The sequence below is a fragment of the Leiobunum rupestre genome, chromosome 10, assembly GCF_980474605.1.
Source record: "Leiobunum rupestre chromosome 10, qqLeiRupe1.1.hap1, whole genome shotgun sequence".
NCBI classification, from domain to species: Eukaryota; Metazoa; Arthropoda; class Arachnida; order Opiliones; family Sclerosomatidae; genus Leiobunum; species Leiobunum rupestre.
In genome coordinates, this window is record NC_143393.1 from 37,043,405 (window position 1) to 37,113,204 (window position 69,800).

At 37.7% G+C, this 69,800-nt stretch overlaps 7 protein-coding genes across 10 annotated transcripts; 4 read left to right on the top strand and 3 right to left on the bottom strand.

Annotated features, from left to right (window-relative positions):
- Positions 1-13,240: 13,240 nt before the first annotated feature.
- LOC149925558 (phosphatidylinositol 4,5-bisphosphate 3-kinase catalytic subunit alpha isoform-like) lies at positions 13,241-18,029 on the bottom strand. Of its 2 annotated transcripts, none has more exons than XM_090160313.1 (16): positions 17,980-18,029; positions 17,806-17,858; positions 17,631-17,735; positions 17,144-17,566; positions 16,839-17,077; positions 16,525-16,755; positions 16,270-16,458; positions 15,935-16,204; positions 15,401-15,852; positions 15,056-15,331; positions 14,858-14,979; positions 14,707-14,785; positions 14,452-14,622; positions 14,272-14,389; positions 14,039-14,190; positions 13,241-13,601 (listed from the first exon to the last, which is right to left on the bottom strand). In XM_090160313.1, the coding sequence occupies exons 2-16, from the start codon at positions 17,831-17,833 to the stop codon at positions 13,340-13,342; spliced, it is 3,117 nt and encodes a 1,038-aa protein (XP_090016439.1). In that variant the 5' UTR covers positions 17,834-17,858; positions 17,980-18,029; the 3' UTR covers positions 13,241-13,339. The 2 variants fall into 2 exon arrangements, with proteins under 2 accessions (XP_090016439.1, XP_090016438.1); XM_090160312.1 differs by having other exon boundaries at positions 17,806-17,867; positions 17,980-17,997.
- A 139-nt stretch (positions 18,030-18,168) lies between these two features.
- Pgls (6-phosphogluconolactonase) lies at positions 18,169-19,271 on the top strand. The gene is made up of 5 exons (XM_090160579.1): positions 18,169-18,379; positions 18,453-18,653; positions 18,710-18,855; positions 18,917-19,057; positions 19,119-19,271. Exons 1-5 carry the CDS (start codon positions 18,262-18,264, stop codon positions 19,227-19,229), a joined length of 717 nt encoding a protein of 238 aa, XP_090016705.1. The 5' UTR covers positions 18,169-18,261; the 3' UTR covers positions 19,230-19,271.
- A 470-nt stretch (positions 19,272-19,741) lies between these two features.
- Positions 19,742-21,431, top strand: RpL13A (ribosomal protein L13A). The gene is made up of 6 exons (XM_090159920.1): positions 19,742-19,877; positions 20,213-20,285; positions 20,463-20,528; positions 20,601-20,848; positions 21,004-21,126; positions 21,303-21,431. Exons 1-6 carry the CDS (start codon positions 19,857-19,859, stop codon positions 21,393-21,395), a joined length of 624 nt encoding a protein of 207 aa, XP_090016046.1. The 5' UTR covers positions 19,742-19,856; the 3' UTR covers positions 21,396-21,431.
- Positions 21,432-22,931: 1,500 nt separating this feature from the next.
- Positions 22,932-24,494, bottom strand: LOC149925561 (ubiquitin-conjugating enzyme E2 J1-like). Its single transcript, XM_090160034.1, has 5 exons — positions 24,265-24,494; positions 23,993-24,198; positions 23,738-23,928; positions 23,547-23,673; positions 22,932-23,491 (listed from the first exon to the last, which is right to left on the bottom strand). Exons 1-5 carry the CDS (start codon positions 24,293-24,295, stop codon positions 23,213-23,215), a joined length of 834 nt encoding a protein of 277 aa, XP_090016160.1. The 5' UTR covers positions 24,296-24,494; the 3' UTR covers positions 22,932-23,212.
- Positions 24,495-30,529: 6,035 nt separating this feature from the next.
- LOC149925562 (Fanconi anemia group J protein-like) lies at positions 30,530-34,073 on the top strand. Of its 2 annotated transcripts, XM_090159746.1 has the most exons (6): positions 30,530-30,568; positions 30,672-30,776; positions 30,844-32,858; positions 32,927-33,111; positions 33,191-33,619; positions 33,688-34,073. In XM_090159746.1, the coding sequence occupies exons 2-6, from the start codon at positions 30,682-30,684 to the stop codon at positions 33,880-33,882; spliced, it is 2,919 nt and encodes a 972-aa protein (XP_090015872.1). In that variant the 5' UTR covers positions 30,530-30,568; positions 30,672-30,681; the 3' UTR covers positions 33,883-34,073. The 2 variants fall into 2 exon arrangements, with proteins under 2 accessions (XP_090015872.1, XP_090015873.1); XM_090159747.1 differs by lacking the exon at positions 30,530-30,568 and having other exon boundaries at positions 30,642-30,776.
- Positions 33,931-40,376, bottom strand: d4 (double PHD fingers d4). 2 transcript variants are annotated; one of them, XM_090159748.1, is made up of 11 exons: positions 40,123-40,376; positions 39,772-39,833; positions 39,482-39,706; positions 39,172-39,413; positions 39,033-39,099; positions 38,351-38,962; positions 38,184-38,246; positions 36,818-36,952; positions 36,601-36,713; positions 34,294-34,375; positions 33,931-34,194 (listed from the first exon to the last, which is right to left on the bottom strand). In XM_090159748.1, exons 1-11 carry the CDS (start codon positions 40,206-40,208, stop codon positions 34,148-34,150), a joined length of 1,734 nt encoding a protein of 577 aa, XP_090015874.1. In that variant the 5' UTR covers positions 40,209-40,376; the 3' UTR covers positions 33,931-34,147. The 2 variants fall into 2 exon arrangements, with proteins under 2 accessions (XP_090015874.1, XP_090015875.1); XM_090159749.1 differs by lacking the exon at positions 38,184-38,246.
- Positions 40,377-53,845: 13,469 nt separating this feature from the next.
- On the top strand, positions 53,846-56,189 carry LOC149925564 (uncharacterized). The gene is made up of 3 exons (XM_090161105.1): positions 53,846-54,124; positions 55,116-55,496; positions 55,973-56,189. The coding sequence occupies exons 1-3, from the start codon at positions 54,107-54,109 to the stop codon at positions 56,177-56,179; spliced, it is 606 nt and encodes a 201-aa protein (XP_090017231.1). The 5' UTR covers positions 53,846-54,106; the 3' UTR covers positions 56,180-56,189.
- Positions 56,190-69,800: the final 13,611 nt, after the last annotated feature.

Sequence of the window (69,800 nt, forward strand, 5' to 3'; positions counted from 1 at the left end):
AAAAAATATTAGAAATCACTGTTCTGTGTTCGCAACTTAAAAACAGCAGGCTTTTAATTCGGATTTTGATATGTCTAGTTTCGCAAATCATTTTAGGGGGCTGTTCGGGGCCCCTTCATCTAGATTTGGGGCCCCTACAAGCGAAATAAAAGTAGGCTGTAGCCTACCTCTGGCGCCGCCACTGGATATTCGATGTAGTTTTGTCTAAGTACCGTCGCGTACCCTACATCATTTTTGTTGAACAAAGGAGTGAGGCTAATACGAGGATCTTTCGAATTTGATGAATTGGTTCGAATATATATATATATATATATATATATATATATATAAAGGGGCGCAAAATCTTACGCATCGTGGGGGCGCTACTAACCCAAGCTCCGCCACTGGTGGTGGATATAGCCAATGTATTGTCAATATTCTCAAAGATTTTAAGAGGGAAACTGAAAATTTACAAAACTATATTAAAACCAGTTTTCGCAAATAGACCAAAGCTAAATCCTAATTCTACTAAACGAAATTTCGTAATAAGTGATAACCCAAAACGTAATTCTACAAGATCTTGAAAATCGACTCGTCTGAAATAAATAAACTGAAAAACGAATAAATATTAATAACGAACAAATAAATAGTCTACAACCATATTTATTTACCTATTTAGATTCAATTTCTTTCCCCGAGTTCCATAGTTGAAATGTAGCCCGGATGAACGGACGTTGTGACTAGCGTTTCCAACTAGACAAGAGTAGAGCTGTTTAAAAATTTGAGCTTCTTCTTCGGGATAATACTAGCTCGGTCTCGAAAAGCTAGTCACTTTCCCGGACCTTGCTGTGGGGACTACCGTCCACTCTGATTAAAATTTCGAAAGGAATCTTATCTGGAGATATCTTAATTCCATATCGGTGAAGCATCTGCACATCAACTGATCTGATAATATCTGAACGAAATGGCATATAATGTTATACCTTATTTATTTATTTATTTGAATCATATAACTTATTTCTTATCGGGGAATCGATTGTAAGAACTATGTGAGATAAATGAATGACGTTTCGGCTATTTGGAACAATAGCCCCGCCACATGTTTTCCACTTTTTAGTTGCACCTTACTAACGTACTTATTAAGGGGAACCTAATTTTGCAAAAATTATTAGCCGCAAATAATTAATTTTAAAGTTATACTAATTTTAAAGATGTACGAACCGAACGGTTCGGGGCGTAGAATTCACTTAGCGGCCCGGTCACAAGTCACTAGTTGACTTAGGGCTGTGTGATTATTATTATATTGTCTTTAGCGTAAACCCAAAAAATATATTTTAAATATTAAATTTAAATTTCAACACATTTTTATTCAAATTGTATATTAACTTAATAAGTGTACTATAGTAACCTAAAAGGAATTTTCCAACCACCCTGTTATTAAGAACCATATCTCAATCACCCAGTTTTTCACATAATTATCACACTTAGCATTAACAATCAAAGAGTAATTTTACCTCAAAGGAAAATCCATGACCACGCTTTATTAACCACCCTGATCATTAATTACGAACTGTACATTAAAACCAGCATACTTTAACAACCTAAGTAAAAATCTCACCAAAATGAGCGCTGTGTCACCCACCCTGTACAGTAACTCAATCATCTGGTCTTTTAACATAATCAGTGCACTAATCCTTAACAATCGATGAGTAACTTTAGCAAAAAAAATAATTAACACGCTTTATCAATCACCCTGTCCATTAGAACAATATTTAAATCCCCTGTACATTCACTTTATTAGCACAATATAACAACCCAATGGGATTTTTTACCAAAAGTAGTAAAACCTAGTGCATTAACAAAGATCCCAATCACCTTGTTATTCAACCAGTGAAAAATCAATTATATCAGTGAAAAGCCCAAACAGACCTCATTAAAACTACTTATGAGTGTTATTTTCACCTAATAGAAAAATGAATAACAATGCCTTCTCAATAAACACGTCCTTTTAAGCACGTTCAAAAGGACTTTACCCTCCAATGCGTCTTTGAACTTTTAGGTGGGGACACTTCCTATCGATAATTGATGCATCATCTACCCTTCTAACTCTATCGTTTTGCCATGGCAACCAAAAATGTTTTTAACAACTCAAATTTAAACTTTCTCTAAAATAGCATGGGAAAATCCCTGATGGTATATGATTGATTTTACCCAATTTTATCGATTTTATCCAATTTAATCAATTTTACCTTAAGATTTTACCCAATTGTTTTGCCAATTTTTTTTTATTTTTTGAGTAAAACCGCAAATGGTACATTCCATAAACATATTATCGCGCTTTTTTGTTTTTAGTCCTATAGTAATTTCAATTTTCGCCATTTTTCCAAAAAATCTAAAAGAAGCACGGAAACATTTGCTCTGTTCTCGATCTCGATCCGTTGAACCTTGGGTTGAACGGTCGAAATCAGCAGATCGGTTTTGGGCGATCTCGTAGCACCAAAGAGTAGAAAATGGAACATGCGAAACTTGATCGGAGCAGAACCAAGCACGCAAATGGAACATAAACGCTGATCAGAGCGATCTAGAGCGCTCAAGAGCAGTCAAATGGAAAACGCTATGAGTCTGAGATTCAACAGACTAAAAGTTTAATCATGGAATTTTACCAGTCACCAGTAACTTCAATAAGTTTTTGCTTATAATTAATTTTATTATACAGTTCAAGGAATTGGGAAGTTGAAGTAGCTACTAGCTAAGTTAAAAAAATAAGACCTAGACTCAGACTGTACATAAGATACCATATGTAACATAATCACCATAAGTATGCCATAAAAGCATTTTCGTTAATGGAACCTTGTTCACGCGATATGACGTAAATTACGTCACTTACAACGCCGTGACGAAATACGAGTCATCAACTTTACTGATGGGAAACGGAAGTTAGTGAGAATTCCTCGCGCGTTTCTGGCTTTGCCCATGTCAAGTTTAGCTCGTGCCTCGCGATCACATGATTTCATTTCCATGATAACCTTTTCAAAGCGCAAGGGTTATAAGCATTTTTGCATTTTTGGGTCCGCTCAATGTATGTTCCGCGTGAAACGAGGTCTCCTTGAATTTTTTTCAATGGAAATATTATACAGAGGCATACTTATGAGTAATTATGTTACATATGAAGATACTCATTGAATCTACCGGAAATACGATGTCTGACGGGGGAAATTTATTCAGTTATTGTAATTATTTGTAAATGTAAAAATTATGAATAAAGAAGTATAGATGGTACTTTTCTATTCATTTCTTACTCTGTAAAAACGTACGCTAAAGCAAGTGGCGGCTATATCAAAAAAGCAAAAAAAAAAATGTTTTGAAATAAAATATTTATAAGCATTTTCAGGAATCCAGACCTCTACTTGGAATGCTTATCGCGTCAGATTTTGTTCTCGATGTGGCTGACGGTTTGTTTTAACGTCACTATGTTAACTTAACAAACAACAACGTGAGAGGGGAGCGCGCGCAGAGGGGATTTTATCTCTCGTAGGCGGGGCCAAACCCGTCAGAGTGATTTTACCATAAGCGACACGGCATTCCAAGTAGATGTACGGATTAGTGGCATTTTAGAATTGATCGTATTAATATACCATTTCATTTTCCGACTTCAGATTTGCTCATTCTAAAAAACCATTGTGCTGCAAATGGCTTATTGCCTTTAATCGGGTAGACTTTAAACTGGGAAATAACCAAGAAGCGTGGTAAACACTTCAATGCAGGGGCGCCTCTTTGTGTAGTGCCTAGAAGGGCCGCCACCACGGCCCCTAAAATAACGCCAAACCGTATTTCTCATGAAATTACATACTTTGCTTTAACAAGAGTTGCATTTGTACTGATAAATTGTGCCAAAAGTTAGTTTCTACTTATCTAATAATCATATTGTTAAATCGCTTAGCAATTTAAAACACAAATTGGTAAACCAGGGCCGGATTTTGGTGTTCGTAGTCCCTAGGCACCTTTTTTCCTGGATGTTTTGTGAATATGTGTTGATATTTTCTTTTATTTCAATACTGGGTTGACTGCTTATGACGTTAATATGCACATAATAAAAGTTTGATAAATTTTGCTGAATAGCATTCTGTCAATCCGGCCCTGGTAAGGGGGGCACCAAAAGTCCAACTCACCCGGGTGAAAATTTTACCTTAAGCCGCCCCTGCTTTAGACCCCGACGCCGCCGAGTTACGCGCCGGCGCGCCGCCGACGCCGATTTTTTTTCAACGCCGCCACTGATTGGAAATTTTAGTCGGCGCGCCGCCGCCGCCGCCGCCGCCGCCGCCGCGGATTATTTTCCAGCGCGACGCCGATTAATTCTGCTTAAAATGCTGCCACGCGGTTTTTGGGGTTTTCGGCAGTAGCGAAGCTTGGAATTACTTTGGACAATTGCAACGTTATGAAGACGGAATTATTATATGCTGTTAACATATGTAACATAATTACTCATAAGTATGACACTAGCTCTATTTCATCACTAACGGTTTGTTTCACAGATATTGCGTCATCCGTATCCAACGTAATATTTGACGTCATCGAATCTCAAATGCCGATTATGTCGTCGCACAATTAGCTCTACGTTTGATAAACCGACTACCCTTATTTTATATGCCATATCCTTATCTGCTTTAATTTTTTTTCACTCATTTTGAACACTTATGAAATATCAAAGTTTTTGATGATATATTATATGATATTTGTGATAATATGTGATATGATATATGCCAAATAGACCACGCTTCCTCAGGTTTGGTGAGCCGCCCTGTTGCAATTGGGTTGTAATTTTACAGGTCAATAAAGAAATCTTGAATCTTGACAAACAGGTTTGAAAAGCCATGTCTTAAGAGCTAAAATGAATTACAATATACTGTCAATTAATATGCAAATTAATGAAGTTTTCGGAAACTCAGGTTCTAAAATAAATTTGCATTGTCAAATCTTGGATTAATAATCCAAGGTCAAATAAAAGAAGCAGGTTTACTGGAAAAAATAGTTAAAATTCAGGTTGAGCTTTTCTGTGGCATCTACAAGGTTGGGGTCTTTGCAGATTCTTTTGAGCCTAGACCTAACTTTTCTAGGCTTTGTATGGGTTTTAATAACGCTGGTTGAATATCCATCCCACTTCGACATCGACTTGTTCCATTTTCGGAAAGCTCTGAACCGTATTGGTCATTTTCCGCAACCTTTTCTTTTTCTAAACTACTCATATAAATTTCAATAAAGCTACATTGGGCTGACTAAAATTCGGATACAAAAAATTCCTTCTCAATTTAGAGGTTTTCCATTGGCTTAAATACATATGTCAGTAGCCAATAGTGTGACTCCCAAAATTACTAGGATGAATAAAAAGGTTAAAATCTAACGTAGTCCACCTTTTTACTGGTCCGTGGTGAAACAAACCGTTAGTGAAGATTTTTGAAAGGAATAAAGGTACAGTGGCATACTTATGATGAATTATGTTACATATGCTGTTAATTATTATTCTAAACTAGCGTAAATAAAAAAAGCCTATACTCGGAATAAATTAAACCAGGAGCAGGACCACAGGTAGGTTGATTTCTACTTTATAGTATAAAAATATTTTTTTATAAAGAAACGCCGCCGCCGACTAAAATTGACCGGCTCGCCGCCGCCGGCAAAAATTTCGCGGCGTCGGGGTCTACCCTGCTTCAATGATAGTGATTATCGTGTTTGGATAAGTTGGAAAATACTTTAACAACGCAGTTCCTCCTGTGTTCTCGGAAAGAGACAATTCTGATTTTTCAGATATAACAATTTTGGATTTTAACTTCAGATTTAATGAAACCAGGACAAAAGTATACACTTATAGGTATTTAATAGTACAATATAATATCAGTAGATAGAAAATAGCGGACCTTTAGATGAGATTAACACTTCAGTCCCTGAAGAAATGGCAACTGATGAGGTAATCAAATAATATTTTAAGTAAGAGTGCTAAATTAAAATGTATAAATTAGAAATCATGTGAAACATCTTTCCATTTGGTTAAGCTTCAAAAGGCCTTGGACACTGATAAAAAGGAAATTCATTCTCTACAAAAACAACAATTTCGTGTTTCAGGAATTCCAACTTGGAACAAATCAAATGTGATAAAATGACGACCAAAGATCTTTCATTCAATTTGACAGATGTAGAAGGGACCATAATTCTTTATAGCTGTGGTATCGTAGTCTTCCGTGCTAGCCTGCTGGTGGCGTCTACTGAATCGGTGGCTTTCTGCTGTTACATTGGGTTCCGGGTTGAAGTGCGCCGTTAATTTGGCAACCAGATCCTTGTATGACAGCGTTTTCGGCGCCGCTGGAGAACAGTGTGTCAGAATTTATAGCCCGGTGTACCTAGTAACAAAGACCATACCACCGGAGGCCTATCATCATAGTGCCCTACGCCAGCGTCCCCAAGCCCGGACAGGTGACAAATCCAGCATGGGTAGCAGAACCCCACTACTGATGGTCTCACCTTTGACGCAAGCCACTCAACCCAGCAGAAGGTGCATCAATGGGTGGACCAATTCCCACTTCGCACACAGCAGTGGGATTTAGAATGGATGCTATAGCAACTCCAGCCGACACCCTACCTATGAAGGTAAGGAGCCAAACCCTTTGGAAAGAGCTCCTAAAGGGGAACGAAGAGCACACAGCAGCCCAAGTAACCCGGCACAGCTGGCACCGGAGATCCCGGTGGGCCCCAAAAGGCCAGGAAACAGGACCGCCGTGCCCGCATATGGAGGCTCGCCGCCCCACAGCAGGCTACCCAATCCGCCGAGGTGGCCAGTTTGCCTGGACCTTCTCCGTTAGCCTGAACCGAAGTTCAGTATCCAGCTCAAACCTGACCGAAGTCGGAGGTGGAGATAGGACCATCTCCCAGTGCGCCACCGCCCTTATGGGTTACAAGAGCCGGACCCCGACTCCCCGGTAAAGCCACCAGTTATTGCACACTCTAACCCGTTTAGGGCCCGCCGCTGGAGAACATAAATCTTGGATGAGAGAATATATTTTCTTACCCACAGATGTTAACAGAACTCCAGCGCGCAATGTGTCGTCAATCTGGTTAACGGCCATGAAAATTTCCTACCTCTCTACATACGTAGCCCAATCTTCTTCAGCAGGAACGAATTCCCCGACGCTGCCCAGAAAAGATGCCATGGAAACGGAAGAGCTGCGCCTTGAATTTACTTGAGAATCCCGCAGACCAAATTATCCCCGTCGACACTTGTGGTATCGTAGTCTTCCGTGCTAGCCAAGGCAGCTTCTGGAATAGCGTATCATTGCCGAGATAAAGGATGAACACAACTCAGTGATTGCGGGTAAACGAGTGCTTAGTTTATTTAATAAAAACAGGTTATATAGGTATGGATAAAAACAACCTTTGTATAAAAACCATATTAGATAACAGATTACATCAATAGCCCAAGAATAATAATAAAAAATAATAATAATAATCAGCTAGGCTAATTGCCCGATTTCAAAATTACGTTTTGGCGCGTGACAGTACCTTTACATTATGAGGTATAGCAGGCTTATTTACCTGCTTTTATACCCTAACATGGCGGCGTATTTTCACGCGCAAAATGAATTTTAAGATCCCCCAATACCCAAGGCACCATCTTAGGCCTAAATCATCAAGTGACTTTTAAAGCGATTAATTCAGGTGACCGGGTTAAGTTATTTAAGTTATTAAGAAAGTTACTATGTTTATTTAATTATTTTATAACATAAAAATTGTCTCAAGCTCATTTGAAATTATACTTTAACACCATTCGTAAGGGAGGAAGCTCGAACTATAATATTACCTCTAGACAGTTCACTGCTACCCACAAAACACTTTAAACATCGAAAAGCGGAAATGTCGTCGCTTTGGTCATGCGAGAAACTATTGGTGACCAAACGTCCACATCTAACATCTTCTGAGAAAACCTAATTCATTACATGGATGGTTTTGTTTAATGAAGCTGAAAAAAGATTTGAAAAACGTACGACTAGAGAATAAAAATATCCTAAATCTATAAAGTCCCAAATAAAAACATAGATGCTGATAGAAAATATCGATAACACACGTTCGTTGGCCCAACGATAATCGTAGCTGGGACCCTATTCTGTAAGCACTTCTCGATCTCGAATCGCTCTCACGAGATGTCGAAAAACGCTATTCTATCAAATATTTGTCGAAAAATGCTACTCGAATTCGATGGACTTCTCGAAGTCGATCTCGTCGTGTCCGACAGAGGTTTCAACCAATCATCGAGCTGGTAGTTCTTTTTAACTACCTCCCCCCCCCCTTCTCCCGTGTTGCCAAAAAGCTACCACTACCCAAACCGTCTTTCTTAGGGAAAAAAGCAATGGCGCTTGCTATAGCTCGGCTTGTATTGTTAAATATAGCCTTAGAAATCGATAATAGGCGTAATTTTCAAAGATAAAGAGTTATAAGAGACCAAACAATAAATCCTTTGGACTTAGAGCTCGGCGTTTGGATAAGAAATAATAACTTAATTCATTTTTATCCACAAACGAAAATTATCCGAAAAAAACCCGATAATTTTACATGTTAAATTGCTATATAGCTGTGGATAATATCCATGGATAAACAGTTAATCGTAATTTTTATGGTTAATCAAAACTTTAGTGGTTAATTTAGCTGTTTCGCCGAGCTCTATTTGGACTTTAAATATATACTGCAGTATTACAATGAAAATAAATATCCTTTCTCTAAACTATAAAACATGGACGTGTGTAATCAGCTGTTTTTGTGATGGTGTATTCTTATTGGTCGGAAAATAGATAGCCTATGCGCGATTACAACCGGAAATATGTAGAACCCACGTGGTCTACTCGCTTGTCGAGATGTATCACTTCGATTTCGATGAAGTATAGAATAGCGTTTATCGAGAAATGACTTCTCGATCGAAGTGATCGCCTTCGAGATCGACTTCGAGTCGACATCGAGAGTGAGATCGAGATAAATTAGAGAATAGCCTCCCTGGTTCAACTGTCGGGCCGACCATAAAGAAGTAAAATTTGCAAACTTACAAAAACGAATTTATCAAAGTTCGTGGTATTTATGTAAGAACAGGCGCGCTTGCCTTTTTAGATAAAATACAAGACTGGTTCGAGATCTGAGCCACAAAAACCTAATTTATAAAAAAACAAGTTGGCAAGCCAAAATATACCTCTCCTCGGAAGAATTGTCCCTAGTGGTATTAATTTCTCGAGATAACCCTTAAAGATATATCTCCGCAATTTAGAGTTATTTGTTAAAAATATTAACCCATTTCTATCCCGCCCGGTATAAAATTTTAATTATAATTAAAATAATTGAGACGAAACGACCAATTTTAATTTATTCAGAATATCATAAGTTAAGTAGTTACAACAGTAAGTTAGACGTACTATAACAATGCACAATTGAATTAAACCCTTTTACAGAACAAGTTTATCAGTTAAATATAATACGAAGCAAATTTTAATGAAAGAAATATCTACAGAGGCTTTTTGGAATTACTCGCTTACGAAATACTTGCCGCATCTTTAACGCTCATTTTATTTCAACACTCGCCCTTGATGAAGATACCGTAGATATCTGGTAGTGGACGACTCGTTCACTTCCTGTTGACGTTGTGACGCATACCACATGAAAAAGACCAATGCCGTCCAATTTCCAATATCATATAATGACTCGCACACCCAAGAAATCATTGACTGCGTTAGAAATCGTAGATATCCAAATATCCACACCAAATGTATTTACAAGAAGCAAAAACCTTACCATCAACAAAGCACAGAGAGCCACTTGACTAACCGCCAGCTCTTAAAGCAATTAACGTTAAATTATCTCCTTTGAATTAACAGAACTATATATAGGTCGTTAAGAAAGTGGACCACCCACAGGGTCTACCCTTTAACCCTCTAATCTCGGCTGACTGCGCTAAAACAAGATTTAACCTTTAAAAAATACCAGATTAGGCCTTCATAAATTCATTAATAAAAAAAAGACTTTATTACCTATTATGCTTACGATGCCTGTCTTAATTTCAGTGAATCTAAGCAGCTATCGGTGGTTCTGTGGTAGAGCGCTCGACTGCCAAGCCGAATGGTCTGGGTTCGAAACCTGGGTGGCGCGTTTGTTTCTAATCAATAGAGAAACGCTAAATTAGAATTTCTTCGATGCAATAATTTCAATTTCAATTCTATTTCAATTAAACCAAAATTTCGTACTCTATTAAATACGCTTCCGATAAAGCTGAAGGTCTAATTTTCAATAAGGCGTAACAAGTGTCGGTGGTTCTGTGGTAGAACGTCCGCCTGTCAATCAGGAGGTCTCGGGTTCAAATCCCGCCCGATGCGATCGCAAATTGATACTAAGACGAATACCGTGTACAACTGGTGGAAACCCTGCCATTGGACGTTGAGAGGTAGCATTACACTCAGCACTCGGTCCGTCCCAAAGTCATTAAGAAGAAGTTGGAGAGAAAACGCCCATACAAACCCAACAGACTTAACATGCACAACCATCAGAACACAAACCCAACAAACTCAACACTCACAACCTACGCATAAACATTACAAAAACGTAGTACACCAAACCGTCACGACGGTGAGCGAAAAAAACACCATCCAAACCAAACCGCAAATGCATCCGTTAACGCTCACCGTCACACGGTGGTTTTGCCAACCCTTTGAGAAACTGCGTACGCAGTGATTACACTTTGCACCGAAAATGCGAACGCGTTCGCAGTCCTGACAGACCCACAGACAGACACGGTCGTTGTATAACCCCTCCTAGGGGACTTTGTCCCCTCGGAGAGGTAAAAACTGAGTTTGAGGCAAGTTTTGATGCCGTAATTGGCGATATAAACGCCACGCCGCCGCCGCCGTTAAATTTTGGTTACAACGTCACCACCGAAATTTCTCAAAATTGAAGCCGATAACCGATTTCCAAGTTTCCATAAACAGGTAACTGAACTATAATTTGAAATTTAACTGTTATCAAAAGTAAATGAACCGTAGTTATCAGAAGGCTATTGATTGCTTGCTCGTAGCGTCGTATGCGTTCGTCCTAGCTAAGCCACGCCCAAAAACGGCCGCCATGACAATTATTTTAGGTCACAGATCACGAGACAAAAAGCCTGCGAAAAATAATCACGCCATGGGCGTCGTAATGTCATGGCCAACCTAAACGCGTTACCGTGGCAACGAGCCCAAGGCACACCCACGAGCAAGCTACGAATACTCCCCATGTTAGAGGCGTTTTCCTTGTGACGTTACATGTTGATCTCGAATTTAAAATTTTGCGCGCTCCTAGGCCGAAAAAAAAGCGTTTTTGATTTTATGAAACCATTTTTTATACATAGAAATAGCTATACAATTCTCAAGTGCAATTGATCGCGTCAAAAGACGGGGATGAAAATTAGCTTTAATTTGACTCGATTTTCTTATCTTTTTCATAAGGAAAACGCTCTCTGATTCTGAGCGCTATTTCGATAACTTCAGTTCATTTACTTCAGCTGTTATTCGATATCCGAACCGGTACCAAAATCAGGGTGACCAGGGAAAAGCTTTGAAAATTTTATAGGAAAAATAGGAATTTTAGGGGCGAATTATAGGAAAATACAGGAAACTAAATAGGCGAATTATAGGAAAATATAGGAAACTAAATAGGCGAATTATAAAAAAATATAGGAAACGAAATAGGCTAAATATAAAATAGCCTATTTAGTTTTCTATAATTCGCCTAAGAAAAATATGGGAAAAATAATAAGGTAATTATTGCATATCGGTATACTTCGACTCGAATCACCTAGAATATTGATAATGTTTTGTACACTGCTTTCTTGCATTATTGGATCACTTAGCGGATTTACAAAGCTCTTATATTTCAAGATTTTGTTCGAAAATGGCAGTATTTACAGTAGACGATGACGCGTACAAAAACGTTCTTTCATTTTCAAAAGACCGTGAAATTATAGGAAAATATAGGAAAATAGGTAAGAATAAAGGAAATTATAGGAAGGCATTAAAAATATAGGAAAATATAGGAAGTCTGGTCACCCTGCAAAATACATTATCCGCACATCCCTACTGATCATGCTTACCCCAGATTAAATTTTGAAAACCTCAAATTATTATCAAAAATACAAAATTTTCCCAGCAGTTAAAAAGATAAGCCAACTTCAAAATACCAAAACCGCTTTGCCAGTTAGGAGAAAAGCATTAAAGCCAGTGTCGGCTCCACGTGAAGTAGCTCTTTTTTTCAACAGATGTCGCTAGCGTCCAAATAAAAACAAGATGCTTAAGCTAGATTTTGACCCAAAATTCGGGACATAAAAATAAATGATTAATGAACGTCTACCAATCCCCCGAGTTTGAACAAAATCGGTGGGTTACACTTCGGGATGTCTCCTTGTAAGTAGAGTATTATTTGTCTAATTATACGCTACAAAGGTTCTCTGAGGACGTTATTGTTTCGCTATTTTGAATTTTAGCTTCTTTGGCCATTAATAGATGGCACCACGCTCTCCAATAAAGTCATTACTTTGAAGAATCAGACAGATAAATTTCCATCTCAAATAACAATATGATAAGGCCCTTATCATAATAATACAGGTGGCAATGATAGATCGGACACTTGCTTTAAATTTCTAAACACAAGTAGAAGAGTATAGCGTTATTTCAACTAAGTTTTAAAAACTAAATTTAAATTAATATTGAAAATATAGAAAATGGGTATAGTACTATAATTAAAGGGATCCATCACTCACAACAGGGGAAGGTAACAGGGGTAACATAAAATCCAGACTTGCAGCAGTGTGCTTCAAAACCAGTTTTTTGTGACCCCTATGCCTTCCCCTGTTGTGAGTGAGGGATCCCTGTAGGCTAAGCATTTTTAATAACCTTGGGATCCCTTTATGTAAATTTCAATATCCATACATCAAATATTTTATTATAAAAATCACACTTACCTCCATTGACCATATATCTCCTTAAGTATTCATTTCAGCAAAAAAATATTGTGATTTTTCCGAACCACCTCCCCCCCCCCCCCCCCTGACAGGAGGCGCTACGGGATATTTACTATCCTTGTATTTTTTTATAGTGCAAACGTAGGACACTGGAAACGTCCATTTATTAATGTACCATTTCTTTACTTTTTTTGCCTCTATAAATGTGCATGTAAACTTAGATACTAATTGGGGATGAATTATAAACCAAAATCCAATTAAGTTAAGAATTTATTTACATAGGAAAGGACTTATAAAATAAGTTAATTATTGACACCGGGTACTCGTATATCTCTTGCTTCACAAAATATTTTACGAATGTTTTACACTATGAAAAAACCAGTCTAGTTTGGTTGTCCAAGCGCCTCCGTAAGCTTCGAAAAATTGATTCTGAAAATACTCCAAAGCCTCTTCCTCACATTTCTCGACTTGCAATGTTTTCCTAAGGTATCCAATGTCGTCAATTGATTGCAATTCCGGAATATCAGTAGACAGCATCATAGTGAATAAAGTAATAAGTAAATGAGAGTGCCTTCTCAACATGACAAACGCTTTTCCGCACAGTTCTTGGAAGCTTTAATGAAAAAAATAAAAAGGTTATTTTAATTACAATTAGGCCATTTGCGATTAATAGTAATAAAAGAGACTCTGGTAATACATCAGAAACTAACAAAACAGCAAAACACGATAGCTACTTGCAGACATGTTATTGCCTTTGCTTGTTTTTTTACTCTTTGAGGCCAAGGCTTAGGGATGTTTAAAACACTTCAAAAAAAGAAACTAACACTTACTTAAGAAAATAGTGATTTAATGAATAGGAACATAAGAATTATAAAATTACTAAAAAGACTTCTAAATTTTTGGATTATAGATTTTCTAATAATTCAACTAAATAGTAAATTCTCAATAACCAAGAAAGGCGGTAGTAAAAAATATAAATTGGCAAGCCTAGAAATGTCATACTTAAATGTTATTATGTTACGTTACTTATGTTAAAACTAAAAGCATTACTTTTGAAATTCTTTGCTCTTTTTAGGATTTTCTGCTCCTTTTGCAATCACGCAAAGAAAATCCTCAGTCAACACAAAAGGCACCCTTTCCCGATTAATTCCAAACTTCTTCTTGAAATGTCCCAAGAAATGACCGAAGTCTATGTGAAAAATCTAAAATTTTTTGATAATGATAAAATTTCTTAAAAATTACATTCTATCAGAAGCGCATAAACTGCTATTTGTTTCAATTACCTGCCCTGATTCATTAACCATTATATTATCCGGATTTCGATCTCCAATTCCCAAGATAAAAGTTGCCACACAATACCCAGCACAAGAGTACGTGAATGTTTCAATGGCTTGTTGATATCTGAAACAAGAATCTAATTTTAGACATCTATTTTCAAAAGTATAATTTAAAAAATTACACACCTATGACCTTTGTTGTGTTCTTTGATCCATTTGTGTAACTGAGTTGAATCTACTTGCAAAGCTGCCATTCTGCCCCCTTTCCTCTGAATATTCATCACAGTTTTAGCATTACGCACAACTTCAATCATCCCCACATTTTTCCCAGTGGCCAAACAAGCGTAAGGAAGCATCCTGTAAAATTTAACATACAAAACTTGCTATAGTTCCTCGCAGACATTCATTCCATTTTAAAGACAATGACAAATGTTAATTTACCTGAGATCGAGGCCCTCATTTTGCCAGATTGAATCCATTATCTTGATTACTTGAAGAGTCAACATATCTTGTCTTAAATCTAAAATAATTTCAGATCAAGCATATTTTTACAAAGCAATATATATATATATAATATATACATGCAAATTACCATCCCCATTTTTAAAGATAATGGAGTTTTTAATGAACGAGCATTCAGCCATCTGATCTTTATTTGTCCAAACTAGCCATAAAGGCCTTTTAGCTGAATCCAATATTTTGCATTCATCAACTCTGATGGAATAGTTATAATAAAAAGATTGGTTATACAGTCGTCACGAATCTGAAAGACCAAAACTAATTAGCTCACAATATTTGTCCCAATTTATGACTGTTGTTTAGTGGAGAAAAAAAGTCTTGTAGAGCTTCTAAACAATCAGCTTGCTGGACCTGCTCATATAAAAATTTCAATCTCTCTTTTTGAGTGTCTTCCTTCCGGTCTTTTAGGATATCTGTCAACTGGGTTAACTTTTCCAAAGCCTCAACCTGCTTCACAACTTCTTTCAACCACGATCCCATACCTCTGCAGAAAGCCTCAAGCAAGAGGCCAAACTTTAAGGTTATCGAATTTTCAGCCATTCCAGATCTTTTTTGTCAGAAAATGGAAAACGTGAGTAAAAATATTAAAGATCAAGTCAGACATTTGATTTATTACTTGAGATGCCAAAAGAAGAAATGACCAATTTTTTGATTCAGTAGAGCTCTTTTGATCAGGAACTTTGAGAGATCACAGTTTAGGAAAGATTCGAACTTGAGCACTTGAACCAATTGCAGAAGATATTGAGATACCAGATCATCAGTTAGAATGTGGTCCAAAATGGAAACAGCGTAGGATCGAACCACTGGATCAGCGTACTTGCAATCCAACAACTCTAATGCCGTTTTAGCTGAAACTAGAGGCCAATTTTTTACCAAGTGGTATACTTGAGCCACCTCATCCCTATTGTTCCACTTTGCGGAATCTAGCAACTTTGGAAGAGAGTTTGGAATTTTTTTGCAATCGTGCCTGAACTGCCACAATGACTCCTTTTCTTGTTCAGATATCTCAGATAAAGGGTCACGTTCAGAAATTTCATAAATAAGTTCCAGCTCGGGTTTTGATGCTGGCTAATAAAAAATTTATTAATAAATGTTAGTTAAAATGTTAAGAAATTAGAGGCTAAAAGTTTATAATTATTTTCATAATTACCACTGGTGCTCTATCGAGCCTCATTGCTAAAATAGCATACTCTTCAATTTGTTCCACGGAAGGACACATTACTGGATGAACGAAACGCTCAAATTCAATCTCCAGACATGGCGCATCTTTGTTTGGGTTTGAACCAAATATTCCGATGGGATTTAGGAGATCATCCATTCCTTTAGGCATGGGCCAAAGATTAATACTTGTCCTCTCATTCAAAAGACAATTTTTGTAATCAAATAAATGAATGTTTCCCCACGCTAAAGCATAATGTTCCTGTAAACAAGTACAATTTAAAAAATATTTATATTGACATTTGCCATCCGCAAGAATACAATTACTTCTTTCTTCTTTCTCTTTGTGACTGAACAAATTGAAAGACAAAGTCTGGCTCCCCTCGGAATATGGAGAACGCTCAAATCAAATGCTAACCACTGGTCCCATTTTGGATTTGAGTAAACCACTTCCTTGGTATCAACTGTTTTACAGAGAGGTTCTGTTCCATGATATAAGCCTGCTCGCACATAGATCTGTTTTAATTAAAAAAAGGTTTTTTACATTTTAAGCTAAATATCCGGATTGGTAATATTTCGTACCATATCAACATCTCTGACATTGACGTAAGTGGCCCAAAGGATCCTAATTTTAAACTGGGCTCCAATATCCCATAATTTCAAGAATTGAAAATTATTTGAAATGGTAGGGGTAGTTCGTTTTAAAAATGAAGGCACATGAAAAGTGGAAGGAGGGATAGTGGCTTGAAGCGCCTTACTATCTATCAGCATTAACTGAGGAATCAGTCCATCGGCTAAGCATAGACGGATATACTGAATGAAAGAAGACTTGTTATTTGGGAATTCTTAAAAATTTTGATGTTTTTCAGGCAAAGTAAATAACGAGGAAAAAATACCTTATATTGACAAATTGGGTATCTCCCTAGCAAATACTGGTTAATTCCGCAAATCTTTAAAACGTAACTAGAAACGTACGATGCGGGATCTTTATCAAATCCATCAATTCCAGTTTTATACTGTTTGACTAAAGCCTCGTATGCCACACATTCAGGTAGAGAGTCTTTGGCAACTTTGATGGTGTATTTCTGTGGTAAATTTGATAAACCTAAACCCCACACGCTGACCATTAATTGTCCTTCAAAGAAAAGATTCAATTTATAAATTTTTAAGCAAATTTAGAAATGGGTATAGTGAAGCTAACCTTTATCAAGATTCTTGCTCAGGTTTGGTGCAATTTGCGGTGTGCTCTCAACATCAGGAGGGTAAAAGTATAAAGCCCGTTCACACTCTTCCAAACTTTCACGAAATTCAACAGCCTCTTTGCACACGTAAAGTACACTTCGCCGAAATTCAACCGCTTCCATGTCCTTCATTGAGTCAAATTCATGAATTGGCATTCCAATGGCCAAGCCAATTTCAGAGTTCAACATCTTTTCTTCTTTATCTCCTTCGGGTAATATAAGTTTAAGAATTGGCTGGAAAAGCCGTAGGTGACACAAACGACGAGTTTCATCGTAAAATTCTTCTCGCTCAGCATCTTGAGTTATTGAAACGAAGATATAATTTTGAGTTTCGTCTATTTTTTCGTGCAGGGGATATTCTTTATACACACGCCAAAGTTGAGCTGGTTTGAGGTAAAAGTTTTATTTATAGAAAGGACAAAATTATTAAATTCTGAAATGACACACCTTTTACTTCTTTTAAGGTTGCATCACGGCTACAAGTCAAGGGAATAATAACTCCCGTAGGTAATAGTATATCAAAGAGGGTTTGGGGTTCCATCATGGAAAGGCCTGAAACAAGTGTAGATATAATTGAGTGAATGACAAAAATATTATTTAAATCAAGTAAAAGATAATTTACCCCATAACTCCCCTGATGATGGAGGCATTGTTTACAAATTTATAGTACTTTGACTAAAGAATCTGAAAAAAAAAAGCTGAGTAAAAATAAATTTTAATTTTGCACACAACAGCAATTGATATATTTTGATTCTAATGTGAAAACCTAATGCATGTTTTTTAATTAAAAGCTTACATTCAAAATACCAGTAGTTGAAAAGTAAATATATCATTTAAAAATCAATAAATAGTAGTTAAATGTTACATAACTTTAGTGCTTTAACAGCACGTAAAAGACGGGTCACCAAAGTAGCAGACAATTATTTCTACTTCCTGTTTTTCTCAGGAAAGCCGCGTACATGTAGGAGGGGCGGTAAAAACTTCATTCCCTTCTAGTTTCTACTTTAATATACGAAAACAAGTTCTAGTAATTAATGGTAGCTTGATAGGATAGCAGAAGAGAATCTCAAAAGCAACCATGAATATACATAAATTAGACTATAAAGACCAAGTCATTAAAAGTTTATGTGAAGAAATAGAATTAAATGCAAGTAATGCAATAGAAAAGAGAAATAAATTTTTGGTTGGGCTATCTGGTCAGTGTAAATACTAAATAACTTATAGCCATACTTTGCATAATTTTAGAAATAACACATTTTATACCAATAGGAGGAAGCCTTATTGACCTGCTTTGTCAAGGATTACCTAACATCAAAACTGACTGGTCTAAATGGATATTTTTCTTTTGCGATGAAAGATTGGTTCCATTCGATGATGCTGAAAGCACATTTGGCTGTTATCAAAGAAAACTCATTGGAACTGTCCCCATAAATGATGACCAATTTGTCAAAATTAATCCATCTTTATCAAGTAAATTAATTTGAATAATGCCATAAAAAATACGTCTAACAGAATTATGAATTTAGGTGAACTAGCTGCAGTTGATTATGAGCAAAAGATCAAAAAGTACTTTTCTGGTGACCTATCCCTGCCTGAATTTGACCTGTTACTATTGGGGGCTGGTCCTGACGGTCATATTTGTTCCTTATTTCCTGGGCACAAACTGTTACATGTAATTCTTTTCTTTTGTGCATAGTTAACATTTTTTTACCATAATTGTATTATTTATTTAGGAAACCAGTAGATGGGTTGCGCCAATTAGCGATTCCCCAAAACCACCACCATGCAGAGTCACATTAACATTCCCAGTAATCAACAACTCTCTTTGCGCAATGTTTGCTGCTATAGGGGTAGGAAAGGCACCTATTGTAAAGGTATGCATCCAAGTTCCAGATTTAAGATCATATTTAAAACTATATAGACTTTTATTTTTAGCAAATCTTGCAAGGCACTCAGCTTCCACCACTTCCCGCATCTCAAGTGAAACTTAATAAAGGTTATGTTCACTGGTTTTTGGACAAAGAAGCAGCTAGTTTACTTGATTAAATAACTATTCAAGATTAAATAAAGCATTTTACATTAAACTTATATGAGACTTCCTTACCATTCATTGGTTTTTGGACATAGAAGCGGCTAGTTTATTTGATTAAATAACTATCCAAGATTAAATAAAGCATTTTACATTAAACTTATATGGGACTTCCTTACTGTTTTGCTGTAAAAGTCTTATTTTGGACATCTTATACTTTAGCTAAGGCCTATAACAAGTATATTTATGTTTTATCTAACAAAATGAGAGGCGCAAAAAGCAGATTTAAAGACTGTTTCACAAAGATTTTGTGAGAAAACTTATCATTGTTCAGTTCACTATTATGATATAATAACTTTGATTCTTTTAAAATGACTGAAACTGAAACCATGCTGAAACGGAACCCAACTAAGGCTTACCGTAAACTACCCAATTTTGAATTTTTTTAATGTGTGTAACAGGGTTGCCTAACAAACATAATTTTCGATTAAATACAACCAACGTAAGCGCATAGAATCGTTTTCAAACTAAACTCAGTTGGCCGTCTTTAGCCCGTGATGGAACATTTTACACCCCATATATCAATACTTACGAAAAAATAGTCAGCGGCGTTTCGTTCATTTCGGTTTTTCGGAACATTCATCATGACGGGCTTTTCAAATAAGGTAATATATTTTTATTTTCTTAGACCAAATTAGTGTAAAAACATTTTTAAAGAGCAGTTTTATAATATACAAGTTAATAATTGAATATCAAAAACTATATAACTGATATTAATAAAGGTTAGCCAAGTTATTTTCTTCTTCATAATTAAGCCTTGGCATACACGTGTCTTATATGATAGGCCTACTTCGCAAATTTAATGATGAATATGTATCAACATGAATATTTCCCATTGATTTCAATTACATGCACTACCATCTGATTTTGTTAGACATTAACTAGATCACGTCTTCATTATTTGAAACAATGATTTTATGATAGAACCTTTTTCTTCTAGCCCATCATTATTGATGGACGCGGACATTTGCTAGGAAGACTAGCAGCTTTAACGGCTAAGGCGTTGTTAACAGGTAAAAAGAAGTTTAAGTTAGACACTATGAAAAATCGCCACTTAATGATGGATAATTATACCGAATTACTGAGAAAATTTGATTACATAAACATGCACTACCAACTGATTCCCACCTTTTATTATCGTATGTTTGCGTATTAATGATTTGAAGTTAACCATAGTTTTCTGTTCTTAGGTCAACATATTGTAGTCGTGAGATGCGAAGGCATTTGCATATCTGGAAGTTTCTTTAGAAACAAATGTGATTATATTAGCCAATTACAACCAACGTGATTGTTAAGAGTAATTCTGAAACAACTCTATTATATTATAGTGAAGTATTTATCATTCCTCCGTAAGAGGTGCAATGTGAACCCAGCTAGAGGGCCTTACCACTTCAGAGCCCCCAGCAAGATCTTTTGGAGAACTGTTAGAGGCATGCTTCCCCATAAGACAACTCGTGGTGATACTGCCTTATCTAGGCTAAAGATCTTCGAAGGAATTCCTCCTCCCTATGATAAGAAAAAGCGTATGGTTGTCCCTGCGGCTTTGAAAGTTTTGAAGCTGCTTCCTCGAAGAAAAGTAATTATACTTAACTATGAATCTCAGTTTTTAAGATTATGATGAACTCTTACCTACCATGATCTCCATGATAACTCGATCTAAGCCTGACTATGCTAAGCTATAACTAAGTTACATTCTTTATACTAAATAATAATTAAGAATTTTCCTTTTAGTTCTGTACTTTGAGCAGGTTGTCTCACGAAGTTGGATGGAAATACCAGGGTGTCATTGCTTCCTTGGAAATGAAGAGGAAAGCCAAAGCTGCCGTCTTCTACAGGCAAAAGAAATCTGATGAGGTTAATATTGTTATTATTATGCATAATATAGTTAAATGTAAATGATGAAAAAAAATCTTACCTACATTTTTTGAGAAGTAATGAAAATCACCTATGTAAATCTGAAGCCATTTTGAATTACTTTTTAAAGTTGTGAAAAGTGAAAAGAGAGCCTTAAATTATCTTTTGTGTTACAGAAAATTAAAGAACAAGCAAAACTGAAGATTTCCAAAAAGAAGAATATTGAGAAATATAAGAAAGTTATTGAAAGCTATGGCTACAAAGTTTGAAGTTATTGGAACTAATAAAATGGCTTTGAATTTGTCTTTGCGTGTATGTTTGCAGGTTTCCTGTCTGGTCACTTATTGCAATTATTATTTCCTGTTTATAATATATCTATGTAAAAACCTAAATTGGCTTAATGTAATTTACTAATATTAAAGGGCAATTTTAAGTAGAAGGTAAAAAGTTTAGGTGTATTGATAGTAATTAGTTGTAAAGATATTTGAACCTTAAATTTAAAATCCAAAGGTATATAATTGTTTGCCAAATCAATGCACCTCAGCTGTTAGGAGTCAATATCCACTATTTCTATACCTAACAGTAAATTTCTTTTAACTTTGGTGATTCTTGAGGTGTATAAATCGGAAGTTGCAAGTCTTACTACATTGTACTTATTAGACCAAATATGTAAATTATAGTTGAGGAATTTGTTAGTACTTTTCTTGGTTAGTGAGCAAAAACTAAGGTACTTCAGTTGAAAATTTACCAATAAAGATTGGTAAAATGTTGGTTAAGTAAATTTTAGGCATATTTTGGGTGAAGCAAATTTCCCATAATTATTTTTCAGGTTCCAATGGGTGAAGCTGTTTTGATAAAACTGTTTAAAATTCAGCAGTGAAAGACATTACACCAGAATTCCATAGCAACCCTATCAAGGGGAATGCAGTGGTGTACCCAGGAATTTTTTCTATGAGGCCACAAACATTTCTAGGTAGTGTTTGTAATGATTATAACAGGGTTGCCACAAAATTTTAAGATTCAAATTCCCTAACCATTTTAAGGTATTTTCCCTGACTTATTAAAGGGAATATAACCTCAGGTATTTGGTGTGGAACACCCAAGGTTCCTATAAGTACAAACGCACTATATGTGGAACACCAACGTTTGCAGCTCTGGCCGCTCTTGCCTTTGGCTTTAAAAATGTTTGGCGCCACTATACAGGATAATTTGAAAAATTTAAGGGGTCTGCCAGAAGTTAATCAATTTCGATGGACTTATATTTCAGTAAAAATGTTATTGCAATGTTGAAAAATAAGTAAAACATTCGAGGAAATAAATGATAATCGTGGAATTTTACATACATCTAGAGTTAAATTACCTTCAAAAAGTGCCCAGATAAAATTGAATTCCCGGACTTTTCCCTGAATTCTTACCAATTCTTAAAATTCCCTGACTTTTTAGGCCCATTTTTAAATTCCTCGACTTTTCCCTGACGTGTGGCAACCCTGTGATAAGCAAACATGTCGTATGAAGCCTCCGGTCATGCTTATTTTCTTCTTCTTCTTCCTGGGGTGGGTGCGCCACTGGGGAAATAATAAAACCACACCTGTCATGTACAAATTTCACCATAAACTATGAAATTTAGAGCTCCGAAGAAAATTTTACTGTTTCCACACTTCCCCAAAGGTGTTATTATAGACTTCTGGTTACACTATTAGTAAATATACTCAGGTATTTATTTCTTGGAAGGCATCAAAAATTAACTCTCTAAAAGCAAAATCATTCTTCACCAACAAAAGCATCAAAGTAAATTATACTTAAAATAAAATCTGGATTGTTTAATTCAAAACCGGTGTTTTTTTTCTATTTGTCATAAACTATTAAAACACTTCCAACTAGCGAATAAAGACATTTTAAAGGCAATTTTCCCCAAAAGCCATTTTAAGTCAAAAGTTAAAAAGGGCACAACTTAACTCAGGGTAGATAAAATATTTAAACTGTACTATTAAATAATTGGTGGGGAATATTAATTATAATTATAAAATATTTTTCATTTGTTACCACAATATATTAATCAATTGCCCTTTACTATCACAATTTAAGCTTAAACAAAGAATACCCTGCGGACAATCAACAAAAGAATAGCCAGACTCAAAAGCGCAATGATCATGTTCCAAGGAATTCCCTCCGAGGAATCTTGAGTAGAATTCTGAGGTTCTTGAACTAAAGGCCTGGAATCTGAGGAAACTAACCGCTGTCTAAGACTAGTTGATGATTCACTAGGACACTGTGAATTGCTATCCGTTTCTTGCTCACTATCCATACTTAGTAATTTATGACTACCAGTCTCATTTTTATCCGTGGAAGATTCAGTGCTTTCGCCCTATGACAAATCAGTAGTTATCATATTTTTTCTCTCTCATAAATTAGTAATATACCTTAAAAGAAATTCGAGTTGCGAGTTCTTTCGCAGCTAAGGATGTTTCTAATGACTCTGGACCTTGCGAACGGTCCTTTAAAATTGACCCTAAAGTACCACAGTCTGTGCAAACCCAAGATTTTGATCTATTTGACAGAAAATAAATTATAAACTTAATACTAACAACAGTTTTGTTAAAAAGATGATTACTGTTTCGATAAAACTTTTCTTTCTTCAGCTGAATAATCTAAGGAACCAATTGCGCCACCTCCGTGGCTTGGCATAAAGCCAATTAACGCTAACAGCGCTGTCCGTATTGACCATGAAGGCTGCCATGATTCAGGATGATGTCCAGAGATACTAAGGCATATTTTCTTGTTAACCTCAAATCTTCCATTTGGCTAATATTTGAAGAAAAATTCAGTTGTTAAGAATCAAAAGTAAACAAATGAAAGTTGAGTTTACATTTAAAAGAATAATGCTTGGTGGTTTCATTGGATATTCAGGGGGCAGAATAATTCTTCCATGATACACACCACCATCAAATTCAGAGTCTGGTGGGCCGCGGACAGTAAAATGCCATTCAAAAAGGTTATCCTCTACTGGCTGAGCAAAGTACTCTTCTGTCGGAGTACTTAATTCTTGGGCCTCACGCATGAGTCGTCTAACGGCTAATAGATATATGTGCTATTAATATTGAAATAATGGAAACGAATTTAGAGAAAATGAATAATTACCCGGACTTCTCATATTATATAAAGTTTCCATTTTCTTCTAGTGCATAGGCCTTTGACTTCGTAAAATTGGAACAGCTGCTGTATTGGTGGTAAATTTTAATTGGTTGTAGATTCAAACACAACTTTGCTGAATATTAAGAAAAATACACAATTTATTCTTCCTAGTAAATCGACTTAAGTTTACTCATACAAAATTTGTCGTAAACGTCGCTTCTTTTTCAAATGAAAAATGAAGTCTTTGGACAATGGACATTAAAAAAAGTATATTTGATCTGTAAGTGAGTAACGCCATAGATATATGAAATAGTATAAAAGCGCCGTCTAGGAAACGAACCAATTTGTGTGTCAATAAGAAATACACAAGCCAATTTGTGTGTCAATAAGAAATACACAAACCAATTTGTGTGTCAATAAGAAATACACAATCCAATTTTTGTGTCAATAAGAAATGTTACTAAGATAAATAATTAAATAGTACGTATTAAAATATTTAATTACAATACAACGACTAGCCTCTCATCAGGTCTGGAGCTGGCGTCTAATTGAAATCTTAGACGCATAATTAATACATAAATCCATTAGTTTTTTACTATGAAAATACGAATTAATAATTATTTAAAGTACCGTGTGTCAGCTAGTGTGTCAGAATTTATAGCCCGGTGCACCTTGTAACAGATACCATACCACCGGAGGCCTATCATCATAGTGCCCTACGCCAGCGTCCACCTAGCCCGGACAGGTGACAAATCCAGCATGGGTAGTAGTACCCTACTACTGATGGTCGCACCTTTGACGCAAGCCACTCAACCCAGCAGAAGGTGCAGCAATGGGTAGACCAATTCCCACTTCGCACACAGCTGTGGGATTAAGAGTGGATGCTGTAGCAACTCCAGCCGACACCCTACCTACGGAGGCAAAGAGTCAAACCCTTTGGAGAGATCTCCTAAAGGGGAACGACGAGCACACAGCAGCCCAAGTAACCCGGCACAGCCGGGAAACAGGACCACCGTGCCCTCATACGGAGGCCCGCCGCCCCACAGCAGGCTACCCAATCCGCCGAGGTCGCCAGTTTGCACGGATCCTCTCCGCTAGCCTGAGCCGAAGCTCAGTATCCAGCCATACCCTTCAGAATGAACTCCTAAAGCTGGCACCGGACACCCGGTGTTGCCCCAAAAGGCCAGGAAACAGGACCACTGCGCCTCGTACGGAGACCCGCCGTCCTATAGCGGGCTAAACAGTCCTCCGAGGCGGCCAGTTTGCCTGGACCATCTCCGATAGCCTGAGCCGAAGCCCAAAAGTGACCGAAGTCGGAGGTGGAGATAGGACCATTTGATCAGAGCTAACATCTCCCAGTGCGCTACCGCCCTTATGGTTTACAAGAGCCGGACCCCGACTCCCCGGTAAGGCCAGCAGTTATTGCATACTCTAACCCATTTAGGTAACTAGAATGCTGCCGCCTACGGCCGAGCTTGTCGCCAGTTCGTTTTGAACCTTCAGCCAATGAGAGGCCGTAGAGTGGTTTCGCTACTCTCGCGGGAGTCAATCGCAGACGATGCAATCAAGGATCCTATATGTTAGAAGGATATGAGGCGAGGGACGAAAAATGGCAGCGCCGTCGGTGGGTCATGCGCGATAGAGAATACGTCTTTAGACTCCGTCAAGGACAAAATATGGAGGAAGCGCAAAATTTGTCCTTGAGGGAATAGAAACAAGAGGTCCCACGTTTAGAGGCTCTCTTAATATCGACGGCGTTTTGAAAACACGGGCTGGCTGGAGGGCTACCTATCCTTCTAACATATAGGATCCTTGATGCAATCGACAGCCAAGCTCGGGAAATTCCCGTAGGATTTCACTGGGTTTTTTCGATTTTGAGATCGTAACAGCTTGCCGGTAATAACTTAAACATAATCGTAAAAGTATTAAATTTAATATTTGTTTTCTTAAATATATTTGTAATAAGGAATCTGTAAACCTATTTGGAAGAAGATGGCTCCGTTTTATTTGCAGGTGCGCTTCATAAACTTTAAGCCTAAACATCTAAATTTCCCACCGTTTATTAGCCGAGGCCTAATGTTTATTACTTGAAAATTTCATATTTTCGCGACCGGAATATCGACGCTTTTTACAGAACGGAATAAAACACCGCGAAGGCATTTTTGTAAATAAAATAATAAATAAAATATTAAAAATAATTAAAAAAGTTATGTCTGTAGAAAACTTGTGGTTCGCCGAGAGCGCCGTATTTGAAGAATTATGATCAAATTCGGTTTTGGTAACGTAATGAAAAGTAATGAGCTAGGTGACGTCATTCTCTCTGGTGACGTTAAACTCTTGGCAGAACCAGTCTTTGAGCTCTGATTGGCTGAGATCTGGCTATCGTCTGCCACGGCGTTTGATCAATTTTCCAGTTACACGGCAGCATTATAGTTACCTATGAGATTTCTAGGGTGTCAATAGTTTCTTCCCTAATGACACACAATGTCGTAGTAGTCAAGTGACTATTGCCACAAAAAGTGTATCAATAGCTAAGAGACTATGTCCGCGATTCGCGCGGGAAACTGACGGATTTCAAACGCCGGTGGGGCCCTTTAAGTTAAACAACATTAAAGTTTTTCTCAAAAATACCATAATGTTTGCTCTTTTTTAAATACTTAATATATATTCCATGTTCAATTATAGTCTTTATAAAACGAATGTATTTTATATTCTATTAAAATATTTTTGTGTTCTGACTTTAAAAATACTTAGTGTAACATAAATCTATTAGAAAATAAGGTTTAAATCAATATATTACACTTTGGAATATTTCAAAACCAAAATAAACAGATTTATGTGGTTTTTGAACTAAAAATTTCAGTGCCAAAAACAAATAAATATTTTTTTACTCAACTTAAGAAATAAAAAGAAAATAAATTCACCATTAAAAACACACCTATAAAATGTGTAAAATAACCTAATATATTTGAAAAATATTGAGGAGCAAGTTTGAAAACTACAAAAAGTCGTTTTTCGAAAATTGAACTTTTTTAGATATCTGGTTTTGGAACTCAGGTAACGATTATGTTCTAAAGTTATTTTTAAATGGTGGGGTGGCGGAGTGGTTAGCACTTTCACCTCGCAGCAAGAGGAGCCGGGTTCGATCCCAGCCTGTGGCACTGGGTGAAAACTCGGAACAACTCCTTCTGCGTTGAGTTTGCAAGTTCTCTCCCCATTGGTTTAAGGGGTTTTCCCCCGGGTTCTTCGGTTTCCCCTTCCATAAAAACTTGTCTAGGTTAACGGTAATAGTTAGTGTAGGAAGCTGTTGGCTCGATCTCGTCGAGGGGCTAACCACTCTCTTACAATCTGTACACCGATTACAAATGAGTACAGCCTTTGGTAGTGCTAAATCTGTACTCATTTACGTAATCATTTTAGTACAGTCAAAGGTACAGGCATGTACACCGATTACGGGGAGTGGTTAGCCCCTCGGATCTCGTGGCATGCAGGGCTTGCCACCACCCTCCTACGCATTGTAATCCGGCCACCTGAATTAAGGGCTTCAAAAGTCGCATGATGACTTAGGCCTAAGGTGGTGCCATAGAAATCGGATAACAAACTAGAACGATTTTTGAAATTTTGACGCGGGTTCCGATTAGAACTTTTAAAAAACCCTGCCTTTGGCCCATGCTTTTCGTTTGGCTGGCAACGAAAGTTACGCCATCGGTGCCAAACTGGTGAACTAACACTCTATTTCGCCTAAAATTAAATGGCCGACTTTAGCTCGACGCTAACGCGGTTTTTTTTACATCTTTAAAATAGCTTATGTTTAATTAAAGTAATCAAATCGTGTAAGAGTACATACTCAAAAGAAAACATATCTTTTCACAGGTTAGTGTTAGAAATAGTTTTCTTTTTACCATAATTTCCAATCGCTAAGAACGCACTAGAAAACGCGTTTCTTGCAAATCATAGAAAGATAGTTTTTTAAATAAAAAATGAAGAATGGTTCAAAACTCCGTAATTAAATATTTAAGTAGTAATTACTCAAACAAAAACATATCTTTTAACAGGTTACTGTTATAAATAGTTGTTTTACGAGCAATGGTTATGGGGAAAACCGGTGCACAGTAATGGTTCATCACGAATATCTACGTTAGTATTGTATGTATGGCTATAAACCCAAGTATGAACATTAGGGTCCGGCTATTTCCCACAAAAAATGTTCTATGAACATTTTACATACGAGCAATCGTTGTGTCGTAATCGCGGTTTTAACGTTGTACCTGAAACGCGTCTTACAATTTTGCGCCTTCGTTGACTTAAAACGCATCCGCCGCTCTTCGTGTAACCGCGTTTAAAATTTACCACCCAGCTAACTCTTGTTATTTTTGCAATAAATCGCTTGAAAATGAAGCTATTGTGAAGGTTGTGTGAGACAAAATGATGGGAAAGTCGGAATAAGGGGTCACTTCAATTTAAGTTCATACTGACTGCCGTAAGGAATAAATCTATGCTTTGAAAAGAAAACGCGACACCGATGAGACTGTTCGACATGTAGATCGCGAGCGAATCAACCTACCAAATGATATAAGAAATATTCAACATACAAATTTTCCCGTTTATATGAACTTAAATGTAATATAAAATCGTCTTGAAAAACCGTTTATTGCTTTATAAAATTCAAAAATAATATTAAAATTATTAAAATTAACAATATAATAAGTTTGCGTTGTCAACGCGCGTATTTTGAAACGGAAAAACCCGATTACTATTGTTAAATCTTGGATTAATAATATGATATTTTTAATACGAAACAAATAACGAAATACGTGGAATTTTTGGCGTTAAATAAGCTTAGAACGTATTTCGTTATTTGTTTCTTATTACAAGGAGCGTTCGCCATCATTTAACAAAGATTTAACGATAGTAATCGGGTTTTTCCGTTTCAAAATACGCAGTAGATTAAACCGAGGCTTAAGACTGGGCAAGATTCCGCGCCTTAAAATTTTCGTCTACTTTAAAGATACATTCTGAACGAAACAATGGATGAAAAGTTATGAAACTAGCTTTTAAACAAACCTTGAAACTTATTTCAAGTCATATTTATAATTCACCGATGACAAAATTCGTGAAAAGTATTAATATCGTTCCGAATTACAACCTACTTTCTAAAATCCCATTTTTCTTTCTAATACGCGCGTTGACAACACAAACTTTACCTAGACGAGCAGATGCTCGGTTATCTACATGGTGCGGGAAAAATATTATTTTTGAATGTTATAAAGCGATAAACGATTTTTCAAGACGATTTTATATTAAATTTAAGTTCATATAAACGGGAAAAATTGACAGTGGAATATTTCTTATATCATTTGGTAGGTTAATTAACGTTTAATTATCGCCAACTTTACATTAATTTAATGGGGTGGGGTAAAACTTTTAACCAAGTTACGCGCGAGCGTGCCTCTTTAGGCACCGCAGATGGCGTTACTGTCGTTTTAGCCAAGAATCTAATCGGTACCTTGTCAACCATTCGATTAAGCGTTCTAGTTTGTTATCCGATTTCTATGGGTGGTGCCTTGGGTATTAGCCTAGCTGATTATTATTTTTATTTTTAAATAGAGGCACTATTGTATCTGGCGAAGTTGACCGCGAGTGCCGACCCCCTTTTCGCCAATGTAGGAAGCCATAAAATGGGCAGATTACGTGGCGCCGTCGACGCGCGGTGAAATGAAATACATTATGCCTTTTTGAAAATAAACTGTCAATTTATGTAAACAAAAGAAGGATAGATGGCGTTGCAAATTCTGCCTATCTCCGCTATCATACATGCGCGGGGGGGGGGAGAATTTTCCCGGTCAAAAACAGGGGTGCTTTAACGCGGTAATCTTCCCTCTATTTCTTTTCTATCTCTATGTTAAAAACATAAAACTTTTTTTTTAAATCTTATTTCCAAGGCTGGTCAGGCTGACTATTAAAAAAAATATCCTTATGTCCAACCAAAGATAATTTAAACTCGTACCCTAGATTCGAATACTGAGAGCTTTCCAATTGACGGTTTTGTTACGAAGTGTTTACAATCTTCTGGCACGTGACCTCAGAAAAATCGGGCTCCATCGGTTTGCGGTAAGGCGCAAACCATGGAGCGAGTTTTTCTGAGTTCCGGCGGGAAGAGTGATTTCGAATCTAGGGTACGAGTTTAAATTATCTTTGGTCCAACCCTGATGCAGCTAGTGACCTTTTAAAATCTTTTTAAAAATTGTCTGCTATAATTTCTGTTTTGGAAAAGATCCCGTTGGTTTTTTTTTGGCGGGAAGTTTGCAAGGTGAATCGTGAAAGTTTAATAAATCAATCTGAAATGAATGTGATACGGATAACATTTAACGGTTAGAAATTAGAAACATTAAAGTTAGTTTAGTTTTTTCTAGTAAATGAACCATGGAGAATACCGATTACATTCCATATACTATTCAAGGTTGCAAGGTTTTGTTTCCAGTGAAAGCCTATCCAAGCCAATTATCAATGATGGAAAGGTCAGTTTTTAAAATATGATAACTGTCTTCCATTCGCGTGTTAAAAAATTTTATTTGTTTCTTCAAGGATTCTGAAGTGTTTGAATCGAAAAGAAAATTGTCTACTGGAATCACCAACTGGAAGTGGTAAAAGCCTAGCACTTTTGTGTGCTGCTATGGCCTGGCAATCAAAAGAGAAAATAAAACGACAAACAATGTCTTCAGACATTCCATATATTGATGTTGACAGTTGTTCAGACAGCGAATTGAACCTATCTTGTTCAACAGGCTATGTCTCCAGCCCTTGTATTAATCAATCATCACCATGCACCAGCAAAAAGGAAGTTTTGAAATCCCGTATCGAGCAGTTAAGCTTGAATGCCGAATCTTTTAAAACTCCGGAAGTTCCCAGTACATCACGTCAAAGGCGGGGTAATAAAAACTCTAAACCAAAAGGAGTTATATATGTTGATGATGATGAAAATAAGGACCTGGAAGACTTTAAACCATCCAAGAAAATTTGTATAGAAGAAAATGCACAGACATCAAATCCAGGAGTTTTGATACTGAAGCCATCTTTGATAACAATTAAAACCCCAAACGGTTTGCAACAAGAAGTCTTTATTAATAATCCAAGTGTCTTACAAATAGATGCCACTGGAAATATTATTAGTATGCCTGTAACAATTAACAAACCAACAATCGAGACAAAATTAGTGCTGAAAGAAGCTGTCATCAACAAAATTACAAACATAATCGCAGTACCAGACCAATTACAAAATCCTAAAGTAGAAAAATCAAAAACTAATCCAGGAAAACCAACACAAAAGGTAGAACAACAATCTAATGATAACAAGAAACCACCTCCTTTACCAAAGATCTACTTTGGCACCAGAACCCACAAGCAGGTGGCACAAATTGTGAGGGAGCTCAACAAAACCGCTTACAAAAATGTTCCTATGTGCATTTTATCAAGCCGAGATAGGACATGCATAAATGGATGTGTGAAAAACTCTCCAAACATAAACGAAGCTTGCCAAGAATTGTTGGATACCCCTGGAGGAATTTCCTGTGAATATTACCACAGGGCTAACAGAATATCTCATGAGCAATTGGCTTACGAGAAGCATTTTACAGGTTGGGACATTGAAGATTTAGTTAAAGTTGGTTCCAGACATGGGGCTTGCCCTTACTACGCAATTAGAAATTTGATGCAAGATGCCGAGTTAATTATCGCACCATACAATTATATAATGGATGCGGCTATTCGATCAAGCATGAATATAAGTCTAAAAAACACCATTGTTATATTGGACGAGGCTCACAATTTGGAGGATGTAGCCAGAGACGGTGCAAGTTTAACATTATCCCTCGAAGCCATGTCAGTTGCTGTGAAAGATTTGGATGAATTTGCCCAATATAGGCCAGAATGGAAGTCGGATACATTACTCATGGCCCAAATTTTCTCCGGTCTCTGTACATTCGTAAAAAGCAACGAAAGCAACCTAAATGATTATAGGGAATATGACAGAGGCTGCAAAGTTTGGTCCGGAGATCAATTTTTAGCGATTCTGGCCAATGTAGGAGTGAGATCTGACAACTACAAGAGTATAGAAAAGTTCAACAATGAAATTCAGGATGAAAAAAACAAAAATAAGGAGTATAACAAAGAAAGTGAAGTTGACCATCAAATAAATAAAAAATATCCAAGCTCAGCAACTATGTTCCTACTGAAACAAATGAGTCTAATATTGAATTATATATTCATGAAAAACCAAATATATGTATCGGACTATAAGGTGGTAGTTGTCAAAAGTGCAGCTAGGAATGATTCTTTTGCATCGTCCCAAAACGGGGTTTGGAGAAAAAAGAAAACCTCCATGGGCTGGGAATTTCACCTACACATATGGTGCCTTAATCCGGGTGTCGCATTTTCAGACATAAGTGAAAAAATCCACTCACTAATAGTCACATCGGGTACTTTATCACCAATGGACTCCTTCCAATCTGAACTCGGAATGCCATTTCCAATTCAACTTGAAGCAAATCACGTCATTAAGAAGTCCCAAGTTTGGGTTGGAACAATGGGGAAAGGTCCTAATGGTTGGTGCTGTTTTGCTTATGCTCTAACCTCTCGGTAATGGTATTACATTCACTTATCACTGTCTTAGGGGGATCTCTTCAAGCTGTCTACCGAAACATGGACACGTTTGAATTTCAAGACGAGCTGGGCAAACTAATTTTGGAAGTATGCAAAAATGTTCCTTATGGGGTACTTTGCTTCCTGTCATCGTATACCGTGATGGAAAAATTAGCTACAAGATGGACGTCAACTGGCCTTTTTGGAGAGATTGAGGTATAAAATCTTTATTTTTGGTACATAATAATATTATAGTTTGTAATATTTACAGCACTTTGTAAATTTCATTTTTTAGGAGCATAAAATAGTCATAGTTGAGCCTAGAGGAAGAGGCAGTAAAGATAAATTCCAGGAGGCAATGGATGAATTTTACTGCGCTATTGATAACAGGGAAGGGGCGTTGTTCCTAGCAGTATGTCGTGGTAAAGTTAGCGAGGGCTTGGACTTTGCTGATAACAAAGCCAGGGCGGTTATTACAGTTGGAATACCCTATCCAAACTTCAAAGACATTCAAGTGGACCTTAAAAAGAAATTCAATGACATCCGTAAAGTTTCCAATCAGTCATTTTTGTCTGGTAATGATTGGTATGAAATGCAAGCGTTTAGAGCCCTAAACCAAGCTCTTGGTCGTTGTATTAGGCATATTAGTGATTGGGGTGCTTTGATAATTGTTGACGAACGTTTTCAGTTCAACCAACGCTATACTAAATACCTTTCCAAATGGGTAATTAAATATTGAAGTTGTTTTGGTTCATTATAGAAAACATCAATAACCAATTTTTTCCTTTATAGGTAAGGTCTAATCTCAAACATTACTCAGATTTCCAAGAAGCGATGTCCTCCTTGAAGCTTTTTACTGAAGAAAATTTAAATGCTGAAAATGGTTTTGAAGGTTCATATTTCACTCAAACTCAGGGTACCCAAGCTATGGATATTAGTATAACTCAAAATCCAATGTTCAACAGCGATAGCCCTGATTTGTTTTAAACTTTTAATCAAAAAACTTGTTTCAATTTGCTTTTGTTTAACCAAAAATATATTTTTTTATGAATTGGGGAAATTTATTCTAATACAAATTAATGTACAATTCCTCAACAATAATTTTTAATAACATTAATGTATTTAAGTTTGTTACTAGTATAAAACGTCAAAATAAATTGGGGCTGAGTTTAATCAACTCAAATAATCAAGTGTATAGAACGCTTTTAAATACATTAAAATATATTGTATACTTAATACTGTCTAAGTTCTTCTACTTTCTTCCATATTCTTCAATGCAAAGGTGGCAGCTCCATGAGCCTATTTCCATTAAAAACATCACAGAAAATTGAGCACTCTCAATTTAAAAATTTCCAACCTTCAGCCATTTGCACAGGCCACGAGTTCCACAACACTTACCTTCTGGAGGTTCTGAAAGGGGAGGCGTCAAACAATACATGTGATATCCTCTGTCACAATCGTCGCAAAACAGGAGCTGGTCCTTAAAAAGAAAGGCAATGTTTCAGAAACAATGACCTGAACCAGCAATACCTTATCTATAGTTCAATATCAAAATTTTATAAAATTACCAATAACCCAGTTTCAATAACAACTTGCCAAGAAGTGTTTAAATTGTTAATTTTGTAAAAATTTAACTACCCAAGTTAAGTACCTAGGTTTCTGTATTTTTGTTAATTATGGGAAAATGCCTTACATTATTAAAACTGGCTTATATAAATTATTGAACATTTACGCTACTTTCAAAAGAGATAACACCCTACCAACATAATTTGAAAAAACATGTTATATAAAATTTAAAAACATGCTCTTTTAAATTAAACATTTTGTAGTTTTCAAAGTATATTTATAAGTTTATAATTACATTTTTTATTTGGGTTGCATAAATTCTTCCCAAAAAAAAATGATGAAACTCGTGCATTTAAATGTTGGATTAAATGGTGTCACGCACTTCCAACCACAAGTTAGCCAAGTATAATTTTTGAACACTCAAAATGTAAAATTTAAAAATTGTGCAACGGCAACATTGAAATCATTCGGGATTGTTATGAGCAAAGCAAAGGAAGGAAAAAAGTCAAGAAATGATAATGAAAACTAATTAATTTTTGTTCGAGGAAATGGAAAACCAAAGGAGAGACTGAGGAGAAGGCAAAATGTTTTCTTTCGAATCGAACATGACATTTTTCTAATATCTCTGGCAATTTCAACATTGGTATCAATAATACTTCAGGAATTTAATTTATTAAACCAAAAACATAAGTGCTCTGGTTTATAATAAATTTAATAATCTTCTGTTTGACAAAAAATAAACCTTAGCTACTAATTTCAATGAAAATCTATTTTTGAGCTTTTTTTACGCAGCATTTGTTTGGTATGGGATTTTGGCATATTTTAAAAGAACCGCCTGAAGTAAAACCGACACGCAATGCTTTGCCTCAAGTTGTTCTTATATTGATTACAAACAAATGCTACTCACTTGTGAAATGTGCACATTGAGTAGCTAGCAGAGAAAGAGAGATAGCAAGAAAATAGTCAATTTAGGGGCTCTCGAGAAAAAAAGGTTGAAATAAATGAAATTTTTTGGAAATATCTTTACTGTAAAGTTAATTTTAAAGTGAAAATAAAAAGTTCGAACCTAAAAGGAAACACTTTGCTTGTAATACTAACTCAAATTAAAGATACATTTAAAAAATCTTAGTAATAGTCTTTGGCAATTTATTTGTGTTTTATTTAAAAGGCTACTGGTATACATTTCACATGTGCGTTTTTGCGGAAATTTAAAAAAAATTTCTACTATCTAACTTTCTTACCAACATTTTTTACACACATTTGACAAAAACTGTTTAGTTTTTGTAAAAAACACTTAAAAGCACAAAATGATTTTGTGTATAATGAGACTAAATTAAATAATGTATCTTTGATTTAAATAGCATAAAGCTTAGTAGTTTATGAATAAGGTAAAAAATTAAGATAGGAAATGGAAGAACGTAGCGGAAAAATGAAAAAGTGAAGGTTCTAAAAATATCTACGAATAAAGTTTTAACCCTGCTGTAATTAACCAAAAATACATTATGATTTTTGAAAATAAATAATGCTTTTGCTTTGGATGAAATTATTTGATAATTAGTGATAATTCAATTATAATTGGATGTGCATTATAGAAATTAAACTTCAAATATCAAGAAATTGCTTAAATTAGGGTAAAAATTCTGTTCTTGATAAATGAAGAAACATTTTTACAAACGTTTAACACAGGTTGCAACACGAGCTTAAACGTGGCACTTAACGCAGGCTGCAACCAACAGACTAATGGAAATAGTGCGCTATAAGCTCGCATAAATGCATCCTAAAAAGCTAAACCATCCATTTACGCAAAACACAAATCACATTTGGGCATTTGTTCAAAATATATTTGATTTTAATCTATACTACTTTAGGTTGTAGCAAGTTCAATAGCAACTTGCTTAAAAAGGGAATGTAAAAAGACAATTGTAAATTATGTATCGAATTTTAAACAAATATAGTTCATATCAAAACAACTATATTTAGAGCTCAAAATTATACAAAAAAGATGTAGCAAACAACATCTCCTCTTTACAGAGCCTTTAAATTTTTTGTTCTAATTTCTAGAGACATTATTAGTTCCTTAAATGAATGTTAATTTTGGTGATATTAGTATGGAAATAAAAAAATATTTTTGCTACTTACGTCATTGTCGGATGTACCACAAAGACCGCAAGATTTACACTCAATACACTGCCACCGATACTTCTTTACCGAGAGAGTCATGTTAGGTGTGAACTGTAGGCAAGTCGGATGGGCTAAAAACGTTACAAGGATCTTTATTATACTTTTTATATTTTGATTTGAAAAAAGTTTAAAATCTAATATAAACAAATACTACGGAAGAAATGAAAATAATTACCAGAGCGTCCACAATCAGCGCATGAAACTAGCTCCTCAGCTTGCTTGGTTTTCTTATTTTCGGAATTATCTCCGAGACAAAAGTCACAGTATGTACTGGGTGTGGCTAAAGGCTTACCAGAAGCACTTTTTTGACCTGTTTTAAGTGCACACAAAAGTTTTAACACTAGGAAACTGATAGATCATACATTTAAAAAATAAAGAGTGCAAAAGAGGTTTTGAGAAATATCCAACAACCAAGGTAGAAAACTTTCCATTGAAATTAAGAAAATAACACCATATAACAGGAGATTATACTTGAAGTTTATAAGAATTATCCAGACTTTTTTAAAATTATTATAATGTTACATGAAAAAACAGATCATGCAGCAAGAAGCTAGTTTTAAGTGCATCTACAATTTCTTTGTAAAGACAAATTTGTACAACAGCACAGACATCACCTTTTTCGTTGTACGAAGTTATTTGCGCAAGATATTTAACCAAATTTTAAAGAAAAATAAAATAAATTTAAAGCGCATTAAACATTTGCTTAAATGTTGCGATACAATTGTGATTTTATACAACGAATACTTTAAAACTGAAAAAATAAATGAAGCAAAACTTTCAATGCTAATAAAAACATGCTTGGGTTAGAACGCAGGGATTTGGCCTGGGCTTCAGCTTTATTTGAAATAAAAGAAAGGATTCTGAAAGATAGGAGCCGATGCAATGGTGCAAGCAGACATCGAGAAACACAGACAAATGCACGGCTATAACAGTTTCATATTTCCTTTCTTTTTTTTTGGCTTAACAAATTAGGCTTATCCATATTTTCAGTTACGATTAATCAAAGCTAGCTAGCAATTTAAGCATGCAATTAACGGGGGAAGTTAATCGATACATTTAAAACCCATCTTACAAAGTTAATACGCTAAAAAGTAAAACAGGGCATGGACGCGCCGACGTAACAAAGTCTGTATGTTTAATAAAAATTATCAGACTCTTTAGTCATGATAAAAAACCACTAACATTATCATTTTCTCTAACTTTTACACTAATCAAAGGAAGATAAGGAATAACAATTTAAGTGTCAAACATGTTACAAAAAAGGGGTAAACTAAGCTAAATTTAAATTAAACGCGTTCGTTTCTGTATTATTTTTCCCCTCAACCATAGGGAAATAATCACAAATATGGAAGTTAAGATTTATTTTTACAAATGTTAATTGACAGTTTCATCTAGAGACGTGAACAATTATTATTATTCCTTAGCTTCCTAAGCACTTGATTTAATATAAATTCATATTAAATTATAAAATAAAAGTAAATAAAAACAAGATTTTTTTTAGGGAGGGAATTCTACGTTAGGAAATATTAGTCTGCTTTTACCATTGCTAGCAGCTCCGGGTGTCTTTAAGAACGACAGAAAAGAATCTTGAAATTTCCTTAGACCTAAGATTAATTAATTTAATTAATTAATTCAATTTAATATATCCAAATTAATTGATTAAATTAATTTTCTCTATTCTGCCAGAAATTTGAAAATTTCACCAAACCTGCCAGAGGATCATCTCCGGTATTGCCGGAAGAAGAATTTGAATTTGACGACACATTCAACATGGATGTTGACGATGACGGTGGTGTTGGATTGGACGTAGATGCTCCTGCCGTAACGGGTGCTCCCGATTGAGGCAAGCCTGGTGGAGGGCCACTCATTGATGAGATGGGCATGGCAGTGGGGCCTGAAGGCATGGAATGAGGTGGTACAACCATTTGAGGACCTGGCATCATGTGAGGCAGAGAAGGTCCTGGACCAGTAATTCCTCTCTGCGTGTCAGGTGCTATTTGAGATTGAGGATTCATGCTTGGCCCACCTGGAGTCATTGAGGGTGTCCCCACATTTACAGTGGGATTCCCCGCCGTTAATGGATTCATTGGTCCTTGAGGGGTGGGCACCAGCGAACTTGGCGGTGGGTTTGAGGCAGATCTCGAAGAAAAGTAAGAGTTTGAGGTAGAATCGTCTTCAGTCAGTGCCAAATCAGTTGACATACTGTGTGGCGGATTTGAATTACTGTTGTTTGAATTATTATTAGTGTTGTTGTTATTATTATGGCTATGACTGTAATGGTACGATAAACCAGGCCGCGTTTTATAGCGAATTCCACATACTATATAACAAAAGCAAAAAGTATTAGTTATTACCACATAATTATTATTTAAATTTTCTTTGACGCGTACTTTCACAACTGTAAGGTTTTTCCGCATCTGTATACTCTATTCTCTCTCTCTTTCTTCCTCTTGTACTCTATAGAGACAAGTTTATGTGAAATTTTTCATCTACAAAATTCAGAAAAAGAGCAACTGTCATAAGACTTACCGCAGCTTTCACTTTCTTCTTCTTCTTTTTGGTACTGTATAACTCTTCATAGTCCTCAACATCAGTTTCTGGGTCATCAGGATCCGGCATATCCATGGGGATTCCCATTTCAGAAGGATCGTCGAATTCTTTATACCAAGAATCTTTGGAATCATCCGCTAATCTCATCATGCCATCAAAGCACTCGGTACCATCATCTAATCTGGCCGAGGCATTTTCAACCACATTTATTTGGTGAATGTCTAAGATGTAAGATTATAATCAATACAATTTTCCCTTGACAGTTTCAGGACTATGTTTAACAAAATACCTAGATCATTAGCATCAGAATCTCTAACTCTCCGCGCTAAGTAACGATCATTCATCAAATACTGCCTTCTTTTCTTCCGCCATTTCTTAGCTGGGTAAGTATATAGTTGACCATCCGCTAACCCAGGCATTCTTTGCCATTTATGCATCCACAGGGAGCAATCACTTTGCGCTACTCCAGTTTGCGCATCCAAGAAGGGTAAACGCATTTTTCTTTCCAGGCAAACTTAAAAAATATTCGCAAAATTAACAACATTGCAGGGGCCAAAGAGTTCATACAAAAACAATTACCCCTGGTATTGTAACTGGCAGAGTTTTCAATCATGTCTTTGTAAAAGGCATCTTGTAGCGAACTGAGGGAATAGATTTTACTTTATAAATGAAAAAAATCAATGAGACCACTCTCTAGGCTTAGAATTTATATAACGTCTCCTATGATACACACTATGCGATACATGCATATATAGATATATTTTCGAACGAGGATCCAAGATGTCCGATCATTTTTGGCAAAATCACATAGGGAAGGTTAGCCATTTTGAGACTAGGAAGTAAGCGGGGGAGCTTTTCTATGACAAAAGAGACGCCGAAATCGAGAGCCATTGAAAGCTAACGAAAACCAAAAGGCAAATCTATAATTACCTATTCAATTTAGCTACGGCTTCCTGATTGACGGGAAGCGGAGATAGTTTGTCGGTCGACATCATCCTCTCTTCTAAATTTATCATTTTTCTTGTAAAATGTAAGCTTCCAGATAAGAAGGCACCGGGAAAAAGGAACGAATCGGGTCTGCGGTTTTCAACGTCTACACCGCGGTGGCCGGGCTCTAGATTCTAGACTTGCTCTTGCGCATCGTGAACTCTATGACGTCATTAATACTCAAACCTCACAAACTAAGGACCGACTCAGTTTCTCTCTAGAGGACGTTAAGTTAAAAAGAACCACCAATGGACTGCATTGTAAAGGATGATAAAATTGGCGAATAATAAGTAGATAAGTCCATAATGAAAAGGGATAATAAAGCTAAACCCTAAACAAATTTGAAGAAATTTAAAAAGTTACTAATAGCTCGTACCGATAGGTCTTCGAGCGGACAAAAACGCGAAACTCGGACCAAATAGATCTTCGAGTGAATAATTAAATTAAATTTAATAGCCAGAAAATCCAACGGTAGACCGGTTTCGTCCTATTTGGGACTCGTCAGTACCGTGCGGGAAATCTGGCTTGCGACTATAACACCGAATAGAGTAACTAAGCCTAAATATTAAAAAATTATCCCCCTAATTTAATTTAATTATTCACTCGAAGATCTATTTGGTCCGAGTTTCGCGTTTTTGTCCGCTCGAAGACCTATCGGTACGAGCTATTAGTAAGTTTTTAAATTTCTTCAAATTTGTTTAGGGTTTAGCTTTATTATCCCTTTTCATTATCGACTTATCTACTTTTTCGCCAATTTTATCCGAGGGGATGATCACTCCGCGTAACCGGTGTACAGAGCCGTACCTTTGACTGTACTAATGGGATTACGCGTAATCTTTGAAGTCCCTGCCTTTGGCAGTGGTAATCTAAGTGTAATCCGGTGTACAGACTTTCTAAGAGTGGTTAGCCCCTCGATTTTATCATCCTTTACAATGCAGTCCATTGGTGGTTCCTTTTTACATTACGTATATAATAATCTCCACCACTCTCCCCCTATTCGGCTTTCCATTGCTATGCAACTCGTTTTGAAATTTTTAATATTTAGGCTTAGTTTCTCGTTGTCGCAAGCCAGATTTCCAGCACGATACTGACGAGTCCCAAATAGGACGAAACCGGTCTACCGTTGGATTTTCTGGCTATTTAATTTAATTTAATTTAATTATTCACTCGAAGATCTATTTGGTCCGAGTTTCGCGTTTTTGTCCGCTCAAAGACCTATCGGTACGAGCTATTAGTAAGTTTTTAAATTTCTTCAAATTTGTTTAGGGTTTAGCTTTATTATCCCTTTTCATTATGGACTTATTTACTTATTCGCCAATTTTATCATTTCTCTAGAGGAGCCGCGTTCACACTAGACACTTTAGAAACGTTTCAAATCGGTTTGTTTCGAAAGATTAAATTGAACATTTTCGGGTGCTACCCGTTTGGGACCGCTTTGGGGTGACACCCGACCATGAAAAAAATAAAAACTTACACCAACTAGAGAAATTCGAAAAAACTTTTTTTACCCGTTTTGACTAGTAAGTAGCACACCATGATATCCGCACTGGGTGCCACCCATGGTAGCTACGCCACTGCCGCGCGTAGAAGATTTCTGCTTGGCGCCATTTTGATTGATTCATAATTCATTAGGGGATTTCTTTTCGCCTGATCTCGGACTAAAAGTGTACTCTTTTTACCCTAAAACGTTAGCCAGAATTTATCTGCTAAAAGGCCAAAGGCAGAAATTTTGAAATAACGTTTTTACTCCGATACAAACTATTCTCCACCACAGAATGGGAGTAAAATGACGTCCTAGAGTTACTCTTCTTACCCTACTCCGAAATCCCGAAACAATTAAGTGAAAAGAAACAGGGACGTCATTTGGGTAGGGCAAGGGGGGGCATTGCCCCCCCCCCTGGATTTCTATGATCTTAAAATGTTCATGCATATCTTGGGAAATTTTTGGTTCTCGCTATTATCCTGAAAATCAATAGCAAATATGCAATAACTATTTCGATTAAAAATCCCAAAAATATGAAATTTGATGGGTTTTTGTCCTTTTAAAAAACTGGTTTTCCGGAGCTCTATAGTTCTGCCCCCTCCTGTAAAATCCTGAAATGACGTTCCTGAAAAGAAACGACCTATTTTAAACAGGTTTTGGCGGTCAACAACCACTTACGTCACGATTAGCAATCGGACCGAAGTATCGGATTATTTTACGATTTTAGTTGTTTAGATGTAGATCGAGCAAGCCGCGTTTAATAGGAGGGGCGAATAGTGACAAGTCGGCCAAGCCGTAATATCAAAAGTAGCATAAAACCCAAAAGTGTGTCAGAACGGTATAGTAGATAATGAGAGTTTGTTGCAAAGTAAAAAAGGGAAACGAAGAGGGGGTCGGAAAATACGTCATCAAAATCGAGTTACTCCAGCGCCGCCGAGTGAGCCGTTTTAGAACGTATGTCTACGGGCGAGTAAATCGAAGAGAGAAAATCGCGCCAGACTATAGACTAAATATAATGTTGCTAGTTATGTAGTCTATAGTGTGACTAGGTCTCACTAGAAAATTTTATAGGCGCGAAGGTACAGCTGACACACTTTTGGGACTTATGCTACTTTTGGTAATATTATTTCCACATCGGCCAAATGTATGAGCCCCCAATAGCCCCAATGGGCATCGCTATCGAGAGAAAAATTTATACCTCATGAATCGACGTATCATTTACATTATGTGGTCTTAGCGGTTTCTAAGAAATCAATTTTTTAAAATTCATGCCCCATTAATGGACGCATTAATGATATTTGTAGCCTCAGTGGTCGCTATAAATCAAGGGCCCAAAGTTACGACCCCCCGAGGGCTCAAACGGGTATCACGCCTGTGAGAGTTTTTCATGCCCCATTAATGGACGTATTGTTCATATTTATTTGTCAAATCAGTGGACTCTATAAATCAAGGGCCCAAATTTACGGCCCCTGAGGGCCCCAATGGGTATTGTGATAGAACCGTTTTTAAATTTAAATTATCATTACCCAAACTGAATTGGAAATAAGGTAGCAACAGCGACCTAAACCACTCGCGATCCATTGCCAACGCCTCCCTACCGGGAAAGAAGTTGTCATTTGACTCATTTATATTTAAAGGCGTACTTATGTATATTGACTGAGTATATGATATATAGAGTTGCAGAACATTTGGAAAATTAATTTCCAAAAACATTTTACGGCCCAAAACTAGGTTAAATATTATCGACAAAGGACAATAGGATAGCTTTAGTACGTCTGGCAAGAGTTGAAGTGGCAACGCTACCCTCTATAGCGATTTCGCGCAAGCGCATTGAGAAACCAACGGAGATGAGAGGAGAACCTGCGGAGACCAGAGGGAGATATACAACAAAAATTAATAAGGGCTCTTGGGTCGTGAGCTGCAGCTCTCTGCCTCGCAAGCACCACCACTACCACTACTTTTACTACTACATAGGGTCCTAGCAATTACATTTCGGTCCTAGCAATAATCCCACATCTATATATATAGATGTGGAACTAAAAACCCTCGCACTTTGTTTTGAAACCAATGCATTGGCCGGAATACATAACTCTACTTGAAATGCTCATCCTGCCGTATCGGGTATCGTAAGATCACTCTGACGGCTTTGGCCCCGCCTACGAGAGAAAAAAGTTACCTTTGCGCGCGCTCCCCTCTCACGTAGTTGTTTGTTATGTTAACATGGTGACGTCAAAACGTCAAAAAACCGTTAGCCACATCGAGACGAAAATCTGCCGCGATAAGCATTCCAAGTAGAGGTATGGATTCCTGGTATTGGTTATGAATGAATCTAGGGTTTGTAGGTGTAGTTTCTTCTTTTTCGATATTATAGGGGGGGGGGGGGGTGCTTGCTGGCGGAATCTTCCAGGGTACCAGCTCGTGATTAGTCAGGAACAAACAGGTACATGTTCGTGAGTCATCTAGGAAAAAGGGGTACCGGAACGTTAGGATAAATATTAATTAAAGGGAATATAACCTGCAAAGCAACCTTTATCGAAGACCCCTTCAATTTTTAAAACTTCCCTGAATAGTGGCGCCAAACATATCTAAAGCCAAAGACAAGAGCGGCCAGAGTTGCAAACGTTGGTGTTCCACACCAAATACCCGAGGTTATATTCCCTTTAAACGCTCTAAAGCACTAACATTCATTAATTACCAATTAAGCAATTTAGTTTTTTTAAATGATATTTACAGTCTAGACGGTTATCTTTGTAAAGTGGCTGCAGCGTATTTTATGAAACAGCGAACATAAAGGGCAACGCAAGTGAGCTGGCAAAAAAAAGAAAAAGAAGCATGCTTTTCATACCCCCCCCCCCCCCCCAACCCGTCACTCGGCCTTGGCAGAGGCGGGCAGAGTCAACCGTAAATTTCGCACTTTAATGATTTTACACACATTTTGCCAGCTCACTTGCGTTGCCCTTTAACGGGCAACGGCCATGCTTTTCCAAATATGGCCTTATTTCCGTATCAAAAGATTAACAAGACGTTCAATATACTAACACGTACCTTTTTTTGTCTTGAAAAAATAGCTTTTGGCCCAAAAAGTTGAAACGAAAGATAACGCCAGGTATTTGGGTTTGAATTTTCGCCGCCATATTAGGGGCTCCCGCCAGCGCCCCTAACCCCGTATGAGTGATTTGCGAACTATCCTAACTTTTAAAATCGCGCAATTTAGGCTTAAGTAGTTAAGTATCTTATAACAGTACTGGAACGCGCCGCGCGTACAAAACAAATTTTTCGCGTCTTCAACAGCGCGCGCTTTTACGTTGTTTTTCTGTTTCACCGACTTCTCAACAGGTGTCGCGGCGGACGCGCGCTTTTCGATTTCCCGAAATTTCTTTATTTTATGAAAAATTAACCACTCAATATTTTTTGATGCGGTTTTCGCCATAAATTTTAGTTTTTAATGGGCTATAGGGCTATCTAACTGGTTAAAGCTTGACCGTTTCCCTTTAAGATTCGCGTTTTCTTATTTACAACCAAGAATTCCAAGCTCTTGCGTAAAACTTTCAAACGTGCGTGCAAGGTGTCAAATCTCGGCCTCGTCCACCTTCTTCCTTTGGTTTGTATTCCGATGGCGGAAATTGAAACAACAGAAAATTATGACTTAAAATTCCTCCAATTGCACAAAGATTTTGGCCCATCAGGCCATTCTGAAATGCAATACTAAATAAATAGCTGCCTCTATCGCGGACCTGATTCACGTTTTCTCTCCACCGCTGAACTTCCCAGCGACTGGACAAACGCCGTAAGACAAACCTGATGGTATCGGAAAATCTCTAAAAAGGCGTGCGAGAATGTGGTGACTTCCACTGTCACCACCCATCTGAAAATGCGGTCACCCAGGCTCAGTATGGGTTTTGGTGTGGCTATAGCCCGGGGACACAACTTCTCTTGCGTGTTGATCTGGGCTTGAGAGTGATCCTCAAGTGAACATTATCTTTCTTGATTTCAGGCGTTGGACACAACTGTAAACCTTAGTGTAAACTAAAACTATGCAACTCATTTTCATATTCCACAGTCATTTCCATTTTTTTTGGAATTAATTTGTACATATTGAACTATTTGAACATCCCCTTAGTTGGTAGAATTTTTAGTTGTATTTCCGGTATTTTATGCCCCAAAATTTCTACTAAAAAGTTAGAGTTGGATAAATGATAAGTTGGTGTTATGAGCTGCTTATTTCTCCAACTGCTCGTTACACCCACTCCTCAAGACACGAGGAGTTGGTGTAATGAACAGTTGGAGAAATGAGCAGTTGGACAAATGAGCAGTTGGCGTTATGGGCATTTTGTAGTTGGAGAAATGAGCAGTTGAACAAATGATACTTCACCGTAGCCGGACCGGAATCGGTGCTAATATATAAGAAGCTGAATGCTGAAAGAACGGGACAAAAACGGCGGTGATTTTCCGAAAGTAGGAAAAACGGAATGGAATTGGAGGCAAACTTCTGGAAATTACAAACCACGGAACGGAATCGGAACCAAAATCCTGAAAAATCGTAATATCATAACGTAACGGAATCGGAGTAAAATATTCAGAAACGGGGATAACGGAACGGAATCTGACCCAAAATTCCGAAACATCAAGGGAAAGGAATCGAAGCCACATATGCGAAACAAGGTAGCCAAAAAGGTGATAATATTATTTCGTGCCCGTATTCCATTTAACCAGGTAGCAGAAAATCATGAATTTGTAATAAACCTTAAATTTGAGTGAAATATTACTTCTGGCCATACACGGCTTTGATAAGAAAGTGCACACTTATTTATTACTTCTAGCCATACACGGCTTCGATAACTAAGTCCCACACCAGACCTTTAAACACGCTATCGCAGTGTTGTGTACACATTTCATTGGACGAGCCTTAACACTGAACATTTTACGAAAAGGGGGAAGACAATTTCCGAATTTTCCCCTTCCGACGGCAGCAGGCGCTAATTTAAGCTCTCTCTCTCTCTCTCTCTCTTTTCTGAGTTTTCTCTCGTTACGTGCCGTCTAATTCAAGTTAACCGATACTGCTCTGTGTGATTTGAACTTGGAAGTGTAGGAAGGGCGACTTTTCCACCACTACTAGGTAACTGTTTCCCATTTTCTTTTTCTCCTCACCTTTTCATTCAGAGAGGTTACTTCGTCGGACTCTCTTTGATTTCAAACAGAAAATTCACCTTCCTCGAACCTTTACGAGCACTACCAGCTAACCTTATTATTAGCATTTTTTCTTTATCCATTTTCTCCGCAGAACATTTTTATAGGTTAACCGATACTGCTCTTCGGGATTTGGAGCAGTAAGCGCGCCTTTGCGACCACTACGAGGTGACTGATTTCCAGTTTTCTCCGCCACTTCTCTTTCAGAGAGGTTACCCGTAGACTTCTCTACAATGTCGAACGGTTCTCTCCCGCCTTTACGGGCACTACTAACTAACCATCTACTTGTACCACTATTGAGTAAACGCAATATTTCTTGCCCCCCCCCCCCCAAATACTTCACCGGGAAACAAAACTGAACGGAAACGGACAGGGAAACCACATCGGGAAACACTAGAAGCACGATCAGATTGAGGTGAGATGTACGAGTTAGAAGGCTGCCATGCGAGTGGAATCGCCAGTATTCTTTGTGGGAGCACGCCATCTATTTTAAAAAAATTTAAGTTTAATTTTTTTTAATAGATGGCGCACTCCTGCGTGGATTAGTAGTGATTTCACTCTCATGGCAGCCTTCTAGCTTGCCCGTTTTCCTTGAGATTATCGGATAGCGCAGTGGTATAGCTAATTTATATTTCTATCGCGAAACATAGCGGAGCGGAAACGGAATGCAATTTTTGCTACCCTGTAGCTCGCTATACGAAACTACTTAGCTATGGCGTTCACGGTGCTTCTCTTTTGTAGGAAGCCTCCTATCTTTAAGTACGAGAATTTCACGTGGTTGGCCCCGAGCTGAATCTGCATGGTATCCGGTTTCTTCTGGTGAACTCCAGGGGCTTTTGTCCTTTACAGTCGATAACTACGTTAGCGCTGGGGCTGTCTTTAGGCTGTCAGTGTCCATGATGAAAGCGTTTTAATTTTCAATAGGACTTGGTCGCAGGCGCACTTTCTCTGGGGCCCGCCGACCAAACTTGTTCTCATTATTCTCTTCATTTTACGCGAGCACCTTGGACTTATAAAATGGGGAGTAACCCTTTTCGAAATCGAAATAGCTGGGAAATAGAAATGAAAGATTCACAGGTATTCCGAAGACGCGAAGATAGTTTCGACCCTAAACCATCCAGTTGGTTACGTCACGAATGAAAGCCTCGTAATCGTCAACTCTGTCCCAGTGCCGTCTTTCCCATTGGGCAAAAAGGGCACTGCCCTAGGGACCCAAGATTCTGGAGGGCCCCATTTTTCAAATTGTGAAATGCAAAAGAAATTTTAATAAAAAAAAATGTTTTTAACATTGCTTGAAAGTCCTAAACTTCGTATTTACAGGGACGTACCTTTGGGGGGGGCAGGGGGGAGGCTCCCCCCCCCCCAAGTTTTGTAGAGTTGGCTAATCGAGGTGGACTTGGCAAAATGAAAATTATGAAATATGTTAGTTAATTAAAAAATTCCTAAATCGATAGTAAACGATATTGCAACAAATCATTTCGAATTTCCCAGCAATTCACTTCCCTAAAATCATTAACTATGTTTGAGATTTCTATGTAGTTGCTTCTCCTTATGTATAACTTACAAGACCTGATTTCTATGCTAGGCAGCTAGTGTGTCGGAACTTTAGTTCAGCCTTGTGGTAAAAGCTTTTAAAATAGTCATTTTTCCTACAGCACCTTATAAAATTGAAAGGCAGATAGATAGACGCGTGATAGAGAATATCGGTTGTTCGTTATTATTTAAGTGTTCATTTTCTATGTTAAATTTGGCAATCTGTATAAAATTTATAAAAAAGGTTTTAATTTCTATAGGAGATGTTATCAGTATTTTTTACTTAGGTTAAATTAGGTAAGTCGTGAATATTATAGTGATATTCTAAAGTTGCGTTGGGTAAAGATAACGTGTGTGATACAGTGTCGGTTGTTCTTACGTTAATATTTCAGTAATAAGTGTTTGAATTGTTTATGTTATTTTTGGGTATGAATAATTCCAGTTATTCAAAGCAGTTCAGTTAAACAACAACTAGTATTCGTCAGGATGAAATGTATCTTTTTTTACTACAGCGGGATACAGGACGAGAAAATAGTAAGAGGGTTTGATGGGATTTTTAAATTGCTGTAGCATCGTTCAATCTCTGTTTTCTTCTTCGTGTATCTCACTTTATATATAAAGAGAGTACGCAAATGCTTCACTCAATATAACTAGACGCCGAGCCGTTTTCGCCATTGAATTGGGAATAGTACCGCTAGAATGACATAGGCGCGTTCGGTAGTCGTGGTTTCGCGAAACAAATTCTGAAATTTCCAGTCGGTGCACTCAGCCGTCAACTCTATCATTATACGGGTGGCGCCATTTATAACTTTCAAAGTACATAAGTACTATTAATTCAATTGTATAGTATATAGTTCCCACCGCTAACAGCGGATGGCGCCACCGATTAAAATTTTAATGAAACATTTAAATTGAAATCTACCGTAACAATCCAAACTTAGACGATTTGACAAACTGTTTTTTACTTGGCAAATTTCACTTACCTCCCCCCCCCAAACGTACTCTCTTCGGTACGCCCCTGCGTATTTAGTCGCGTCTATAGACAGGGTAAATCTAAAACGAATAAAGGATTGGTTTTAAATTCAGAATAAGCTTCTTCTTTAGTAACCTTTAGTAGGACAAGTGAAACTATTTGAACCGATAGTTGTAGATTAGAGCGACGATGGACTTGGGTGGAGTTACGGGGGATCGGCCATAGCTTTGTCCAGGGGCCTCCAATTAAGTAAAGACGGCCCTGCAGTGTTTGCAGTTCAAATATTCATTTAACAGCGTGGCAAGTATGAGAGTGCATTACGCTATTTAGCGTATCTAAAGGATAGCCCACATGCCCAGTCGCGTGACCGGACGAAATAATTATCAACCGTTTCACTTTGATATTGTTTTGTTTACGATGGACTAAGGGCTATCGGTAATCGGTACCATCCTGTGTCTCTTCAAATGCCTCAGAAATGGAATTCGAAAACGCGCGGCTGGTCGTTGCTCGAGTTAATCTTGGCCTAGTAAAATGGGCGCATTCAGAAAAGGGGGCTACAAATTGTCCCGTTTGTGAATTCTTCCGTGAGAGCGTATACCAGACGTACCCAGAGAAAGCGAGCTTTCACTTTTTGGAATCCCAGCTTCTACTCTCGTCACAGCTGATACGGAAAATATGACAATATGAAATTATAGCTCCCAAAATGCAATTATTTTAATCGAGCTAAATGGGACTAACAATATATAATATTTCTGGCCTCATTGATTTAGGATAAGCCGTATTGAAACTGCCCAAACGTAATTTATCATAATTAAACAATTAAATTTCCTTTATTTTAATGATTTAATTGTGATCTGGAAACGTAAATAAATTTTTTGTTAAATAGACGTTTTGAAATGATATAATTGAATCAATAAAACAAAATTATCGTGGCTGGGTTTGGGATTCTTACAACGATTACAGGCGTATTTTACTGTGTACAGCCATTGGTAATCACTTAAGTACAGTATTTTAAATCAAGAAAGTATACAATTAAAATTTATTCGTCTATGCTAAAATGTATCCCGAAACCCTTAGTTAATGGTGTTTACTATACGTACAGTAATATTATTTTTAATTATTTAGAATTTTATTCCCATTATTTTGGAAAATTCAAGCAATTTGACTTCCCCGCCTGGTTGTTTTGATAGCGATTCTGCGAACCGACTTCGACGAGTTGCTTCCCGAACCAACACGAAGCGATTTCTCACGCTGGTTTTGAAAACTAGTTATCTAAAACGAAGCGATTTTCGGGGTAAGTGTGAACCTGGCTAAGGTCTCGTGATGCGGTGTACCCATCCGCGGTTTGGTGGCGGAAGGTTCATATTTAATTTTTACGGTCAGATGGATGTATGAAAAATGTTATACGCTTCTGGTAATATATTTAATTAGACTATGATTTTCCTTTACACATGAACTCAATGTATAATGAAAAAATTAATATTTTAAACCTCTGCTATTTTGGTTAATTTATTTACTATTATTTTCGTACCCGTTTTCTTACCAACACAAGGTCGCTGTGTGGCGGCCCATAGGCTATATTGCGCTTTAGTAAGGGCCGCCTGACCTGGGGCTTTGTCCTATAGGATTACTTTTTTCCTAACTTCTCTAGCTTCCGGAGTTCACTCGGCATTATACTTGCATTACAGATTCAACTAAATCCTAGACTATAGATACAAGATTTCATATTTTCGGTTAATGTGGAATGATTTTTAAATTTATGTCAAACATGGCAATCAAATGAATTTTAATAGAAATGAGTGTCAGATTTTGGTTTAAAATTAAAAAAAAATGTACATACAACCATACGTTTCGAGGGGGGAGTGCCCTTGTGCCCCCGGGCTACATCACTGTTTATCGTTGGATAAAAATTTGAGTGCTTGATAGAAAAAATAAATTGTAATTCTGTTAAATTTTTAATCTAATATGGCAAATTATTGTCTGGATGCAATTCGCATTATCGGAAATATCTTTGTAATATATGAAATTTATTAAACGCATATACAGGGTGTCTTCATTCGATCGGCCCAGGCATTTTTTCTCAAATACTATACTTTCTAGAAATTTGAAAATTTCAGTATGTACTCTCTCAGGGGAGATCGTTGTTATTTGTAAATTTCAGAAAAATCGTGAAAATTTTCACGGTTTTAGAAGTGTTAGTTTTTGAACGCTACGTGGTAGACGCAAAGTTTCAATGAGCAAATTGTAGAGCATACTCGAAAACCTTTAATCGAATTGGTATGGTGGAAATCGTACATTTCATCACTAAAATAATTGGTCATAAAAACAAACAAAATTGAAACTTTTCGTCTACCACGTAGCGTTCAAAAACTAACACTTCTGAAACCGTGAAACATTTCACGATTTTTCTGAAATTTACAAATAACAACGATCTCCCCCGAGAGAGTACATACTGAAAATTTCACATTTCTAGAAAGTATATAGTTTTTGAGAAAAATGCCTGGGCCGATCAAATAAAGACACCCTGTATACGTTTTCCAATATTTATCTTATTTTAAGTAAACTGGAACAATAATAAATAAATGCACTTGAAAACCAAAGTTTGTGTCTCGTATTAACAATATTTTTATTCGTGGATAGTTAAAATTTCATTACATAGATTATATATTTCAATAATTGAGATATTTCAATCATTTTTCCTCGAATGAAACTTAAAAAGTTATCCATGAATGGATTTAACAAGCTCGTCACAAGGAAAATGACTCAAAGTTTACGGACCCAGTTCAATAATTTGTTGATTTACTTCTGATATATAAATTAATAGTACAGAAGTGATGACTGAGAATTGGAGAGCATACCGAGAATTGACGGATTTCCAAAGTTGTTTCTCTTGAGGGAGTCGAAATAATATTATCGGCCAGAAATTGTTTTGTATATGATTTAAAAAAAAAATATTTTTGTCGATTTTGGTAAAAAGGTTCCGAAATTTGTGATACCCTCATTTAGCCCGACTAGTCTTGCCCATTAGTTTCCTATACTCACGACCGTCAGTTCAATCTTAGAAAGAGAAAATTAAAGGCTTCAAAAGTCGCTTGATGACTTACGCCTAAGGTGGTGCCTTGGGTATTAGCCTAGCTGATTATATTATTTATTATTATTTTTATTTTATAAGTAACCAATTACGCATAAATATGACTAAATAAAACTCGTTACTTCCTGTTCCCTATGTTGGTAAAATTACTACCAAGTTAGTATGAAGGCGATAAATACGAACAAAATAACCATTAGGTCTTAAATTTGAAAAAAAAACTACTTTCAGTTAATAATAGCCAACTTTACGTTTCGATTCAATAATTCATTATAGTTTTGCTAAAGTGAGCATTAATTTTAATTTAATATTCACTAACTTTTCAGCAGTCGTTACCTGAAAGTTCCAAAGTAACTTAGTCCTTATCCAAGTTATGAGTTATACGGTCATCAATGAAATTTTGGGCTCGACTGGTTAAGTTTCTGATTATTAGTCTGGTCAATTCTGTTAAGTAAAGTCCAATTAAAATCGTATTATTATGCATTTTTTAAGGTTGGAAGTTAGTACGCTATAAACAGTCTTCCAGAAAAGAAAAGATTTAATTTCGAAGAAAAAAGGTTAACACGATTATCCCGGAAGAACCACTCGTTCGCGGTAGCTCTAAACTTACTCGAGGAGACTACCCAAGGTAATAATCACCGAATTTGTTGAAACTACGTGGGTATGTGGTAACATGAAATTTCACAAAGGGAAAAGTTGCAATGGGCATTAGTTTTGCCATGGCAAACCGAAAATGTTTTTGACAACACAGTACGTATTGAAAATAACAATTGATCAATTTTTAGATATTTTGATAAAATTGACCAAAATTCATCAAAATATCATAAAATTCATTTCATTTGTCAATTTTGATCTATTTTTTTTGGTTTTGAAATTTGAATTTTTTTTTTAATTTTTCACAGGGGGGTACCCTTAGAAGTGCTCAGATTCCCATGTTATTTTCAATGAGAAAATATACATACTGTGCTGTCAAAAACATTTTCGGTTGCCATGGCAAAACTAATGCCAATTGCAACTTTTCCCTTGGTGAAATTTCATGTTACCATAAGGTCTACATACCCACCTAGTTTGAACAAAATCGGTGATTATCACCTCGGGTTAGTACACGTGTTCAAACTCCAAATGAATATTTGTAAAGAAGGAAATAAATTTGTCCAAAAGGACAGATAAAAAAACTAGACTTGACCACAAATGTTTTCGACGCGATATGAAGTTTTTTCTATTTTTCGAACGTACATGGAATCGAGAGGTCCAATTTTTCGAGGGCGGTCAAGCGATGTGGTTTCTCAACTCGCAGAAGTGGAACGCGCGAATATCCATCCTTCCTCCACCCCCGCGCGAAAGAAATAAAAAAGGGAAAACATTAGCCCGTCGTTTTGTCCAGTCAAGCGTGCAGCCACTTTAGGCTAGGCTAGGCTAGGAATCTTTGTAATAATAGTCCCCCAAAAACGTAGAAGACGCCGTGACATCACGTCGGTATCTTTACCTCAAAATCGAAGTTATAAAGTGTTCCAATGAAAACAAACGAGATCGAGAATGTTCGTGGCGTTCTTCATTGACAGGTCGTGTCGCGTTTCGTCCTCTGGATACTAATAATCTACGCCTTCAGTGCCCGGACGCTCAGTGTAGTTACAACGACCACGGCAAATACCGACCTTAGAAGATGAAGAAAGCTTTTCTGGTAATTACTTTCAATTTGTTTCGAGTAGGGCGCCCTACCCTGATTTAAAAACAGTATCTCGTCTAGTGGATCAATAAAGCATCCACTTTGTTAAGTTGCCAAAAGAGAAAATTTGGAAATAAATCCGATTGTAATTCTCTCTTTGAATTTTAAAAATGATAAAAACCAAATAATGCGATTAGCAACTAAGGAGATTTATATCGGACTCCCAATCAGACTTTCATCGTTTTTATGTGGGAGTTAGGATTTGATTGTACAACCTGCGGGGTAGAAAGCTTGGCGTTACTAGATTGGACTGCTTAACAAGGAACTGTTAAATGCAATTTCGTGTACAATTTCCAAAAAATATTTTTACTAGATTGGACTGCTTAACAAGGAACTGTTAAACGCAATTTCGTGTACAATTTCAAAAAAATATTTTTACTAGATTGAACTGCTTAACAAGGAACTGTTAAACGCAATTTCGTGTACAATTTCCCAAAATAATTTTACTAGATTGGACTACTTAACAAAGAACTGTTAAACGCAATTTCGTGTACAATTTCCCAAAATAATTTTACTAGATTGGACTACTTAACAAAGAACTGTTAAACGCAATTTCGTGTACAATTTCCCAAAATAATTTTACTAGATTGGACTACTTAACAAATAACTGTTAAACGCAATTTCGTGTACAATTTCCAAAAAATATTTTAACTAGATTGGACTGCTTAACAAGGAACTGTTAAACGCAATTTCGTGTACAATTTACGAACATAGCTTAAAGAATCGTTTATTCGGTAAAAATATTTGATTCAACAGAGATGGATTTAGCTAGTTGTACTAACTCCATTACCTTAACAATTACACGGCTTCGATAGGTCTTGTAATGGTCACGGGCTTCACCGCAATGACCGAGTTAAGAAGTTAATAGGCGAGTCAACCGATGGGTTTTAAGTAGTTGGCTTAAATCCGTTACCACGTACATTAACCGTAACGTTGCTTTACTTAGATATGCCTAGTCATGGCCATAGGCTTGGCCGCAATGTCCGAAGGTAGAATCGCGAGAAGACGAAAAGTAGTAAGCAGCACAACCACACCATCGACAACAACGACGACCACAACAACCGTTCCACCAATACCGGAGGAGGAGGAGGAGGAGGACATCCGAGAGGAAGAATCTCAATACGACGAAGACGCGCAACCGGCGGAGACAACGGACGAGGACGACGACAAGGCCGCCGAATCGAGTAACCAAGATTTTCAAGAAGAGGACGACACCCAGCCCAAAGACGCCAAAGAAACCACGCAACCCGAGAACTTGGAGCCAGCGGAGTCGGCCGGAGGTCACCACGGCGGAGGATACGGCCAGAGGACGCAGTTCCACGAACAAGTAGGTCACTGATCAGTGAATCTTCTTCAAATTACACACCTGTCCGCGCACGCGTCGTTTTACGATAAATTAATTGGTCGTTGATTTTTTTCTTTCCCCATTTGGGCCATTTTCACAAAAAACGGTACTATTTTGCACGGTGAATTTTATACGCGTGAGTGAACAAATTATTTACCATAATAAGCTAGTTTTTAAGTTCGTTTCGCCGGACAACGCGTATAACGAGAGGAAAAGAGGGAAAACGAATTGACAAATCATCCCGGTTTGAATACACGAGGAAAATAAGAAAAAATCACGTTAATAGCTAATTTAACCACAGTTTAATAACGCTTAGTTCTTTTTTTACTACAACGAGAATGTTTTAGAAGAACAGAATTACTCATTCGTTATTTTAGCTTTTTTTTTAACGGAAACCGAATGTACGGGGAATACTTAAATTAGCAAAATGCGCCAGTTTCTAATTCAGTCTTACGCAGGGCATCCACGGTCCTCATTCCTACAAATTCGGATTTGACACGGCTGATCCACACAACCGACAAACCAGGTACGAGGAACGAGACAACCACGGAGTAGTTAGAGGACATTACACCTACGTAGATCCTCATGGCAAGAAGATTGTCGTGCATTACGAAGCCCATCCCAAATACGGATTCAGAGCGTACGGACCACACGGATCATTATAAATGCCGCCACTATAGAGATATTTCAAAGGAGTTTTTTGAAACGTCATTTTAGGGGGAGGAGTTCGCTTATTCAGTGATTTCCCTGCCATCTATAGGCGTTTCCAAATATTTTCTCTATTATTTGTCGCGTCGCCATTTTGTGCGTAAATTTTTTTGAGTTAGTTACGGTCAACAATGAGTTCACATCGTCGGTGCTATGTTATTAATTTCGAGGGATCAACGTTGTCTATTATCGAAATTTTAGATATATATCTTTCTTTGGCATTATTATCAGCCAAATTTTCTAAATACGTTGAAAACTGGGTTTGTTGAGCCATATTAAACTATAATTCTCGTGTTTAATGATAAGCAGCACAACGTGATTACCCGCACAAAAAGGCGACGACAATAGGCGATATAATAAAGTAACGTGGCCTTCTTGTTTTGATGGGAAAGGCCACCTTCCACTATGCTTCCATTAGCCTTCCCACCAAAGAGCCTATGAATTCATCCGTAGGCTTTAACTGTACTATTTCGTTATCCCATTTTAACAAGTTGAGCAAGCATATCTGACTTTATAATATCGCCTATTATATTTTTTTCTGACCATACGGCCAATTTCAATTGCATCGACGTTGGCCGTGTATTAGCAGTTGACAAATTTGTTACACCATTTTTCCCCCCACTGAAATATCTCTATACACGCGACTCTCCAAATCTTCAGTGTCATTTTCCCCGCATTGCTCGGTACCGTTAAGAAGCGAGTCCGGTGAAGTTTCTACTTGACGCATCCACGATTGTTGAAAACGGAAAATACGGAATGGACGCTACATTGGAAACTTTTTAAGGCGCCATGAGATTGTGAAAATAATGTTATTTGAAGAATGTTAACACGACGTTAAATCGCCAATTATTTAAATATAGAATATATGAATTTTTTCAAAGACCATAAATTAATTTTTATCTCGCAATGTAATCGCGATTTTATGAATCAATAAAAATTTGCGTATGGTAATATTTATCCTTATTCAGAACACAGTTTTCCGCATCTTTTCTAATCATCAATTAAACCCTCGAAATACCCTTCTATAACCGTCGTAAACCAGATGGTTTAAATCTAATTGTCTATTGATAAGATTAAAACGTAATTCATAGAGGTACATTTCGGTGCAGAAACCTTTTATATTGCGTATAAACTAGCTTCTTTGACCTATGACAAAATGATCTACACCTCAAACGGCGACGAAGAATCTCCTTCGACAGCTAATTGTCGTTTGAGGCCAAGGCATGTTGAAAATTAAAAAGTAAAAATATCGCTTACGTCAGCGAAGCAATATAAAACTTTTGAATCGGAAGATAAAATTGACAATTAGAAACACCTAAGGCCTATTTATACGAGCCAACATTGTTGTCCAACACGAGTCGCGAGTCTGGTTTCTCAGTTTGAATGGAGCAAATCATTCCAAATTGTTTTGACCATACAAATGTTTTTATTAGCCAAGTTTTGAAGAACGACTGGTATTTGTGACCAAGGCTTAGCTCCAAATATTGAAATCGAATAATTTTCGCACGCATCCTTTAAACTGAACAAATCTTAAAAACAAAAATAAAAATCTTGTTCACCTTTTTTTATGTTATTTGACATATTTTGTAGCAATAGAAGAATTGTTTTAAATTGTTCGCGGGAAATCTCTACAACTCTTCGTGGAACGTGTGAACAGAGATGCAACGTGATTTACGAGCTTAAGACGAAACTGTGATCCTCCTCTCACCGTGAGATCAGTGAGAGCAATTGAGAGGAGGTGAGATGCTCTAAGCTTCTAATGGAGAGGAGCGTGAGATGAGTTTCCAAGCTATGAATTTAAGTGAGAGGAGAGTGAGTGGAAATAAGATTTTTCTAGCGTTGTTAATTTTCCGGAAAAATAAAATGCGGAAAATTATAAACAAAACTAGCGGGAGTGTGTGCTAGGTTAGATTTATTAGCGAAATTCGATGAGAGGAGATGAGATAAAAAGTTAGTTTACGGTGGTTAGAGGAGATGAGTTTGAGTTTAAAATTTAAGAAACGGGAAAGAGGTGGAGTGAGAGTTATCACAAAATTTAGAAAAATACCCATCACTGCTGTGATCACCAACAAAGTTGGGAAAAACTTTTAGCTCGTATTTATCGCCGTCAACGTAACCTGCCAATCATTCTGCCAAACTATCAATAAATAGAGATGAGCTATACTAGTTTGTCTTCGGTATCTTAAGTATGGTGTTTCGTCTATGTAGACGAAGTTTCAAGCCCCTTTAAGACCAGCGCTTACAACGAACCAAAAAAGGAAAGCTATTAGAGAAGAAATTGTGGTTACCTGAGACTAAAAACGCCAATTTATTAGGTTCGTGTAACCTTTATTAGTGGTAGGTAATAAGCGAGGTTTATTTCGAGTGTGGCTGGGAATTGGAAAAACAGATCGTCAACAAAAGATTCCAAATAAAAAAATTAAACTTAATGATATCCCCTGTGTTTACACGGCGTTCTTTCTCTACAAATTTCGTCGAGTACTTTTTAACCCTTCAAAACAAACTTGGCCTTTTTTACTGATCCCTCTAGAGGAACTAATAATAAAGAGGTTAAGCAGCTGACATTCTGAACGCTTCCACAGTGCCTCTCAGACGTTTGGACAAGCTATCTTAGCAGGGTTATCGAAGCCTCTATTTAACAAAGAATTTCGATGCATAAATGTTCGGCGTGTCACAATGAACTTTATATAGTTAACATAGACAGTTTGCACTTGCAAGTTTAAAGTACTTTTCATTACAAAATATATATATCAATAGGAATTATAAATAAATTAACCCAAATATTTAAATAAGCTGTATGTTTAAGAAGTGTTTGATAAAAGTGGAACTGTGTGAAGATATTTCTCAAAGCTTGCTAACTTCTGTTAATAAACCATTTTATATTATATTTGTATTACTATCTATCGTACCACAAATTTGAATTATTATTCTTCAAAGTAAGAAAGTTATTATTGGTTGTTGTTATTGGTTATGGTTATAATCTACTTATTATGCTCTTAAAAAGTAGATTATAAAAACTATTTTGCGGGGACTTTGGAAATATTTGGGGACTAATATTTGGGGACTAATATTTATTATAGAAATTTTTCTAAAGTACTTTATAGGATGCAAAAACTAAACTACTTTCTATACACTTCTATAAAATATCATAGAAATTCTATAGAAAATGTTTGAAAAATGTTTGTCAGCGTCAACAAATAAAAATCATATTTGTATTTTACGTTATACTAAATTCACTCAAGTAAAATACGTTTAAAAGGGATAATTTTCTTGAAATAATCCTGCCCCAAACAATTTCGAAATTCGAGCTTAAATAGGCCTAAAAATAAAACATGCAATATATTTTAAATTTGCGAGACATTTCATCTTATAAATGGGATAAAATAATCGGACTAAGCGAATATTAAACCCGGAAAAAATAATATTTACCTTGGAATCGGTTTTAGGAATTAAGATTTATCCAAGGTTCGTAAAAATGCTAGCCGGGGTTTATCCACGAGAAAAAAAACCGTCATATTTTACAGTCTTAACTCGACAAAACTCCAATTTAGAAACCATGGATTTTTTTTATTAAATTTAAAATGTTAATGGGCAATAAATATATATGTAATTTAAATAATATATTTGATGGAGGTACTTGGCACGTAGATTTGAATTTCTGGGTTCTTTTGTCCCGGAAGTCTGTGTCGTATTTAGAAAATAGGGTCATCGCGATTCGTCAAAAAAATTAGTTTAATTTAAAAGAAATCACGCTTCTCTTCGACGATCTGAAATAAAAAGATGGTCTGGGACTTTTCGGCTCATTGATTTTCGCCGCGCATTTTGTTACTATTATTAATGGCTTCGATATAGAACGAACCGGGGGGAAACTAAAATTAGAGCAAACACCGAAGTTTGTTGTTCAGTTAAAAAAATCTAGCTTCGAAAGCGATCGGAAAAAAACCAAATATTCGAAGCCGAATTTATTCTTTTTATTTTGGACGCAAAAAGTAAGAAATTTGTATTTCTGAGTTTAAAAACGGAGAAATATACGCGCAGACTAGTCCGCGTACGCATTTTCGGTTCCAAGGAGACGTTCCCTCAGTACAGGTACTAAAATATGAGATATTCCATGAATTCTTAACGAGAATTCTTTTTAAAGGGTCACGCGAAAGTCTGGGCACCTGTGATGGGCACGTTCCTCTCACTTTGAGCGATTTTTGTCATTTTGAGTGGTATTGAGCGCTAAAATGTAGTTTTTAAAAGAACTCGAAACGAAAGTGAGAGGAGCGTACTTTTCCCCACTCAAAAAAAAGAGCGAATAGAGAGGAGCTAAACTTTTACCGCTCAAAAAGAGTGCAAAGGGAGGAGCTAAACTTTCAGCACTCAAAAAAAGCGAAAGGAGAGGAGCTAAACTTTTACCGCTCAAAAAGAGGGCAAATAGAGGATCTAAACATGGACTGTAAATTTTAGAGGACGAGTAAAGCGTAACTTTCCCCTGTAGAATTTTGGTTTCCCCGAGCATCAATCACTTCGAACTAGAGAGAGAGAGTCCGTCAAGGTCATTTGTACCACCCATAGACCCCCCTCCCCGCATGTTATCTGGAAATCTGGCCGACCGAAAGACACGCGCTTTAGTTTTTTTTTATGACCTTGAGCGACTCCCGTGAACGGGGCGTAAAATACCTCGGGAATACCGGTCCTCTAAAATTTACAGTCCGTGATCTAAACTTTCAGCACTCAAAAAGACCGAGAAGAGAGGAGCGAAAAGGTCGCCGCTCAAAAAGAGGTAAGAGAGGAGGGAAAAAGTCACAACTCAAAAAGACCGAGAAGAGAGGAGCGAAAAGGTCGCCGCTCAAAAAGAGGTAAGAGAGGAGGGAAAAAGTCACAACTCAAAAAGACCGAGAAGAGAGGAGCGAAAAGGTCGCCGCTCAAAAAGAGGTAAGAGAGGAGGGAAAAAGTCACAACTCAAAAAGACCGAGAAGAGAGGAGCGAAAATGTCGCCGCTCAAAAAGAGGTAAGAGAGGAGGGAAAAAGTCACAACTCAAAAAGACCGAGAAGAGAGGAGCGAAAAGGTCGCCGCTCAAAAAGAGGTAAGAGAGGAGGGAAAAAGTCACAACTCAAAAAGACCGAGAAGAGAGGAGCGAAAAGGTCGCCGCTCAAAAAGAGGTAAGAGAGGAGGGAAAAAGTCACAACTCAAAAAGACCGAGAAGAGAGGAGCGAAAAGGTCGCCGCTCAAAAAGAGGTAAGAGAGGAGGGAAAAAGTCACAACTCAAAAAGACCGAGAAGAGAGGAGCGAAAATGTCGCCGCTCAAAAAGAGGTAAGAGAGGAGGGAAAAAGTCACAACTCAAAAAGACCGAGAAGAGAGGAGCGAAAAGGTCGCCGCTCAAAAAGAGGTAAGAGAGGAGGGAAAAAGTCACAACTCAAAAAGACCGAGAAGAGAGGAGCGAAAAGGTCGCCGCTCAAAAAGAGGTAAGAGAGGAGGGAAAAAGTCACAACTCAAAAAGACCGAGAAGAGAGGAGCGAAAAGGTCGCCGCTCAAAAAGAGGTAAGAGAGGAGGGAAAAAGTCACAACTCAAAAAGACCGAGAAGAGAGGAGCGAAAATGTCGCCGCTCAAAAAGAGGTAAGAGAGGAGGGAAAAAGTCACAACTCAAAAAGACCGAGAAGAGAGGAGCGAAAAGGTCGCCGCTCAAAAAGAGGTAAGAGAGGAGGGAAAAAGTCACTACTCAAAAAGACCGAGAAGAGAGGAGCGAAAAGGTCGCCGCTCAAAAAGAGGTAAGAGAGGAGGGAAAAAGTCACAACTCAAAAAGACCGAGAAGAGAGGAGCGAAAATGTCGCCGCTCAAAAAGAGGTAAGAGAGGAGGGAAAAAGTCACAACTCAAAAAGACCGAGAAGAGAGGAGCGAAAAGGTCGCCGCTCAAAAAGAGGTAAGAGAGGAGGGAAAAAGTCACAACTCAAAAAGACCGAGAAGAGAGGAGCGAAAAGGTCGCCGCTCAAAAAGAGGTAAGAGAGGAGGGAAAAAGTCACAACTCAAAAAGACCGAGAAGAGAGGAGCGAAAAGGTCGCCGCTCAAAAAGAGGTAAGAGAGGAGGGAAAAAGTCACAACTCAAAAAGACCGAGAAGAGAGGAGCGAAAAGGTCGCCGCTCAAAAAGAGGTAAGAGAGGAGGGAAAAAGTCACAACTCAAAAAGACCGAGAAGAGAGGAGCGAAAAGGTCGCCGCTCAAAAAGAGGTAAGAGAGGAGGGAAAAAGTCACAACTCAAAAAGACCGAGAAGAGAGGAGCGAAAAGGTCGCCGCTCAAAAAGAGGTAAGAGAGGAGGGAAAAAGTCACAACTCAAAAAGACCGAGAAGAGAGGAGCGAAAAGGTCGCCGCTCAAAAAGAGGTAAGAGAGGAGGGAAAAAGTCACAACTCAAAAAGACCGAGAAGAGATTAGCGAAAATGCCGCCGCTCAAAAAGAGGTAAGAGAGGAGGGAAAAAGTCACAACTCAAAAAGACCGAGAAGAGAGGAGCGAAAATGTCGCCGCTCAAAAAGAGGTAAGAGAGGAGGGAAAAAGTCACAACTCAAAAAGACCGAGAAGAGAGGAGCGAAAAGGTCGCCGCTCAAAAAGAGGTAAGAGAGGAGGGAAAAAGTCACAACTCAAAAAGACCGAGAAGAGAGGAGCGAAAATGTCGCCGCTCAAAAAGAGGTAAGAGAGGAGGGAAAAAGTCACAACTCAAAAAGACCGAGAAGAGAGGAGCGAAAAGGTCGCCGCTCAAAAAGAGGTAAGAGAGGAGGGAAAAAGTCACAACTCAAAAAGACCGAGAAGAGAGGAGCGAAAATGCCGCCGCTCAAAAAGAGGTAAGAGAGGATGGAAAAAGTCACAACTCAAAAAGACCGAGAAGAGAGGAGCGAAAAGGTCGCCGCTCAAAAAGAGGTAAGAGAGGAGGGAAAAAGTCACAACTCAAAAAGACCGAGAAGAGAGGAGCGAAAAGGTCGCCGCTCAAAAAGAGGTAAGAGAGGAGGGAAAAAGTCACAACTCAAAAAGACCGAGAAGAGAGGAGCGAAAAGGTCGCCGCTCAAAAAGAGGTAAGAGAGGAGGGAAAAAGTCACAACTCAAAAAGACCGAGAAGAGAGGAGCGAAAAGGTCGCCGCTCAAAAAGAGGTAAGAGAGGAGGGAAAAAGTCACAACTCAAAAAGACCGAGAAGAGAGGAGCGAAAAGGTCGCCGCTCAAAAAGAGGTAAGAGAGGAGGGAAAAAGTCACAACTCAAAAAGACCGAGAAGAGAGGAGCGAAAATGCCGCCGCTCAAAAAGAGGTAAGAGAGGATGGAAAAAGTCACAACTCAAAAAGACCGAGAAGAGAGGAGCGAAAAGGTCGCCGCTCAAAAAGAGGTAAGAGAGGAGGGAAAAAGTCACAACTCAAAAAGACCGAGAAGAGAGGAGCGAAAAGGTCGCCGCTCAAAAAGAGGTAAGAGAGGAGGGAAAAAGTCACAACTCAAAAAGACCGAGAAGAGAGGAGCGAAAATGCCGCCGCTCAAAAAGAGGTAAGAGAGGATGGAAAAAGTCACAACTCAAAAAGACCGAGAAGAGAGGAGCGAAAAGGTCGCCGCTCAAAAAGAGGTAAGAGAGGAGGGAAAAAGTCACAACTCAAAAAGACCGAGAAGAGAGGAGCGAAAAGGTCGCCGCTCAAAAAGAGGTAAGAGAGGAGGGAAAAAGTCACAACTCAAAAAGACCGAGAAGAGAGGAGCGAAAAGGTCGCCGCTCAAAAAGAGGTAAGAGAGGAGGGAAAAAGTCACAACTCAAAAAGACCGAGAAGAGAGGAGCGAAAATGCCGCCGCTCAAAAAGAGGTAAGAGAGGATGGAAAAAGTCACAACTCAAAAAGACCGAGAAGAGAGGAGCGAAAAGGTCGCCGCTCAAAAAGAGGTAAGAGAGGAGGGAAAAAGTCACAACTCAAAAAGACCGAGAAGAGAGGAGCGAAAAGGTCGCCGCTCAAAAAGAGGTAAGAGAGGAGGGAAAAAGTCACAACTCAAAAAGACCGAGAAGAGAGGAGCGAAAAGGTCGCCGCTCAAAAAGAGGTAAGAGAGGAGGGAAAAAGTCACAACTCAAAAAGACCGAGAAGAGAGGAGCGAAAAGGTCGCCGCTCAAAAAGAGGTAAGAGAGGAGGGAAAAAGTCACAACTCAAAAAGACCGAGAAGAGAGGAGCGAAAATGCCGCCGCTCAAAAAGAGGTAAGAGAGGATGGAAAAAGTCACAACTCAAAAAGACCGAGAAGAGAGGAGCGAAAAGGTCGCCGCTCAAAAAGAGGTAAGAGAGGATGGAAAAAGTCACAACTCAAAAAGACCGAGAAGAGAGGAGCGAAAAGGTCGCCGCTCAAAAAGAGGTAAGAGAGGAGGGAAAAAGTCACAACTCAAAAAGACCGAGAAGAGAGGAGCGAAAAGGTCGCCGCTCAAAAAGAGGTAAGAGAGGAGGGAAAAAGTCACAACTCAAAAAGACCGAGAAGAGAGGAGCGAAAAGGTCGCCGCTCAAAAAGAGGTAAGAGAGGAGGAAAAAAGTCACAACTCAAAAAGACCGAGAAGAGAGGAGCGAAAAGGTCGCCGCTCAAAAAGAGGTAAGAGAGGAGGGAAAAAGTCACAACTCAAAAAGACCGAGAAGAGATTAGCGAAAATGCCGCCGCTCAAAAAGAGGTAAGAGAGGAGGGAAAAAGTCACAACTCAAAAAGACCGAGAAGAGAGGAGCGAAAATGTCGCCGCTCAAAAAGAGGTAAGAGAGGAGGGAAAAAGTCACAACTCAAAAAGACCGAGAAGAGAGGAGCGAAAAGGTCGCCGCTCAAAAAGAGGTAAGAGAGGAGGGAAAAAGTCACAACTCAAAAAGACCGAGAAGAGAGGAGCGAAAATGTCGCCGCTCAAAAAGAGGTAAGAGAGGAGGGAAAAAGTCACAACTCAAAAAGACCGAGAAGAGAGGAGCGAAAAGGTCGCCGCTCAAAAAGAGGTAAGAGAGGAGGGAAAAAGTCACAACTCAAAAAGACCGAGAAGAGATTAGCGAAAATGCCGCCGCTCAAAAAGAGGTAAGAGAGGAGGGAAAAAGTCACAACTCAAAAAGACCGAGAAGAGAGGAGCGAAAATGTCGCCGCTCAAAAAGAGGTAAGAGAGGAGGGAAAAAGTCACAACTCAAAAAGACCGAGAAGAGAGGAGCGAAAAGGTCGCCGCTCAAAAAGAGGTAAGAGAGGAGGGAAAAAGTCACAACTCAAAAAGACCGAGAAGAGAGGAGCGAAAATGTCGCCGCTCAAAAAGAGGTAAGAGAGGAGGGAAAAAGTCACAACTCAAAAAGACCGAGAAGAGAGGAGCGAAAAGGTCGCCGCTCAAAAAGAGGTAAGAGAGGAGGGAAAAAGTCACAACTCAAAAAGACCGAGAAGAGAGGAGCGAAAAGGTCGCCGCTCAAAAAGAGGTAAGAGAGGAGGGAAAAAGTCACAACTCAAAAAGACCGAGAAGAGAGGAGCGAAAATGTCGCCGCTCAAAAAGAGGTAAGAGAGGAGGGAAAAAGTCACAACTCAAAAAGACCGAGAAGAGAGGAGCGAAAAGGTCGCCGCTCAAAAAGAGGTAAGAGAGGAGGGAAAAAGTCACAACTCAAAAAGACCGAGAAGAGAGGAGCGAAAAGGTCGCCGCTCAAAAAGAGGTAAGAGAGGAGGGAAAAAGTCACAACTCAAAAAGACCGAGAAGAGAGGAGCGAAAATGTCGCCGCTCAAAAAGAGGTAAGAGAGGAGGGAAAAAGTCACAACTCAAAAAGACCGAGAAGAGAGGAGCGAAAAGGTCGCCGCTCAAAAAGAGGTAAGAGAGGAGGGAAAAAGTCACAACTCAAAAAGACCGAGAAGAGAGGAGCGAAAAGGTCGCCGCTCAAAAAGAGGTAAGAGAGGAGGGAAAAAGTCACAACTCAAAAAGACCGAGAAGAGATTAGCGAAAATGCCGCCGCTCAAAAAGAGGTAAGAGAGGAGGGAAAAAGTCACAACTCAAAAAGACCGAGAAGAGAGGAGCGAAAAGGTCGCCGCTCAAAACGGTGGAGCGCGAGCAGCTGTTTAAAAAAAATGCCCATCACCGCAGCACAGGGTGGCGGAAAAATAGAAAAATGTCCGGTGGGCTGAATTCAGTTACAGGCTGCTTTCCCCATTTCACTCTCCCTCTGCGCCATTTGAAGTTTTTCCCACATCTATCGATAGACAGATGGCTGCATGTTTCCTAGCCAGTATCCAGGATTTCATTTTGCCCGGGGTTGAAGCTGTGCACGGCCCCGAGACCCATCACTCGCGTTCAAATAGACGCTTCAATAAATCGTCCTCCAAGCAAATCGCCCAGAAGTAATATTTCCGAGAGCCAGGTCCTGCAAGTCACTGTTTATATGTGTAGTGCTTGTTAAAATAATGGAAATTTTTCACCTTTACGGCAGCTAGGAGCAACAAACACAAGGAGAACGCAGCTAGCCTTTAAACACGTTAACGAAGGGTTGTGTACGAATTTCATTAGACGAGCGTCACGAGCCTTTACGCTGAACGTTTTACGGGCGGGGAGAAGACAATTTCCGAATTTTCCCCTTCCGACGGCAGCAGGCGCTAAAGCGTCTAGCCAATGAAAAACGTACGCAAGAAAATCCACGACTTTTGACGGGTTGCGTTCTCCTTGTGTGGGGTGTTGTGTTTGTTGCTCCTAGATGGCAGCAACAAGCGTTCCCTTTTAATTCGGTAGCCTTTTTGACATATTAAGGCAAAAACACGACGTTTTGTTTACAAGTGAAAAGTTTCTTTTATTTCAACAAGCACTATAACAATTCCTCGCGGGTCCTGGCTCGCAGAAGTATTACTTCTTGGCGATTTCCTTGGATACCTAATTTAAACGTTTTTGTTTCGTCGGGCCGCTCCGCTGTTCATCTTATGACACTTCAGAGAATTGAGAATTTTTAAGAGGAAAGGATTTTGCTAATATGCACCCTTCCTTGTCTTTAAATAAGTCTGCGATTAATGATTTCAATTAAAAATTTGTGTTTATCATATCAGCCTGGTAACGAAATTTTGAACTAGCCTATTTTGGATGATATATGCCAATTAACACCAAGGGCTTCACTCTAAAGGAAAAAGTTAGAATTTGGCAGGCTCTTCTTTCGCGTATTTTTTAGTGGCTTTTGACAAATTAATGTATTACAAATACTATTCAATGTGTAAAGTGAATTTAAAAAATATATTACAGTACGAAAATAACAACAGATGGCGATAACGCTAGCGTGTCCAAATAGTTATCTATCTTTTTTTTCGGTTGGTTATTTTCTTGAGTTTACTTGAGCACTCTATATTTAGCTAAGCCTTCGTCAATAGGTGTTTCCATAAAATAAAACAATACAAAAGTTAAAAGTATAAAAATGTTTTTATCTGCGTCACGAGCGTGAGCTTTTAAGTACTTTATTGCCGCGCACGTTTCGCACGTGGATTTAAAATTCCAAAAATTTTATCGACTCGAGCGCGTGATCTTTATCTTCAATAACTATAGCTAGTAAGGTAGAAAAAAAAACATTTACCAGTTCAAGATTTAGAAACAAGCGTCATCTATAGAGGCGTCATTTCAGGATTTTTCAGGAGGGGGCAGAACTTGATCTTCGGAAAACATTTTTTTTAAAGAGCAAAAACGTGTCAAATAATATTTTTCATATTTACTCTAATTTTTTATTAAAATTGTGTAACTTTACGACTCATACTTACCCTGGATTTCCTCGATGATACGCAGACCAAAGTTGGAACTTCAGATTTGCTTTAACGTTTGATAACGCCGGGAGTAGTGGCTCGCTCCTGTAATCCCAGGCGTCCGGGAGGCAGAGTTTGTGGATGGCCGTGTGAGGACGACCACTAATCCCCCAACGGGTGGTTGTCATACTTCCGCCACGGGTGTCCCAACCCTATCCCCAAGTATCCCCCCGTTGGCGTGGCCGTAACACATATCTCGCACCTGATTAATCAAATGGACGAGCGGACTGAATTGTCCCACCCGTTACAGTCGCTCATAACGCGCTTCTAAAAAAAAGAAAAAAAAACGTTTGATAACGGCGGCGTACTCGCATAGTGCCGAAACATGTAACGTGTGACTTTTTGTATATTTTGTATATAATAATAAAAGTTTTTATAGTGTACTGCAAAACGTTGGCTTCAATAAAAATTGTGAATGTTTATACACTAGTCTGGAGTCTCAAGATAACAATATTTTTGGATTTTTAATCGAAATAGCTATTGCATAATTGCTAATAATTTTCAGGATAATAGACAGAACAAAACTTCATCCGAATCTGAATTGGTATTAGAAAATATCATGAACTGTTTAAGCTCATAAAAATTGCGGGGGAGGGGGGCAATGCCCCTCTTGCCCCACCCAAATGACGTCCCTGGTCATCCATCTCAAAATATTTTATCTTCGACCCTGGAAACATCTACCAATTGTGTCCATTTTCTTCCACAGGGCGTTAGATACATTTTAGTCAGTACACGTTACGCTATCTTTGATATTTCTAGATAAGGTGTTGGCTATGCTGTGTTATGGTATCTTGGGTATTGCTATACAGGGTGTTGGCTATTTTCTGTTGGGTACTTTCGGAGATATTTTTAATGGCGTCCATTATCGTATACAGGGTGTTTGTTATTATACCAATGAACTAATAAATCTGATTTTTCACTGGACGAATGACAAAGTGTTTAGGATCGTTGTTAATGCACTAGTTTGTTGAGAAAGCGCTTCTTTTGTTAAAAACCCTTTAGGTTGTTAAATTGCGCTTATCAAGTTAATGTACAGTGTGATTGAAATATTATTCATAATTAACAGCGTCATAGATAAAGCGTTGTAATTATTTTTTTTTAATTTACTCGTCCGTTGTTGAGGATTAGTGCCCTGATTATGTTAAAGGACAGGGTGATTGAGTTATTGTACACGGTGGTTGATATTTTGGTGAAATTCACACTTCGATCGTTATAGTGTGCTTATTAGTTTAATGTACAGGGTGATATAAATATTCTTCATAATTAAAGGACAAACATAATTTCATGCATACATATTTATTCAGGATTAAAGAAATGAAGTATCACAGATGGGGTAGCAACATAAATATTTTATATTATATTATATGATATGATACGAAATAGTATGTAGAATGAATCTCTATAATATTTACTTATTAAATTTGACGAACAAAAAAATATATTCAGATTAAACGAAGCGTTCTGTAGGTGTCGAAGAAACATGATGGCATGTAGTTGTTGAAGACACCTGGACGTTTGATGGTACGTGTACCTTTTTGGAGAATCGATGGTAATTATGCTGATGGTATTTGACCCATTGAAGACGTTTCATGTTAATCGCTCTGTTTTAATACAATTATTTGTAATCAGACTGTTGAAGACTATCGTATATGTTTGAATTTTGATGGCAGAGCTACATAATCACGTGTTTTGGGAAGTGAGAAGGTATACCTGAGTCACCTGAATTTCGGACCGAAATGTTCAAAAGATACTGTGGATCTTGAAGTATCATTTTGATCAGTGGCGGATTAACTAAACCACTAGGGACACTTTTCTTGATTCTTATCAGAGCCTCTGACT

Excerpts from the sequence above, each read along its gene's own strand:
- RpL13A (XM_090159920.1), top strand. The coding sequence starts at position 19,857 with ATGACGGGCTTTTCAAATAAG. Across the intron at positions 20,529-20,600 it reads AAGTTTCTTTAGAAACAAAT|TGAAGTATTTATCATTCCTC; the intron begins GTGATTATATTA and ends ATTATATTATAG. Across the intron at positions 20,849-21,003 it reads AGCTGCTTCCTCGAAGAAAA|TTCTGTACTTTGAGCAGGTT; the intron begins GTAATTATACTT and ends TTTTCCTTTTAG.
- LOC149925564 (XM_090161105.1), top strand. Across the intron at positions 55,497-55,972 it reads GGACGCAGTTCCACGAACAA|GGCATCCACGGTCCTCATTC; the intron begins GTAGGTCACTGA and ends AGTCTTACGCAG.
- Pgls (XM_090160579.1), top strand. The coding sequence starts at position 18,262 with ATGAATATACATAAATTAGACTATAAAGACCAAGTCATTAAAAGTTTA. Across the intron at positions 18,380-18,452 it reads ATTTTTGGTTGGGCTATCTG|GAGGAAGCCTTATTGACCTG; the intron begins GTCAGTGTAAAT and ends TTATACCAATAG. Across the intron at positions 19,058-19,118 it reads GAAAGGCACCTATTGTAAAG|CAAATCTTGCAAGGCACTCA; the intron begins GTATGCATCCAA and ends TTTTATTTTTAG.
- LOC149925562 (XM_090159746.1), top strand. The coding sequence starts at position 30,682 with ATGGAGAATACCGATTACATTCCATATACTATTCAAGGTTGCAAGGTT. Across the intron at positions 30,777-30,843 it reads CAATTATCAATGATGGAAAG|GATTCTGAAGTGTTTGAATC; the intron begins GTCAGTTTTTAA and ends TGTTTCTTCAAG. Across the intron at positions 33,112-33,190 it reads GCCTTTTTGGAGAGATTGAG|GAGCATAAAATAGTCATAGT; the intron begins GTATAAAATCTT and ends TTCATTTTTTAG.
- LOC149925561 (XM_090160034.1), bottom strand. The coding sequence starts at position 24,295 with ATGGAAACTTTATATAATATGAGAAGTCCGG. Across the intron at positions 24,199-24,264 it reads ATATAATATGAGAAGTCCGG|CCGTTAGACGACTCATGCGT; the intron begins GTAATTATTCAT and ends TATATCTATTAG. Across the intron at positions 23,929-23,992 it reads CAAGCATTATTCTTTTAAAT|CCAAATGGAAGATTTGAGGT; the intron begins GTAAACTCAACT and ends TTCAAATATTAG.
- LOC149925558 (XM_090160313.1), bottom strand. The coding sequence starts at position 17,833 with ATGCCTCCATCATCAGGGGAGTTATGGG. Across the intron at positions 16,756-16,838 it reads ACCCAATTTGTCAATATAAG|TATATCCGTCTATGCTTAGC; the intron begins GTATTTTTTCCT and ends TCTTTCATTCAG. Across the intron at positions 13,602-14,038 it reads AAGAGCAAAGAATTTCAAAA|CTTCCAAGAACTGTGCGGAA; the intron begins GTAATGCTTTTA and ends TTTTCATTAAAG.
- d4 (XM_090159748.1), bottom strand. The coding sequence starts at position 40,208 with ATGATAAATTTAGAAGAGAGGATGATGTCGACCGACAAACTATCTCCG. Across the intron at positions 39,707-39,771 it reads TGCCAGTTACAATACCAGGG|TTTGCCTGGAAAGAAAAATG; the intron begins GTAATTGTTTTT and ends ATATTTTTTAAG. Across the intron at positions 34,376-36,600 it reads GTGGTACATCCGACAATGAC|GACCAGCTCCTGTTTTGCGA; the intron begins GTAAGTAGCAAA and ends TTTCTTTTTAAG.